Source organism: Notothenia rossii (assembly GCF_949606895.1).
Source record: "Notothenia rossii genome assembly, chromosome: 2".
In the NCBI taxonomy this organism is placed as follows: domain Eukaryota; kingdom Metazoa; phylum Chordata; class Actinopteri; order Perciformes; family Nototheniidae; genus Notothenia; species Notothenia rossii.
The window spans coordinates 58,637,418-58,709,506 of record NC_136904.1 but is presented as its reverse complement, the minus strand read 5'-3'; the positions used below and the strand labels follow the sequence as shown (position 1 = coordinate 58,709,506).

At 40.3% G+C, this 72,089-nt stretch overlaps 2 long non-coding RNA genes across 2 annotated transcripts; one reads left to right on the top strand and one right to left on the bottom strand.

Annotated features, from left to right (window-relative positions):
- The first annotated feature begins 29,332 nt into the window (after nt 1–29,332).
- Nucleotides 29,333–31,654, top strand: LOC307028173. Its single transcript, XR_013804863.1, has 3 exons — nt 29,333–29,470; nt 30,183–30,262; nt 30,838–31,654. It is a non-coding gene; the product is annotated as an uncharacterized lncRNA (long non-coding RNA).
- LOC307028174 lies at nt 31,171–32,353 on the bottom strand. The gene is made up of 2 exons (XR_013804864.1): nt 32,011–32,353; nt 31,171–31,488 (listed from the first exon to the last, which is right to left on the bottom strand). It is a non-coding gene; the product is annotated as an uncharacterized lncRNA (long non-coding RNA).
- Between the last annotated feature and the right edge of the window lie 39,736 nt (nt 32,354–72,089).

The window sequence follows — 72,089 nt, the reverse complement described above, 5'->3', positions numbered from 1 at the left end:
TAAAGCACGTCATTACACGTTTGGAGTAATTGCAGTGCAGGAAGATTGTGTTGCTTTTTAATGACTGTTTTAAAATGCCTTTTTCTTAATGTCTTTCATTTTTGTAAAGCACTTTTGAATGTGTTATATTTGATGAAAACATTGAAATATTAAGAGTACATAAAAAATAGTGGGAAAGTAGAAGGTCAATGATATAAATATAAAATATAAAATATCAAGAAGATACTGTAAATGATATCTAGAATAAAACAGTTTAGTGCCTGATAGGAGGATGTGCTAACTAATAAGGCTTTATTTAAACATTAAAGAATACTTTAGGTTAAGGTCTTCTTTTAAATAAGAAACAAGCTTTGGGGGTATCTATCTACAGATAAATATTAAGCCTGACAAAGTCTAATATATTGCATGGTTTGTTTTGGAACTTGACAATCAACTTTCCTGCAATGTTAACTATGGTGAAGCACTTATTTTAACCAATAGTATACATATTTATTATACTCTTATAAGATGTATGTAGATAAAATAATACATGTGCAGAATATGACAGTTTAATGTTGGAGGTATACACACATATTGATAGATATCTTGTAATGCACTGTTGAGGAACCTGTGACCCAAGTTTTTCATTCATTGCATAACTACAACGTAGTTTTGTATGATATGTCAATAAACCTTAGAAAATCTTGACATATTGAAAGGGATGTGCAAAATAGCAATTATATACAGTCTTTAATGAACGATTAGAGAATAACGAGTAATGAATATGCCTTACACGGATCTGCAGATAAATATTCAGTCTTCTCAAGCAATAATTATCAAATATCTCGCCCGATTGTTGGCACTTGACAATCACCTTCACTGAATTTTACTCAGGTGTAACTAAACTCAGATTTAAGGGTTGTTTATATTTCACATCATTAATCAAAATCTGAAAAGTAACTAAAATAAATGCAGTGGAGTAAAAATACCAGGTTAACCTTAAAGAGAGCCCTCAGGATTATAAAAGACCCCCATCACCCAAGCCACAAACTGTTCTGTCTGCTGCCGTCTGGCAGGCGGTACCGCAGCATCCGGACTAAAACCACCAGACTCAGGGACAGTTTCATCCAACAGGCCATAAGACTATTAAACACCTGAATTTAGAAACAACATCCATAACATTCATCTGGCTGCTACTTAGAAATTATTTATCTAATATATCATATTCCAATCACTTGTATATAGACTCTTATTGCACAATTTCACTATTTTTTCTGTGTAACTGTTTTATTGTGTTTCACTGTTGGAGGAGCCTGTGACCTAAGGGGGGGGGGGGGGTAGGACACGTTTGATTCCTGTTTTGAATAGTGTGCCGTCGATGGGTTTCATTCCATTTCAAAGTGCTTTTTGACGCTGCCACTCCAACATCCAAACACAGAGCTTGAGGACTGATCACGGGGTTTGTTAAGCTCAGCACATGGATTCTGGGTAGTGTAGTGTGTTCTGCCATCCAAAAACTTCGAAAAAATATTTGTTTCTCCGAATCGAAGGGGAAAAATACAAAAGCGTTGTACACAATTCAAACCAATCAATGTTGTGTAATTAACAAGGATAATTAGTTTTTTTTGAGTTGATGAGTAGTGCAGATATCCCTGTAAAATCAATCGAAAGTAAGGAGAATACTTACTTCCGGGTGTAAAATTCTCCGTTATCCAATGGGAATGGACGCTCGTAATACAATAAAGGGGACATGATCATTATCTTTTAAATAACGTTAACTAAAGGGAACAATCTATTTGACACAGCTGAAGCTCTGGCCTTCCTTAAAAACTAACTAATTGAATAAAAATCACAGTTGCATTACACACAATGCACTGTTTTTTGAGAACAAAAATTCGTAACTAATGTAATTTTTACATTCTGACGAAAAATAAAAATGACTATGAATAAAAATAAAATAAAAGAAGCCTCCCGTGAGTTACTACAAGCTATAAAATATATTTTATAAACGTTTTATAGAATAAAAGTTTGTTATAGCGGAATGTTTAATACAGCGTATTTCTGAGATTTATTAAAGATCATATGGTATTCCATATGATGTGTGTTACTGAGTTGGGTCACACAGAGTTAGAGAGACAATGGTCGTTCTGAATTATCAATAGATGTATTCATTTTAAGTGAGCTGACATCGAGGTTGGAGGAATTTCAGAGAAGGCCTTAGGGTATAAAAACAGTTAACCTTTGTTAGTTGACCACTCCTAAAGGACGTCATGAGATAAGTAAACTTTCCATATCTGGAACATACAAGTATAGCATTCAGAGGCAGAACATGTGATATTGTGTGTTAGCTAATGTAAGGAAATGTGTGTGCGTCCTGTCAGGAGTCCTATATATGTTTCTGTCAAGTTCTACTGGGTGGGAGCATTGCTGCAGGACTGCTTAAGAGCAGAGGTAATGTTTTTCTCGTTATTATTGATTGTTGTACAACGAAAGTAGTATTATTCATCCCGCTTCCATCACATTAGTATGCATAAAAAAGTGACAGGTCACACCTCCCCCCATTATGCAAATGAGCTAAGTCCCGCCTCCCCTTTGATCGAGGTGTGAGATCTCAAGTAGGTGTGATATCCCAAGTAGGTGTGAGATCCGTCGATAGGAGGGGGTTGATGTGTATTCACAGGTGTGAAAAGCCCCCACTGTTGCGCCTTATGGTGTATCATAAAAAATGTTTCAATCACATTAGTATGCATAAAAAGTGACAGGTGAGCCCGCCCCCTAGTCTATTAAAACAAAATGCCGCTTCCATCACATTAATATGCATAAAAGTGACAGAAGGGCCCGCCCCAATTATGTGATGTCAGAAGACCGAGGGGGTGGAGTGAGATAAAAAAAAAAAGAACCCCGTGCAGATAAAAAGCCAGTCATTTCCAATCATCAAGTCATCTTTCCAAAAAGAAAAAATGGCCAAGAGACGCCTCGATGTGGGTTTAATCAGCGAGACGCCTGTAACAACTTACCGCCATGCAGCTTATGGTTTCAAAACAGAGATTGGAATATTCATGTAAAAAAGATGCCATCTTCTGCTATGCATGTAGACATTTCGGTAGAAGTACGTCAGATGCCTTCATCACAACTGTACCAGAGTACCAACCGCTGTCTCCTGGTACTCATCGGAGTAACTCACTCACTAAAAATGAAATACTAGCCTATATGACAGTAAAACAAGAATAACGTTTAAAAGGGGAGTGATTTGAAAAATATCCATAGAAAACTCTGCTTACAGTTCTGTTTCTTATGGGTGTTGAGAGATGTATCCATAGATCTCTTCATTTTGCTCTCAAAGTGTACCAGATTGATGTGTGTGTGTTAGGGATGTGCATCTCCATCACTGAGGCCGATGCGATGCGCATCTCGATACGTTACCACGATACGATACATTAACGATACCTTTGAAACACCAGGCGATGCGATGCGATACGATTCACCCCTGTTGCGATACAGTTCGATACGATTTGATTCAACATTATGCGATTCGGGGCGATACGATGCGATTCAACACGATGCAAAAATAATGATACTTCAATATGGTACGACAGAGGATTTTTGTTTTATTCCTTATATGCAGCAAATCATACATTAACAAAAAAGTGCTTTACATATTTGGTACTGCACATCCCATCATGCCGTTTATTTTTTTACCTTTAAAAGCTCTCCAGAGTACAATTGTATAACACCTCACAGTTAAACAATGTAAGGATGCATTGCTCATGATTAACAATGTGCAAATAACAGCTACCATAGAGCAATGCCCATACAGCTGCCAGCCTGATGTGCTTAACATTCAGAGGCTAACACACTAGTGAGCAGAAAGCATTGGTTTCTATCTGAACAATAAAGAAAACAAATAACCTTTCACAAACAGGTATTTCATAACTGCTTACAGTAAGGAAGACATTTAAATTATTATTGGCCGTCACAGGCTGCTGTAAGCTAAACACCTCTCTCTGACAGAACACCTCACTGAGTGATTTAACTCATATGTCTCACTTTCAGGTTTCTCTTTTCAGCCGCAGACCCCATGTCGCCTCTTTATGTGCGTCGCTAAGTTCCTCGTACTACTTGTGTACTTTAAAGCGGCTCGGCATCGTTAACAATTTGCGAGTGATTTTTCAAGTTGACCGTCTGTAGTAATAGTGCCGCGCACATATACCATCAGGACGTTACTGATGGGGTGCGGCTGCGGAGTGATACTGTGTGTATGCAAGTCCGCATCTAGGACGGATCTATGTATCATGGCTGTAGACCTGTTAAGTAATAAAGATACCTCATACAAAGGTCTACGGATACCTTATTACTCTCCATGACCTGCGGTCAACTATATAGCATAAATGACTATTACACCGTCTTTCTTGAACAATCCGAAGTGTTGCCAAACGTTTGATTTGTAGGTATTTTTCGCTGCGCTGTGTTTCTCTTTCTCCTCAACTTCCGTGTGTGTTGATAACTGAGACTCTCGTTCTCCGTAGTGGCGAAGCAAATATCAAAGATCGTCTCTGCTGAACGTTGACAAGATAAGGGGATTTTATATGAATGAATCGGTTTTTTACCGATGCAAAGACGCTACGCAATCGATGCATCGCGAGTTCAACCCAAACTGTAGCCGATGTGCACTCTTTCAACCGGTGCACTCGCATCTTGAACGTTTATGCCGGTGCACCGATGCGAATCGGTGAATCTTAACATCTCTAGTGTGTGTGTGTGTGTGTGTGTGTGTGTGTGTGTGTGTGTGTGTGTGTGAATCAGTCACGGATGTCTTCACATGGAGATGAAGACTCCTGTCTCTTAACACACAAGGTCCTGCAGTCGGCTGAGGCTGTAAAAGTATAGAAAAAGCAGGTAGGAGGGGGTTGAGAGGAGACTCCGGGGTGTCAATATATCCAGACCAAAATATGCAGATTCAGAGCTGATCAGAACACAGAAATGCTGGGAAATTCTTTTTATTTTTTGTCTACTATCTACATGTTTGTAATGTGTATGTACATATTTTCAATGCCATCTCTCTCTGTTTCTGCTAATGTGTAAAATATACAAAATAACGTTTTATATACTTACTCTCTTGTTAAAAGGCGATGAAGTTTGCAGCGTAAGCCAGCCATCAGTGTTCTAGATTGTAAGGCTTTGCATACCTCAAAGTGTGTTTAAAAGTATCTTGGCAAGAGAAAAAAAGCCAAAATTCGCCTAGGCCATTAAAAAGAAACCGAATTGCTGCTAAGAAATAAGTTCAGAAAGCTATGACTCCAGTGGAACACTGTTAGAGTCAAAAGTAACTCTCAATGTATTCAGACAGAGTATGCAGATTGGGGCTGATCTGAACAAAGAAAGCACCTTCCTAGTCAAAAGTTAGTCACACACTCCCTTACTGTCACCCTTACCTCGTCCTATGGCTGTCAGGCCTTTTGGTGTGTGTGTGTGTGTGTCTCTGTGTGTGTGTGTGTGTGTGTGTGTGTGTGTGTGTGTGTGTGTGTGTGTGTGTGTGTGTGTGTGAGCCTGGCCCTGCCCCCTCCTCCCCCCTTCCTGCCATCTTATCACTAGACAGAGGGGGGATGGGTTCTCTCTAAAACAAAGTGTCTGTAAAGGTGCCTGCCATCTCTCTCTCTGTTTCTGCTGATGTGTAAAATATACAAAATAACGTGTTATATACTTACTCTCTTGTTAAAAGGTGATGAAGTTTGCAGCGTAAGCCAGCCATCAGTGTTCTAGTTTTAAGGTTTTGCATACCTCAAAGTGTGTCTAAAAGTATCTTGGCAAGAGAAAGAAATGCCAAAATCCGCCTAGGTCATTAAAAATAAACCGAATTCCACGTTTTACAAATGAACAGACACAAATGCAGACTTGACTACTTGGCAGTTGATTAAAGCAGATGTGTCCTTTTTCATCTCTCAAAGTTTTGGGTCCTGTTCAACACTGGGTACAGAAATATATTCAATATACAGTCATTTGTACGTAAAGATGTTTTAAGTTGTAAGAACTTAGAAATATACATTTGATTGCATTTAAGTGGCTGTAGAAAACTTATCATAATGAAGTAGTTGATTGCACAAATTTGTAATGGATGTAAAATAAAGACGACATTAGCATTTAAATTGGCTCCCTATAAGACTTGCTTTTCTCTATGAAATTATGTCTGGTTCTGAGTAGTGGTCTCCCTTTCACAATAAAAAGCCCAAACACAATACTTTTTGAATCACTGCAGGAAGTAATGTACTAAAATGCAAATACAAATAGCTTACAGTAGCTCCCAATTAGTTGAACAATTGGAAAACTGCAAGGACTGTGGAAACACCTACTGGCAAAGGATTGTGAATGCAAATTATGCAAAGAGGAAGAAAAAACATTCTATCTAAAGCTATATAACACAATCTGCATATTGACATTATGAGTACAACAAAATCAGTATGCATGTGGATGCAAACGACGATGTTCAGTAAACGATCAATCAAAATCGAAGGATCCAATGTATTTTTAAATGGAGCAGAAATAGAACTAGTCTCCCAGTTCAAGTATCTTGAACAGGGAGTGTCATATTGGACTCGCACTTGACTTTTTAAGAAGCATATCCAGAAAGTATCCAATACCATTAAATTCAACTTGCAACATTTTTAAACAAATTAGACCTTTTTCTTAACTGTCAATGCTGCAAAGTCATACCTCCACTGTATGATTCTATCCCACATTGAATACTGTTTTACAAACAGGTCATTTGCTTGTGCCACACACCTGAAACCCATAGAACAGCTGTTCAACAGAGCTATCCAGGTGTTTGACAGAAAGCTACAGTCATACCACCACTGTACCATCCTCGAAAATCACAATTCTTGAGTTTTTGACAATTTTATGTCTTTTAAAAGTATGTGTTTTTAAAAAAATAATATTTACATGGGCTGGCCCCCCTCCCCTTGGGGGAATTCATCCACAGAAAACACACTGGATGCAGCACTAGGTCAGAAACCAGAGGAGACTGTGAAGTCTCCATGCAAACCAAAGTTAGCCATGGAGTGCCACAGGGCTCAGTGCTTGGACCTATTTTGTTCACCCTATATATGCTTCCGTTAGGCAATATTATAAGGAATCATTCTGTAAACGTTCATTGTTATGCGGATGATACTCAACTATATTTATCAATCAAGCCTGATGAAATTAATCATCTAAATAAAATTCAAGACTGCCTCAAGGACTTAAAAATGTGGATGACCTTAAATTTTTTGATGTTAAACACGACCAAAACTGAAGTTATTGTACTTGGCCCGAAGAATCTACGAAATAAATTATCTAAAGATATACTAACTATGGATGGCATTAATTTGGCCTCCAGTGAGACTGTAAGGAATCTCGGTGTTATATTTGATCAGGATTTATCCTTTAACACCCACATAAAATCAATTTCAAGGACCGCCTACTTCCATCTACGTAACATTGGAAAAATCAGGCATATCTTGCCTCAAAACGATGCAGAGAAACTAGTCCATGCATTTGTTACTTCAAGGCTGGATTATTGTAACTCCTTATTATCAGGGTTTACCAATAAGTCAGTCAAGTCGCTTCAGCTGATTCAAAATGCTGCAGCTCGTGTACTAACCAGAGTTAGGAAAAGGGACCACATTACTCCTGTTCTGGCTGCCTTACACTGGCTCCCTATAGAACACAGGATAGAATTTAAAATTCTTCTTCTCGCCTACAAATCCCTTAATGGGCAGGCACCATCTTACCTTAAAAAACTCATTATACCCTATTGTCCTACTAGGGCATTGCGTTCCAAGAATGCAGGGTTGTCGGTTGTTCCTAGAGTCTCTAAAAGTACAATGGGAGCCAGAGCCCTTTCTTATCAAGCTCCACTTTTGTGGAATCAGCTTCCAGTTTGTGTTCGGACGGCAGACACCCTATCCGTTTTTAAGAGTGCACTTAAGACCTTCCTTTTTGATAAAGCTTATAGTTAGGGCTGATTAGATTCAGCCCCTAGTTTTGCTGATATAGGCTTAGTTTGTCAGGGGACATCTTACTTCTTCCTTCTCTCTGTCTATACCTGTGTACTCTCATGTTCCGATTAACCCAGCTTCCCCAAATTTCTCTCTTTTTGGTGTCTATATACGCCGGGATCCGGAGTCATGGATGATCCTGTGGTCCTGTGTCATGGATTGCGAGTCCTGGATCTTGAGTCGTGGCTGTGGTCCTGGATCATAAGTCCTGGATGGATATACTCGTGGATTCATCTTCCTATTATACATACATGCATTTCCAAACATTTGGACTACCTATGTTGCAAATGTATTATCTTTTCAATTTATACACGGCATCTATTGCACGTCTGTCCGTCCTGGGAGAGGGATCCCTCCTCTGTTGCTCTCCCTGAGGTTTCTCCCATTTTTCCCTTTAAACTGTGGGTTTTCTCTGGAAGTTTTTCCTTGTACGATGTGAGGGTCTAAGGACAGAGGGTGTCGTATTGTCATACTGATATTCTGTACAAACTGTGAAGTCCACTGAGACAAATGTAACATTTGTGATATTGGGCTATATAAATAAACATTGATTGATTGATTGAAGTCCACTACAGACGGACCACCTTTGGAGAAAATGTCCTCTCCATTAAAGGCAGCTCATTGTGGAATAGCCCCCCAACTGAGATACGGGATTGTCTCACTCTCAATAGTTTTAAAGGTCAACTTAAAGAATGGTTGAGCAACAAACAAACGTGTAATCACCGCTAAATAAATGCACTTTAACACAGGGGTATCTCCTCTTGCACTTTATGTAGCGCTTTTATCTTTCTTGCACTTTATATATCATAGCTGCTACATTGTACTGCCATGGGGTAAATGCTTGTATGCTGCTAATGCTCTTTCTGCATATCATGTATTTTATTTTTGCTGTATATATATATATAAATGTCATGTTCTTATATGCTGTATGTGACGGGACTAGAGATGGAAATTAGCTCAAAGCTAAAATCCGGCTCATTTACACTTGTAAGCATTATTTTTGTTTTAAAGTGTTCATCAATGTGCACTACGGTAGCCCTGAAGGAAATTAGCTCAAAGCTAAAATCCAGCTCATTTACACTTGTAAGCATTATTTTTGTTTTAAAGTGTTCATCAATGTGCACTACGGTAGCCCTGAAGAAAATTAAACATTAAAATATGTTATCGATGTCCCCATTCCCAGTTTGTTTTGGGAATAATTGCGATGTTTACTATGTTTTGGTAGCTCTTAACAAAACAGAATTTTTGTAAAAGACTGCGACTCTAAAAGGCAAGTTTGTGATTTTAACACTGTTTCGATGAAACCATACATTATACAATATTACGACTTTTTGCCATATTTTTAACACAATATACTTGTACCTTTTTTTTTTTGTGGTTGTAGGGCTTCAAGATATTTTGCATGTCATGCATAAACACGGTGTGATCTTTTCCTTCAAACTGACGTGCTGCCCGTTTTACAAAACAAGTTATTTTTCTGCTTCTTCATCCTCTGAATTTTCCTCCCCCGTCCCTCTTCCTTCAGCCAGCACAACAAGAATCAAGGTGGATCTGTGAAATGAAACACCTCTTCCCAAAGCGTGACTTCCCTATTGAGAGCATGCGTCTAGGGCAGTAGGGTCTAAACCAATTGGCCAGATAAACTAACATGCAGAACGTACGGTATGTTTGAAGACTAACCATTTATCCAGTTCAAGCTGTCTTTAAGATGTGACATTGCGCTCTGACAAACTATTATTTATTCTTAAATTTGACCTCTTGCTGCTTGGTTGAAAATGATAGTTGAAAAATAACTTTAAAAAAAAAAGACTCAAACAGCGAGGGACATTATACTGGTGAAAAAAACTCTCAATTCTACAGATGACTCCCCCTCCACTCAACGCAATAAGTCCCTCCCTCCACTCAGCAAAGCATCTAAAACTAAGGACCCCACTAAGACGACAGTTTGAAAACTAGCTATGGATCGGAGAAAAACCAAGTCTCCCCCCGTGAGTTGCAGCCAGGAACAAACTGATGCCGAGTCAGTCACCCCGGCCAGAGGCAACACGATTGTCTGAATGACATGCCCAATTTTTTCTTCAGAAACAATTACAACGCGTTAATGAAAAGACTCTGGCTCACCGACTTCATTACTGAGATCGGCCAGACTCTTATTGATAAAGAAATTTTCACGGATGATTGGAGGATCCAAGGCGCTTCGGAGGCTTTTCTGCACAATCTCAAAAATTGTAGACGCCTCAAGGAGAGACTTGAAAAGATCCATGCCGAGTTGGATGGAGAAGAAGAAGACTAATAACCTGCGGTTGGTTGACTTTTTCTTTAAAGTAAAATACAAATGGGGAACTACTATGCAAAATGCTCGGTATATATTGATCAGAATGTAGTCAATACCCTTTTAATAAGTGTGGTGATGAGGACGATTGAAAACAGAGTGAATAGTGATCCCCGTATAAACAGAATGGCTGAAGTTTGTAAACTAGAAGACATTTTGGATATCGTTCGTTCTGGCAGTACTATTCCTGGTCATTGGGAAACGATTGTAAACGAAACATTTAAAGTGGTCCTGGAATCTTCATTTTCCGAAACATTCTGTAACATTACGGAAGAAATGAAACAAACATCAAAAGTATATCATGTGCTCTCATTGTATGCTCTGTTTGTAGATGTAATGCATCTTTGTGTCAAAAACAGCATACACATGAATATTTCCAGTAATCTGTGGAATTCTAAGCTGGAGACGGTCCTGGGGATGTTACAATCAGTATAACTATTGATTTTGTCTGTGAAAATGTTTAAATGTAAATAGGACATTTAAAAAAAAAAAATTGTAAGTGTTTTTTACATTTTAAAAACTGTTGTCTTCATTATAGCAAGGGGAGCGTGTCTGATACATGTGTATTACAGTCCTTCACATGCACTGTTGTCTTCATTATAACAAGGGGAGGGTAACAGTGAAGATGTATGATACATGTGTATTGAAACGTGCATATTATACCCCCACAGAAACACAGAAACATGGAAACACAGAAACACAGAAACACAGAAAACACTGAAACCACTGAAACACTGAAAAAACACAGAAACACTGAAACACCGTCACACAGAAACACCGAAACACAGAGACACAGAACTACAGAAACACAGAAACACAGAACCACAGAGACACAGAAACACAGAAACACAGAAACATGGAAACACAGAAACACAGAAAACACAGAAACACAGAAACACAAAAACACAGAGAAACACAGAAACACAGAAACACAGAAAACACAGAAACACAGAAACACAGAAAACACAGAAAACACAGAAACACAAAAATACAAAAACACAAAACACTGAAACACCGACACACAGAAACACCGAAAACACTGAAAACACAAAAAACAGGCTTGTGTGCTAGTTTGGTTTTTGAATAAACACATCATTATTTTAAAAAGTCAAATAGTATCAGCCTCCCATCAACTTTTTAAAATATTGATGTGTTTATTCAAAAACCATACAAGCACACAAGCCTGTTTTTTGTGTTTTCAGTGTTTTCGGTGTTTCTGTGTGTCGGTGTTTCAGTGTTTTTGTGTTTTGTGTTTTTGTGTTTCTGTGTTTCTGTGTTTTCTATGTTTTCTGTGTTTCTGTGTTTCTGTGTTTCTGTGTTTTCTGTGTTTCTGTGTGTCGGTGTTTCTGTGTTTTTGTGTTTCTGTGTTTCTGTGTTTTCTTTGTGTCTGTGTTTTTGTGTTTCTGTGTTTCTGTGTTTTTGTGTTTCTGTGTTTCTGTGGTTCTGTGGTTCTGTGTCTTGGTGTGTCAGTGTTTCAGTGATTTTGTGTTTTTGTGTTTCTGTGGTTCTGTGGTTCTGTGTCTCGGTGTGTCGGTGTTTCAGTGTTTTTGTGTTTTTGTGTTTTTGTGTTTCTGTGTTTCTGTGTTTTCTGTGTTTCTGTGTTTCCATGTTTTTGTGTTTCTGTGTTTCTGTGTCTCTGTGGTTCTGTGTTTCTGTGTTTCTTTAGTTCTGTGTCTCTGTGTTTCGGTGTTTCTGTGTGACGGTGTTTCAGTGTTTCTGTGTTTTTTCAGTGTTTCAGTGGTTTCAGTGTTTTCTGTGTTTCTGTGTTTCTGTGTTTCCATGTTTCTGTGTTTCTGTGGGGGTATAATACGCACGTTTCAATACACATGTATCATACATCTTCACTGTTACCCTCCCCTTGTTATAATGAAGACAACAGTGCATGTGAAGGACTGTAATACATATGTATCAGACACGCTCCCCTTGCTATAATGAAGACAACAGTTTTTAAAATGTAAAAAACACTTCTTTTTTTTAAATTTAAAAAATGTCCTATTTACATTTAAACATTTTCACACACAAAATCAATAGTTATACTGATTGTAACATCCCCAGGACCGTCTCCAGCTTAGAATTCCCCAGATTACTGGAAATATTCATGTGTATGATGTTTTTGACACAAAGATGCATTACATCTACAAACAGAGCATACAATGAGAGCACATGATACACTTTTGATGTTTGTTTCATTTCTTCCGTAATGTTACAGAATGTTTCGGAAAATGAAGATTCCAGGACCACTTTAAATGTTTCGTTTACAATCGTTTCCCAATGACCAGGAATAGTACTGCCAGAACGAACGATATCCAAAATGTCTTCTAGTTTACAAACTTCAGCCATTCTGTTTACACGGGGATCACTATTCACTCTGTTTTCAATCGTCCTCATCACCACACTTATTAAAAGGGTATGGATCTTTTCAAGTCTCTCCTTGAGGCGTCTACAATTTTTGAGATTGTGCAGAAAAGCCTCCGAAGCGCCTTGGATCCTCCAATCATCCGTGAAAATTTCTTTATCAATAAGAGTCTGGTCGATCTCAGTAATGAAGTCGGTGAGCCAGAGTCTTTTCATTAACGCGTTGTAATTGTTTCTGAAGAAAAAATCGGGCATGTCATTCAGACAATCGTGTTGCCTCTGGCCGGGGTGACTGACTCGGCATCCGTTGCATATTTCTTCTCTGTACCGATGTATCACCCCCTCCACAATATCAACCAACACTGATTTCACTGTGTCCATAAACAGAGACGTCTTGGCCCAAGGAGCAAAATAAGCAGCAGTAGTACTGCAAGATTCGGGTTTCCAGAATGATGGTGATGATGGTAGTCCAGGAGCTTGTTCCTGGCTGCAACTCACGGGGGGGGGGGGGGGGGGGAGACTTGGTTTTTCTCAGATCCATAGCTAGTTTTCAAACTGTCGTCTTAGTGGGGTCCTTAGTTTTAGATGCTTTGCTGAGTGGAGGGAGGGACTTATTGCGTTGAGTGGGGGGAGTCATCTGTAGAATTGAGAGTTTTTTTCACCAGTATAATGTCCCTCGCTGTTTGAGTCTTTTTTTTAAAAAGTTATTTTTCAACTATCATTTTCAACCAAGCAGCAAGAGGTCAAATTTAAGAATAAGTAATAGTTTGTCACCATTTTACGGCAAATAGTCATAGCGCAATGTCACATCTTAAAGACAGCTTGAACTGGATAAATGGTTAGTCTTCAAACATACCGTACATTCTGCATGTTAGTTTATCTGGCCAATTGGTTTAGACCCTACTGCCCTAGACTCATGCTCTCAATAGGGAAGTCACGCTTTGGGAAGAGGTGTTTCATTTCACAGATCCACCTTGATTCTTGTTGTGCTGGCTGAAGGAAGAGGGACGGGGGAGGAAAATTCAGAGGATGAAGAAGCAGAAAAATAACTTGTTTTGTAAAACGGGCAGCACGTCGGTTTGAAGGAAAAGATGACACCGTGTTTATGCATGACATGCAAAATATCTTGAAGCCCTACAACCACAAAAAAAAAAGAAGGTACAAGTATATTGTGTTAAAAATATGGCAAAAAGTCGTAATATTGTATAATGTATTGTTTCATCGAAACAGTGTTAAAATCACAAACTTGCCTTTTAGAGTCGCAATCTTTTACAAAAATTCTGCTTTGTTAAGAGCTACCAAAACATAGTAAACATCGCAATTATTCCCAAAACAAACTGGGAATGGGGACATCGATAACATATTTTAATGTTTAATTTTCTTCAGGGCTACCGTAGTGCACATTGATGAACACTTTAAAACAAAAATAATGCTTACAAGTGTAAATGAGCCGGATTTTAGCTTTGGGCTAATTTCCATCTATAGTCCCGTCACATACAGCATATAAGAACATGACATTTATATATATATATATACAGCTAAAATAAAATACATGATATGCAGAAAGAGCATGAGCAGCATACAAGCATTTACCACATGGCAGTACAATGTAGCAACTATGATATATAAAGTGCAAGATAAGATAAAAGCGCTACATAAAGTGCAAGAGGAGATACCCCTGTGTTAAAGTGCATTTATTTAGCGGTGATTACACGTCTGTTTGTTGCTCAACCATTCTTTAAGTTGACCTTTAAAACTATTGAGAGTGGGACAATCCCGTATCTCAGTTGGGGGGCTATTCCACAATGAGCTGCCTTTAATGGAGAGGACATTTTGTCCAAAGGTGGTCCGTCTGTGGTGGACTTCACAGTCTCCTCTGGTTTCTGACCTAGTGCTGCGTCCAGTGTGTTTTCTGTGGATGAATTCCCCCAAGGGGAGGGGGGCCAGCCCATGTAAATATTATTTTTTTAAAAACACATACTTTTAAAAGACATAAAATTGTCAAAAACTCAAGAATTGTGATTTTCGAGGATGGTACAGTGGTGGTATGACTGTGGCTTTCTGTCAAACACCTGGATAGCTCTCTTGAACAGCTGTTCTATGGGTTTCAGGTGTGTGGCACAAGCAAACGACCAGTTTGTAAAACAGTATTCAATGTGGGATAGAATCATACAGTGGAGGTATGACTTTGCAGCATTGACAGTTAAGAAAAAGGTCTAATTTGTTTAAAAATGTTGCAAGTTGAATTTAATGGTATTGGATACTTTCTGGATATGCTTCTTAAAAAGTCAAGTGCGAGTCCAATATGACACTCCCTGTTCAAGATACTTGAACTGGGAGACTAGTTCTATTTCTGCTCCATTTAAAAATACATTGGATCCTTCGATTTTGATTGATCGTTTACTGAACATCGTCGTTTGCATCCACATTCATACTGTTTTTGTTGTACTCATACTGTCAATATGCAGATTGTGTTATATAGCTTTAGATAGAATGTTTTTTCTTCCTCTTTGCATAATTTGCATTCACAATCCTTTGCCAGTAGGTGTTTCCACAGTCCTTGCGGTTTTCCAATTGTTCAACTAATTGGGAGCTACTGTAAGCTATTTGTATTTGCATTTTAGCACATTACTTCCTGCAGTGATTCAGAAAGTATTGTGTTTGGGCTTTTTATTGTGAAAGTGAGACCACTACTCAGAACCAGACATAATTTCATAGAGAAAAGCAAGTCTTATAGGGAGCCAATTTAAATGCTAATGTCGTCTTTATTTTACATCCATTACAAATTTGTGCAATCAACTACTTCATTATGATAAGTTGTCTACAGCCACTTTAAATGCAATCAAATGTATATTTCTAAGTTCTTACAACTTAAAACATATTTACGTACAAATGACTGTATATTGAATATATTTCTGTACCCAGTGTTGAACAGGACCCAAACCTTTGAGAGATGAAAAAGGACACATCTGCTTTAATCAACTGCCAAGTAGTCAAGTCTGCATTTGTGTCTGTTCATTTGTAAAACGTGGAATTCGGTTTCTTTTTAATGACCTAGGCGGATTTTGGCATTTTTTTCTCTTGCCAAGATACATTTAGACACACTTTGAGGTATGCAAAACCTTAAAACTAGAACACTGATGGCTGGCTTACGCTGCAAACTTCATCACCTTTTAACAAGAGAGTAAGTATATAAAACGTTATTTTGTATATTTTACACATTAGCAGAAACAGAGAGAGATGGCATTGAAAATATGTACATACACATTACAAACATGTAGATAGTAGACAAAAACTAAAAAGAATTTCCCAGCATTTCTGTGTTCTGATCAGCTCTGAATCCGCATATTTTGGTCTGGATATATTGACACCCCGAGTCTCCTCTCAACCCCCTCCTACCTGCTTTTTCTATACTTTTACAGCCTCAGCCGACTGCAGGACCTTGGGTGTTAAGAGACAGGAGTCTTCATCTCCATGTGAAGACATCCGTGACTGATTCACACACACACACACACACACACACACACACACACACACACATCAATCTGGTGCACTTTGAGAGCAAAATGAAGAGATCTATGGATACATCTCTCAACACCCATATGAAACAGAACTGTAAGCAGATTTTTCTATGGATATTTTTCAAATCACTCCCCTTTTAAACGTTATTCTTGTTTTACTGTCATATAGGCTAGTATTTCATTTTTAGTGAGTGAGTTACTCCGATGAGTACCAGGAGACAGCGGTTGGTACTCTGGTACAGTTGTGGTGAAGTTATCTGACGTACTTGAACCGAAATGTCTACATGTATAGCAGAAGATGGCATCTTTTTTACATGAATATTCCAATCTCTGTTTTGAAACCATGAGCTGCATGGCGGTAAGTTTTTACAGGCGTCTCGCTGATTAAACCCATATCGAGGCGTCTCTTGGCCATTTTTTCTTTTTGGAAAGATGACTTGATGATTGGAAATGACTGGCTTTTTATCTGCACGGGGTTCTTTTTTTTTATCTCACTCCACCCCCACGTTCTTCTGACATCACATAATTGGGGCGGGCCCTTCTGTCACTTTTATGCATATTAATGTGATGGAAGCGGCATTTTGTTTTAATAGACTTGGGGCGGGCCCACCTGTCACTTTTTATGCATACTAATGTGATTGAAACATTTTTTATGATACACCATAAGGCGCAACAGTGGGGGCTTTTCACACCTGTGAATACACATCAACCCCCTCCTATCGACGGATCTCACACCTACTTGGGATATCACACCTACTTGAGATCTCACACCTCGATCAAAGGGGAGGCGGGACTTAGCTCATTTGCATAATGGGGGGAGGTGTGACCTGTCACTTTTTTATGCATACTAATGTGATGGAAGCGGGATGAATAATACTATTAATGAAATAATAATTGATCAACTATACCTGTGTTTTATTGATCCCTCTCTGTTTCATTCTTTCCTGTTGTGAGTGCTAAATTGCCAAAACAAGTTCACTTTGTGACATTGTAGAAATGCGTGTGTGCACCACGACAAAGGAGCCTCATTCACTTTACATAGGGGTTGTTTGCGTGGTGCAGACACGTAAATGTAACAAAGTTTGTGACTCCACCACGCAATGTGGTGTTAAGGAGTCGTGGTTGAGTCACGCATTCTGGTGAGATCAGGTCAGGGGCGCGGGAAGGTATTTTGAGCGGGGGTGCTGAGGTGCTGGACTCCAGTGAACACTATTACGGGCACTATAGAGCACGCACAAAAAAACTCCCCACACGCAAACACACAGTAAACCCGCGACTGTTACAATGAAGGCTCGATAATCAGCTCACGGCATATTGGCAGGGGTAAAGTGCTATTTTTTACGAGTGGGGAGCGGACCTCACCTCCTCTAGGGGGGTCCGGGGGGATGCTCCCCCGGGAAGATTTTTTTTAAATATTGAAGTTAAAAGCATCAATCTGATGCACTTTGAGAGCAACATTAAGAGATCTATGGATACATCTCTCAACACCCAGATGAAACACAACTGTAAGCAGATGTTCTTTTTCTTTATGGATATTTTACAAATCACTCCCCTTTCAAACTGTATTCTTGTTTTACTGCCATATAGTATTTCATAATTGTTTTTCCTTTATTCTCTTATTTTTTTTATAACTATAATGATCATATGAAGGTGTGCCGCGGAAATAATCTTTTGAATAATTTTTGACCAAACCGTTTGAGACCCACTGAGATAACTTAGACTAAAGTTAACTATCTAAACACTCAGAGAGTCCTTTAGCTCACCTGAGCCTCTCAGTCTGAGAGGAGAGCTCTCCTCCAGCTTGTTGTGGAACAAACAGCTCCGTATGTCCGTTAGTGCAGCTAGCTAACCAGATGCTAACAACACGGTCCCTGCTGCTGGCACCGGTCCCTCTCTCTCTCCCCCTCTCTCACACACACTAAATGCGCTATTTCCGCACACACACAGAGCCGCGAGCTTGAATGACACAAGCACACTTTTATTTCCATCCAACTCTCTGATTGGTCTGGTGTCTTGCCTCTGTTGCATTCACTGAACACGGGAAATTACAGTCCTGCCGTCCTTTCTAGTGTCTTGATGAGGTTCACGTAAAGCACGGTTAATGTATTATATTATTGAAGTAGAATTGTCTGGGGCTACAGAAAAAACATTCGGGGCAGGCCAAAATATCATTTTACCAACAATGTGGAATTTATTGGTTACATATTACACAGATTATGCACAGCGGGAGTAGCAATAACCGTCAAATAATAATTCAGACAGGGGAGCTCCGCACCCCCTGCCTGCCGCTAGAGGGTGCTGCAGCGCCCTCAGCACCCCCCTTCCCGCGCCCATGGATCAGGTTGAAGTTATCTCAGTGGGTCTCAAACGTTTTGATCACAATTTATATAAGCACATATTTCCAAGGCACTCCTTTATAATTATCCTGATGAACAGGTTTGAAATCATTTCAATGCATACTATAGGACAGTAAACCAAAAATACCAAAAATATTAAAACTGGAGATAACAAAAAATGCATTACTAAATAAATGTTAACTAGGTAAAAAAAGATATGAATGAACAACAACAATAAAATAAGTTACATTTATTTGTTATCGTAGGTTATCTTAGTATGTTCACATACTTATTTGATTATTAAAATGTAAACCGATCTTTTTCATATGGTTGTTTAGGGTTTTACCCCCAGATCTAGTCTCTAGTAATTGTGGGCTCAAAGTATACCAGATTGAAGCATTTTACTTAAAAATGTTCAAACATTTCTTTCCGAGGGGGCTAACCCCCGGACCCCCCTAGGGATGTGACGTCCACCCCCAATTCATACAATACTGAATACATTTGAAGCCTTTTTGATGTATATTACCGATGTCAATACATTTCTGTTTTTGTAGTGTATTTGTCTTTTGTAGAGATTTTTCATTTATTCTTTATATATTCTATAGGGAGGAGGGGCGCCAGATAAAATCTTGCCGATAGGGCATCAAATTGTCTAGAACCGGCCCTGCTTTCATGTCATGTGATACCTTGCGTGACGAGCGAACCGTTTAATCAACCTGTACTGTATCAGCAGCAAGTTCGGCAGCATTATAAAAAATGTAATAGCTTGCATTTATAATGTACAGCAAACCAAAGCACAAGAGCGGCTCTCAAAAAAGAAAGGACAAGAGAGAGTATGTCCGTGCCGTGCGTGTGTGAGCTCATCAGCGTGCGCTTATGTTTGGGACGATAGTGGGGGGGGGGCCCAAAACAATATTTGCACCGGGGCCAATCACAACCTTGTTACGCCACTTCCTGGCATATATATATATATATATATGTTAACTAGTCAATGTTAACACAGCTTGAGATTCATCTGGAAACTTTATTGCGTTAAAAAAATAAACGCAAATGAATTACATTACCAAGTTTGACTCCAGCTTCTACCCATAATTCCAGCGTTTATAAATTAAATAGCAGTGATAGGAAAATGATGTACCTCCTCCCAAAATAAAAGTAAACACTAGTATTTTGAACTTGATTTAATTATGATTATTCAGTGCTTATTAACGCAGTTAATGTTTTTAACTATTTATGATTCCCCCCCCCCCCCCCCACAAAACAAATATTTAGACATTTTGAGCACGTTTTAATATCTGGGTGTTATGAATGCTATGTGAAGCTTTTCCTCAAATTAATTAAATGTGTGTGTCTGCAGAACTCTGTCAGTGCTCGTTTGTTGCAAGAAGTGGGTGTTGCTACATATCCATGTCACGGCTGAGCTTTTAGTTCCCTCTGGCCACCCCGTCCGGACATTTCTGCGGTCGCCCCTGGTTACCACTCATCACCGGTCATTAGTGCACACACCTCCCGCGCTGCGCGAGGCCCATGCACTAGCTGTCAGATGCGTGTGCGAGCTTCAGAAGCTCACTGAGCAGAGAGTGAAAGCATCGCGCGGCTCCTCTCTCCGGCTGTTTGACTCTTGGATAGGACTGTTTGCGTCTGCGTGCAAACATGAACCAAACCGCCACCGTATCACACCAAGTGAAATGCCAATCTACGAAAACCATCAAGGTAAAGCTTTCTGAATGTTTCTCCTTGGCTGGAATGAACTTAAGCTGTTTAAAATAACTCAGCTGCAGCTCTGTGGCAGCTCCAAACTTCAGTGCTACTTTGGTGATATATATGCGCATTGACGCACAGCGCTTTGGAGATGGGTTGGGGATGTCAGCATTCTCATCATTCAAAAGTAACAATTTGAAACATTTACATTCTGACATGAAAGTTGTCACCTGGTTGCTTTGGCCATGTGTGAATGAGTGGGCTCCGGTTCTCGCATAGGAGCCACTGGCGCATTGGCGAGATTTCATTCACATCACGTCGTGCTCCTTATTCTTTTGTTATCTTTGTGGGCAGACAAGACATGATAGAGGCTTTCTTCAAACAGATTTCAGGTTAGTCTCCACTTCTGCTCCGATATGGCGAAACAAATGCATTTTGATGCAGTTGCTTAACTTTGCCGTGCTTAATCTGAGAAAACCTGGTTTTACATCCTGATTTTCGACCTGTTATGACAGTGAACACATGTTTCCACATGTTATTAAAGTGGATACAGTGAGGCATCGACAGGAGGTGTAATGAAATGAAACCCGCTGTTCTCTCATCGAGTCACGATGGAGAACCGTCTCTGCGCGGCAGCATCCGCATTGTGTTCACACAGTGCACCTAAACCTGGGCTCAGGCACTGAGGTGTGTGTTGGTGTGCGCGCAGTGGCTTGCATGCCGTGTGTGTGACTCAACGGCTGTGTATCGATTTTGCCGCGAGTTCTATTTCACTTTTTAACCCCGAAGTTCCACCAGAGAAATGTAGCTTGGGGCAAATGTATCGATCCAATTCCCCACTATGTCCCAAAAGACTTCAAATTTGGAGAACAAGGTTGACTAGAATTAGTGGAGATCACCTTCTTGAAATATGGTTGGAAAAATGTAATTGATTATCTCGTGATATTTAATTTTGTAAGCTGTTTTGAATCAGATAATGTGTTAACCAACTTCCTGCTGGTGTGTGTTTCTGATGCCTCTCTGTGACCCCTGAGCTGAAACTGTTCATCTGTCTCTGTCTGCTGGTGTTCACCAGAGCCCAGCATTCAATAAAGCCACAGAATAGGATGCTCATAAAAGCCATCGGGCTGTGTTTCAAATGAGGCTGCGGCTTTCACACTGCATGTTTCAGATGCAACCAGGCGTCATTATGGGATGCATTCAGCGGCTATGTTGAAAATGTCTCAGAAGTCGAACCCTTTTTTCATTCTGTTTTTTCTTTAAGATCAAGTAAAGCAAATTTATATGAATTATACATTTTAATTTTCAATGATTTGCCCTTCATTACTTAGCTGACACTGATTATGTTTACATGCACTCTTATATTTCACTATTCGGAATAAGAAAATATTCAGAATCTTTAATCTTCATTTGTTAGGTCTTAAGAAATTGTATGAGACAAGTATATGATAATCGCACATTGTGAACTGCACAGATTTCCATAGCTGTGGAACTTTGAGGGAAAAAATACCCAAACTGTAAAATAACAACATCTTTGAAAACTATACCTCAATTATTAATATGTTCTGGTAGTCATGTCTAAAAGGGAAACAATCAAAATTAAAAAGCATGTTTAGTTATAGTCTTTACACTCTAATCTGCTTCATCAGGACCGTGTGTGTGACTGGAATGCTGGAATCAATGTGGATCAATGGAGGGATTGACGTTGACACTGAAAAGTAAACAGTGCTGAATTCTTTAAAAATAATTGAGATTATTTTGTCCTTTTTTATTATAAATCCATAATTATGATATTGAAAAATAACCCTGTAACATACGTGTGTCTCCATGGACTTTTTTTTTTAAGTGACAGAGAATAAGGATGTGAAGCTAAGTTCTGTGTTTTTATGAAAATAGAAGAATTAGAGGATTGAAAGAGCTTGATATAGGGACACACATGAGCAAATAAAAGAACGAGATTTTCTGTACACAACTGTAAACATTCTTAACAATTCATTTCAGGTTTCTGAACACTGAGCAAATAAAAAACACAATAGTCTACAGGATCAGACTTGCTGAGCCAAATTTGATGTTTGCTTGGTCCGACAGTGACATTAAACAGATCTGGAATAACATCAGCTGTGAATGTTCAGGCTTATATTATGATGCCTTGAGGGTTGCAAAAAGGAACATTATGAATCTCTGTGTTTCAAGGCTTGCCCTATACTTTTAGGAAAGATCTGTAGATCTGCACGTTATGTGTAAGATATGATGTGTTTTATACAGATGCCTTGCGTCAACGGCCACTCTCTTAGCATCGTTATTCAATGCATTGAGAATGAGACCAGGCTGCAAAATCTGTGTTGTGAAAAACCTCCCCAAAACTATAAGGATTGGTTGGGCCTCTGCTGAAGCTCGGCATGATGCATTGCCTTCATCGGCGAACATGTCTCAGAAATCAGTGAAACAAACGGGGATCATAGTCAGGATTAAGTAATTTAAAACTCCTCTGTGTTGCACAAAAAGCGATAATCTCTCCATGTCTGACCTCAGTCTTCTGGCACTGAGGTCTTAACGGCTCTCTGTTGACCTCTTAAATGCCCCTTTTTCATATCATAGCTGTGTCCCTATGCCACAAACCCAGACAATAAATCCAATTAGGTTGCGCCAGTATTCTTCCTGGGCCTTAACTCCTGCGGTCTAGCTGAGTTTAACAAGGCTGGATGTAGCCCGAGGCACGTGTCATCGGCGGTCCTTGGAAGTGTCAGGTCCACCCAAATGCAGATAGCAGCTTTAAAGTCAGAGGAGCAGGGAGCTGTGGCAGCGCAGCTCTCACAGCATTGGGAGGTTGTCTGAGAGAAGGTGCAATATTTCCCAAGCTGTGCTGTAACATTGTGGATCTACACAGAATTAAAACAACGGGGATCTTGACAGAAAGTTTGGGTAAGAGCGACAGTCTGTGATTTATGTAAGTGCCTAGGACTGAGCCTTCTTTTGTGAAATATCAATTTTAGGATCCTGTTTCAAGATGACAATATAAAGTACATCGGAGCGAGATGGCTGTATCCAACACCCACTACCTCCCGGCCATTTATAGTCATCACTTTCAAGGTTCTTGACTGACAAAAACCCTGGAACTGAAAATTAAAGTGGCATAAAGCCTTTAAGCAGGGGGCAAAACAGTCTCTTTCATTAAAACCAGATGTTCTGCTTGATAAAACCTCTACCCGAGGAAAAAAGTACAGTTTGTGCTCCAGGGGCTGGATGCATAAAAAACTCTGTGTAGGTGTACTACAAAAAAAAGTGTGTCTGCATATGTCTGTCTTTGTGTATCCAGATTAACTGCTGCACCGGCATTATTCTGTTTTATCACTCAGTGACTCTGGATCTGCAGACAGATCCCTCGCAGAAAATCAGTCCTTTGTATTGTAACATGTTCTTTAGCTCCACTAAAAATAATAATAATAAACTGACTATAACTGATATGAGTTCATAACCTGGCACTTAAATTACCCAGAAGTCCGAGTTGACTGCGTTCCAGTAGCACAAGTGGGAAAAAGATGGACGCCTGCAGGAAAGTTGTTCGTCTTGTTTACAGCTTTAGCAGTCACCTCGGGTTAGCCATTGTTAGCAATACCAGTTGATCACTACACTTTATTTAGTGTTTTGTGAATACAAATATTGAGCAACATATCCTCAGATAGAAGAAGAGTTGTGCAATATGTAGAGTGGATTTAATGTGACACAAATAACAAGAAGAGCTAAACATATTTTATTGGTATATATATATATATATATATATATATTTATATGCGGAGAATCTGTTTTGAATGATGATCTCAGGTATGGCGAGGTATCGTTCCAGTTGAAAATTCTGACTGTGAACTTGTACTTCCAAGTACAACTGAATTGCGCCATTATTTCAGTGTGTGTGAAATGCATGTTTTGGTGCATATATGATACTTATACTACTTGCTGCAGTGGACTTTATTGACCACCACTTAAACAGGAACTTCATCAGTGTACTAGTTTCACATCATGCCGTCAGTTCTACATTTTCTCTGGCTAATTATTATTTTTGAACAGCATAATTCAGTGAGATAAAGGTTATGAGAGCTAATTGCATCCTGGTTTACCAATATTTATGAGTGGAAGGTACTCAGTGGTCTGTCTTATCTGAAAAAGCCTCCTCTCCAAATGAATATCAATGATTTGCTCTGCTGTGGAATGGAAATGCATTGGTTTGTCTGTCATGTAGTCCATGAAAACTGCCTGTTCTGAAAATAGAGCTTTTTTTTGCGGGAGATATATTGGGAGTTTAAATAGTGACGTGCTTTGATCCAGCTTGCAGGGCACCCTACTTCAGATGGAGCACTTTGACAAGTTCTTATGTTGCAGTTGAAGTAAAAGCCTCTTAGATTTGAAAGATAAGTAATGAGGACAACGTCGGGCTGAAATCAAACTCTGTCCTGATTCTGGGAAAAAAGCAAGTCTTCCATTTTAAATGTCTACTGTCACATCTGATGGTGAAGCATCAATGAGGTTGCTAAATAGTTTAATGAGAAACTCGTCCATTTAAAAAAACGTTTTTTTCTCGAGTCTGCAAAGCCAAATTCTCACAGATACGCCATGTATTATGTACTCAACTGTTCAAGTGATGCTAGATGACAATAATGCTTGTTGCTCTGTATTGCGTGATGTGTTTGTGCAAAAAACAGAAAATATCAAATGATGAAGGATATTCAGAAAGACAAACAAATAGAACATAAAATATTGAACTCCAAACATCTCGTTTTCATTTATATTTCACATTGTATGTACACAGGGATCGCTCACATACACTTTCCCTCCGAGGGTTTCCTATCGCTGGCAGGAAGAGCGGATTGTTTGCAACCTCTCTGCCAGCACCAGCACCGATAGCTCTCATCTCCGTAACTCAGCGCGCTGCTGCTCGACAACTCAGCCAGCAGGTTATTGAACCTGCGAGGCGTTCCCCTGTTTCCAAGATCTATCACATAAACAGTCTTTAAAAACTGCTCGGGACTGGCTGGCTCTGGGTTTGATAGATTGCTGGAAACCTTCTCATAAGAATGATTGCATTGGCTCTTGACTCACTGAGTCTATAAATTATAGAGCTATGCCAGCTGATCTCAATATACCCAACCCCCCCCACCCCCCGAATACATCTCTCATTTCAAAGCCTCACCAAGGGATAAGTGATAGATGTGTCTCTAATTTGTTTTGTGGTTGAGACGTATCTGCCGCTCATTTGCATAAAAGTGCTTCCTCTGGGGAAGGCTTATTTGTCCCTGTAAAGATAAATGTAACGTGATATTAACTACCATTTGCAAAGGCATGCACTGCTATCTGCACAAGTTCTATAGACTCTTTAAGATCTAAAGTTGATGCTCCTGAGAACATAATGAAAGTTGGTGCAAAAAAATTGCAATTAGACACTTTCCTTTAAAAGCTGAAAGCACAGTAAAGCGGTACAGTTCTGCCCAAATCTTCCTCTGGAGGACATATTTTCCAAAAGGAGCTCAATACACTTGACGATTAATGGCTCCAGGAATCTGAACGTTTCTATTTTGAAAACACAATCAGAGAGATTGATAAGTTTGTTCACATGCTGAGTTTGTCTCTTCTTATTTTACTCTGCCAAAGTGTGTGCGGTGTCTGCAAATGAGAAAGCCATGCGGGAGGAGAGATGCTATTTAGATACGATTTAACATATTCATTAAAACAAAATGCAGTGAGTCTTTATTCATCGCTGTTAAAAACATTTAACGATAACTTATATATGTCTGACAAAGTAGAGTCTGTTAAGGTTGTGTCAGACAGATTATGTCAGGTAAAAAGGAGCTTCAGAGCATGGGAAATGAATAATGAAGAATGTACTGCTCGATGGATGTGCTGAATCCTGAGGTCCAGAACAACTTACATTCTTGTGGAGTTTTGGTAATAACCCAAGTAGTAAAGTCCTTTCTGTGTTGTGAATAATAAAGGTGAGAAAGGGGAGGAAGCTTTGAAAATATTTGAGTAGAGTGACAGGCTGTGACTCAGTGGTAAAGTCAAAGAGCATTCAGGGTTTTCAAATCTTCCATATGGAGATACATTTTTATTCGATGCCTTTTTATATCCTCACCAAAAGGTGGACTGTATATGTTTACCTCCCACAGGTGTTGTTTGTATTAGTTGTTGTTTGCTTTTTTATCGTCTTTCATGGTGGTTCCATATGGATGTGCCAGATGTCTTTGTCTCATCAGGTAGTCCTGACTGAAAGAGAGATGCTAACAAACGCTGATTCTAATATATCCTCATTATCCTTGTTTGGCTTATCATATTATATAAAGTATGCCTTTTCATTTTTTTCCTGACGTCTTATCATTTACTAAATTAGAGACCATTTTGTGATGGAATCATACCAGTTGTGACGCCAATTCTGACCTGGGAAGCTAAATATCAGGACCAATGGAATAGTAAATCATCCTCTTACTATTCCCCCACTACCGGTGCCCTGGCTCGCCTAATAAATCTTCAAACTTCATTTTCATTTTGATCTCAAATACACAGCTTCCAGATTTCATAGGCGTAGTCCCAGGTACTGAACTAACACAAGGCCAAATATCCAGTCACTGCACATTCCCTTACAACGGACTCTGTGAGATGTCAACTGAACTGAGAAATCAACAGATGATTTAAGGAGGTGATCTAGATCAGTTCATTCATATTTCACTGTTCTCCTCAATGTGCACATGGAGAGGTTCAAAATCACAATGGCGGCTCAAAAAGGTTACCCTAGATACTGCAATAGCATCAGTTACTGTATATAGGAACAGCAAACTCTGTATTCATCAAGAGGTAAGGATATATTTGACACATAGTTCAACATATCACCTGCCAAGTATTTTTGGAAAGTGCCTGACCTCCAAATGACTTCAGTGACAGATTCTCAGATGGTGACAAACCATCAGGCACATCAGGTCAGCGGTGACGGGGCAAAACATATTTTAACAACAAAAAAAACAACATCAGTCTAAGTGTACACTATATTAAGAATATTTTCAGTGCTTCACCTTGCTGTTCTACAGCTCTTTCAGAAGTAAAAAACAATGGAGATGGTCTTCTGCTGCCTTGATTGTTTAGTTTTCTTGTGTTATTGAGTGACTTTGGGTTAGTCTGGAATCACTAAAGTCACAGTTAAGATCAGGCAGTTTGTGAGATAACTTGTTAACAATCAGATAAAAAAGAAAACCTTGTTATTGGAGGTAGAAGGTGAGGATGACTTATTGGATAATGTGGGCCCCAACCAATAATGATAGACTTCTTGTTAGCTGATGTTGGAGGTTATGCTGTTATATTTTGGAGTGAATAGAACAGTTAGTGGATAGCTGCAGACTGGATCAGTTGACAACTTTGGAAGTGAGGTGCTGCCCCGGTGGAGGGTTATGTAGAGAAGAAGAAGCGCGACAAGCAGCATTACCTCTGCATGTTTTCATGTTGTCAGAATGTCTGAGAGACACTGAAACCACAAATACCGTTACTTCAGAATACATGCTGTCTCTGATTTAGGTCATTTTGTGTGCAAATGTTAGGCAAGTAAAGAAGGTTTTAGAATTTTTTAATAAGGCAAGTTTGTTTATACAGCACATTTCAACACAAGGTACTTCACAGTGGTTTACAAAAGAAAAGAAAAACATCAAGAGCTTTAAGATATAGTGCAGCAGAAAAACATTATAGAATATGTAAACATAGTCACAAAAAATGTAAGAGAATAACATTAAAATAAAGCTAATAAGCTTAACTAGAATAGGACAGTTATAAAATACAAGAATAACAATTACGGAACAGTATAAGATAGGAATAGTCATTTTAATTAATTAAAGATGGCAGTGGCCAGATAGATAGTAGACAAATCTTAATTTTATTGGTGGAGTAAAAATCTGAAAAAACGGACAACATACATATGGGGCGAAGCCTGCGAGCTAGTTCAGGCAGTCAACTCGAGCACTTATGCTGCATTCATACATAACGCCTCTTGCCACTCTACAACCAACCAAACAGAGTTATCCTTAAAATGCCGCTCTATTTAACCTGCCAGATCTCTCTCCATGCATTGCTTGCTGCTGCTATTGCTGAAGCTACCTCGACATCGCTGTTGCCTGTCTGCCCCACCACCACCCCAGCTTCCACCTTTAGGCTCGGGGGTTAGTTGTTTAATCATCACTCATGGTGCTATGTATATCTATGGAGTGATGAGGCCCGAGCCTAGATATCAAACTCAACTATATGCTGCTTCTAATAAACATGTTAAAGAAACACGTGAGTTGTCTGACTGAAATAGTCTTCTTTCTGTTATTTAAGAAAAATTAACATTTACATTAATTTAAATGCCAGCTTGTTCTTAGGGAGTGGGACTGGCGTAGAGAGGCTATTAAAGAGCCATTCTTTGTTTCAGTATTTTGATGGAATTATATTAGTGGTAGAGCATGAAAATAAAGTGCAGTATGTCCGCACATTAGAATGCCAGCCCTGCCTATGTTTCCACAACAAACTCAGCGAGGCCTCTGATTTGTGAGAATTACATTTGAATGGTGGTTTTTCTAATCAAAACACTAACGACATTTTAGCTGATCTATAACAACTGTGACTTATTTTTTATGAAGGTGGATGTCTGTATTCTAAAAGGTCAGTAGAACCCAGTGAGTGTGTTTTAACCAAGCGGCAAACTCTGTGGAAGAGCCGGGACGCCAATACGGAAGTGGCACACACTGCAGTTCATATATTGGCCGATAGGGACTGACTGCAGAAAGGAGCAATTTCCATAGACCCCCATGTTAAAATGCCCAAATTTACAGCAGAAAAAAACATGTTTCTACCCATGGATGCAATAAATATTATTATGAATATAGTTAGATTCCACCTTCATGATTATGGATCTGTGAGTGAATTGTTTTCTAACACAACCCTTTTATTTATATTAGGTCTTAAAGTTTTTGCATAAATTAGGGCGTGGTCGAATTGAGTGACGGCTCTGTGATGTGACTGCTGCTAATAGCTTCTTGTCTCTCTGCTAGCTGCTCCGTGAAGCTACAGGCAGATACTCTGCCTGTTCAGCTCATCCAGGGAACCGGCTTGCCCCCGGCCGTGTTTGTGTGTTCTTCATGCTTATATATCGGACTATTGTGACTCGCTCTGCGGTTGAAACAGACGGTGCATGAATGCGGTTTTGCGGTAAGTGAAATTTAAGTACTTATTTATGTGTTAATGATTTTAATCAGCTACGTAATTAATGTTACGGCTTGGGTTAGCGTGTAAGCTAGTGGTAGCTACATCGGTGCTAACGATGCTAATAGTAGCCTCCAAGTTAAAATCATAGACTATATATAAACGTTAAAACGAAATAGACAAGTGTTAAGCGTTAAGTGGGATAATACTGTACAACAAACGGCCTCTGTTTGAGGTTGATAAAATAAGGTCATCCTTGTAACTTAGAGAGATTGTTATTATTTAGGTAGGAACTGTATGCATCACTAAGGTTAATTTAAATTGGCTATGCTCAAGTATGTAGACAACAAATGTCGAAGTAGTGTATGTGAAATCAACCTCACAATAAGATGTGTGTATATTACAATTATTAATGTCATATTTCAAGATGATTACTTAGATATTACAATATGGTTGGTTGAGCTGGAGTTCATTATTGAGCTTACACGTTAACATCACAGTCATCTGAAGAACAAACCCAAACCTTGTTGTTTTTATTAATTGCATTACCAAATGGGTATCAAATAAACAGCAAGCATTGGTAACACAACTTCCAAAGTTCTAATAAAATAAAAAGGACCCTGACTCGGACAATACACAATCCAACATGTTCAACAGAAGATAATCAGTTATATTGTTTGTACACATGGTACTTTACATATATATCTGTTTGTTTAAGGTGTCCAGGTTATGCAGGCAGGCTGGACCAGAGAGTGAGAGACGGAACTGGACTCCTCACAGCAGTGAACTTCAGCACAGGTACAAATACTATTTTGTTTGTACTGTACAAAGAATCAAGAAAGATATTGGTTTAAATAAATGAAGTATTGACTTTAATACACTGATATACATTCCATTAAACAATACTAGATCACCTACACACCAGTGAAGTTGAGTGTTTTTTCTGTGCAAAAAGTTACATTTAGATATTAACAAGCAATATGATTTTGTCAGCTTTCTAATTTAATGTATTGAAGGCTAAGATATTTAACACATAGTGAGAACTGCTACTATTTATCTCTCAATATTGTCTGTAAAAAACGTGGTAAAACTTATTCTTTCAGTGAGACAACAGAGCAAGCTTCTACAGTTGCACTACGTTTTGATAACAGTTAAATATTATTTTGATAATAACATATATTTCAATGTTGATGAACTTCATACTTTTCATTCATAATCTGATTGTCTTTGTAGCTCACTGTTGAAATAAAAAAAAACATTACAATTACAAAATAATTATATCTACAGCCCCTAAACACACAAACACACCGCTTTCATAAATAACACACTTGTTCTGCAATAATATGTTTTATGTTTCCTGTCATTTTTGTTAGGAAAGGACATGCCTGAAAGACACGACATTTTCTCCTTCTCTGAGGTTCAAGAAGAACATCCAAGAGGAACATTAAAAGCTGATGTTATGAGATTTTAAGACCAGTACACTAAGAAACTACTTTTATTGTAAAAACAGTCAGCTGATCGAATGCACCTATTTCCACATCTACACTCCATCCGCTGATTATTTCTATTTGCCTCGCTTTATGAGCTTCACATCACTTGTGCCTTGTACCGCAGAGTTTGCAACGTCACAAATAAATGGGGCCAATCTTCAGTCAGATGCGAATGTGTAATCTAACATTTTCAGTAAGAATAATGGACAAAAGGAGTGCAAATACAAATACAATTTATTGAAATGTAGACCAAAAGTTAATCAAACATGTTTAAAATAAAAAGCACATATGGACAGAAGGTGTACAACTATTAAAGTAAACACATTTAGTCAAATAAAGTGACAGACTAGGCCTGTGCAGTTGGTATCAGCTTTGCCCAGCATGGGCTCCTCCATCAGACCAGGTCCTCCTTGCAGAGGAAAGACCCTCAGTCCTCTCCGGGCCAAACAAACAGACAGGACGTCCATCACACGGAGGTTTCTCCCTGAAGTCTCTGCAGCTTTCTGGACACCACACTGTCTCAATCCGTCCACACTGAATATGAGAGGGGGAAAATGAAAATAACAAATGCTTTAGACAATAAGAAACATAAAGTTGACTGTTGAGTTGCTCAGTTTTTTTATATTGTCAATACTATTACTGTATAACTAATATATCAGGTTAAGAGGCACATTCAAATAAAGATTGGTCTTTAAATACATGTTGTCTTTTGAATTGTTTGTCTAAAGTCAAGGATCTAAAACTGGTACTTAGTTTTAATGATACAGTCTGGTTATTATGCTGTTTGGAGGAGGCCTCACAGGTAAGAACACCAACTAGCTACCATCACATGTACCTTAGCTTGACTTAAATGTATTAAACGTATAATTAAGTGATATCAAAATATAAATAACTAATGTCATGCAAACATATTAATATTTGCTTGATTCCAGTGTTGAATTTAGCACAATTGCATACAAACGTTAAGGGATTTTAAGATTCTGAAGTATTATGCTAAAAACTCAATAACTTAGATTATTATTTATAATTTTGCTGAATAGTTTCATGTCCGCTTACCTTAGAAATGTAAAATGCCACGGCAGTGTGCAGATGGGGAGCATGTTAGTTTAGCTTGGTAGCTTCAGCTAGCTCTGGAACTTTCAGCTCGGTGGCAGCAGGTCCCGCCTCGGCTCCGCCTCTTTGCCCTTATTTGGAGCAGGCTGGAGAAGGCGGGAGTTGAACTCTGACGTCACTGTCGAGCCGTTAGTGGCCGACTCCGCCTACTAAGGGCTTCTCGGCAACTCTGCAGAATCCTATGGGTGACGTCACGGACCCTACGTCCATTTATATAAACAGTCTATGGTTTTAACATGTGTGGATAACACCATTGTTATCAGCTGACACTCACAGAGTTGTTGATTTTTTACAATTTAACCCTCTACCTGCCAAAGATGTTCGGAAGTATATTTGGAGATCGTTATTCACAGGGTATCCTACGGGTTATACCACTCGTCATTAATCATTTCCTCAACTTAAGAAACCTCACCGGTGAACGACAACAAAGCCAGTGTGAATATTATTGTGTCATAGGACGGGATTCTTTCTGTCTCTAGCCTCATCCCAATACCCCTCCTCGACTCCTCTCTTCCCCTCCTCCAGGGCTTGACCCGGAAATCGATCAAGACACGCCATTTTGAAGGACGTCCCAATAGCTGAAATGCACACGGAGGAGTCCAGGGTTGCGGTCGGATAATCCAAAAATCAGCTCCTAACGTCTAACCCGGTCTAACCCTATCGTCTATTCCTTGACCTCTGAGTGAAACGTCACAGGGTTAAGGGATAGTGGATAGGAGAATTCAAAAGGATTAAAGAGAAGAGACTGCGGTACTTTAGAGAATCCGACTGCACTTTCACTATCCAACGTGTCTATGATGGCCAGCGGACGTCATAAATGTGCGTCTGCTGCTGTGGGGAAACTATGGAAACTACAGTTTTCTATACAGCGGACTACAACATGGATGTATAATAAGAACGAGGGACTACTGTAAACTCATCTAGAGACTCTGCACCGTGCTCTGATACTGTTGTTTTATGCTTTATGAACGGGGACAACAGAGAAACATATTCTTCATGACCAAAGTTGGCATTTAAATAAAAAAGGAAAGTGAAACTTATGCTTGTCGTCACCCTCTCCCTCCGGTCCACATTAATACAAATGATCCCAATACGTATGATTGTATGAACTATGAAAATATCTTAAAATCAATATAGATGTATTTATTATAAACGTAAGTCCTTAACATCTATCAGTGTGTATATCACCAATCAAACAACGTTCATATTTCTCTTTGATTATAATCCTGATGAAGGTTCAAAACAAAGCACTTTGGCAACTTACCACATACGTTTTAAAATGCTTAATAAGCACCGTAACTTTCATGATATCATTTCTCGGTCATAATCGGTTGTTTCTAGGAGTGTAACGGTATACGAGCCTGTGAGTACTGAACAAATATAATGTTAAACGTAAAAAATGTAGAACGTGAACAACTTCTTGGAAGTAATCTCAGGTGCGGCATCGCAGCATTCAGAGTAATTTGCTCACATTGGGTTCAACGCGTCATAGAGCGACCAAGTCATTTAATTGGACGGGAGGCATACTATGAGAGCTGGTCAGAGGGATGTGTTCAGATTTAGTCAGTAATTTGAGGAACTGTCGAAATGGCGAACGCAGATAAAGTTGAGCTCGAAAATCCTCTAGCATCATTGACGTCTCCGGTTTGGGAAAATGTTGGTTTCGCAGTTACGTACAAGGAGGACGGACAAAGACAGGTGGACCGAACCAAAGCTGTTTGTCGGCATTGTTCAACTACAATTGGTTACACGGCTGGCAATACATCAAACTTGCACACTCATTTGAAAAGGCATCACTCGAACGTGAATATCACCGGTACCAAAAGAAAAAAGACTGAATTGCAAACCCAACTCTCGCTAGCATTTAAGCCTCCACCACTCGCAAAAAGTTCAGACCGAGCCAAAGCTATTACAAATATCCTTATGTTGCCATGTTAGCAAAGCGCTACCTGGCTGTATCTGCTACCTCTGTCCCTAGCGAGAGGGTGTTCTCCACAGCAGGAGACATTGTTAGTGCCAGCAGATCTCCCCTTTTGGCAAGCAATGTGGACAAGTTAATTTTTCTTTAAAAAAACATGAAAATCCAATGACAAGCAAGTCATAATATCAAACTGGCTGCTTCGGTACTAGTACAGTTCATATACAGATTATTTCAGTTCATCGAAATGCTGCACCTTAATGTTTATTTTATTATATTTTGTATTTATTTGAGTGAATATTCACAGTTTAATAATAATTAAAAACCCAAAACTAATAGTTTATGTTTTGTGAGTACTAGTACAGTACAGTTCAAATACAGGTTATTTCAGTTCATCGAAATGCTGCACCTTAATGTTTATTTTATTATATTTTGTATTTATTTGAGTGAATACATTATTCACAGTTTAATGATAACTAAAAAAATATATAAATTTTTTTGTTTTGTGATAATTTTTTCTGCTGTACTGAAAACGTACCGAACCGAACCGTGACCTAAAAACCGAGGTACTTACCAAACCGAAATGTTTGTAAACCGTTACACCCCTAGTTGTTTCCGTGAACGGCCGACTGTTGTGTGACGGCAAATACTGCGGCTGCAAGGCATTGTGGGGCAGCATTTTCTCCTCTCCTTTCGTCAAGGGAGGTCCAGTGGTTCCTAAGCTAAAGGAGGTTATAAAGGAAGTTTGAAACCTCCTTTCCTCTCATCTAGAGAATTCGAACGGCACTTATCATGGCTGCCACTGAGGGACTTCCGGGTCATTTCACTCCGTTCGGAAGGTTTCTAAGCTCAATGAATTATTTGACTTCAGCCGAGGAGGGGTGAGGGAGGAGGGGTGGGGGAGGAGACGAAAGGGAGGATAAACGAGAGCAGACTATGCGTTAGTGTTTTCACTACTCGCGTATAAAAGCCCCGCCCCCACCTTCACAGCTGGTCCATTTCAACAGAGGAAAACCGACAACTGGAAGATGAGTGGAAAAGCGTCACATAAATGTATAAGTGCTCAAAGCTCCGTGGGAATTATTATGTGCAATTCATTTCTTAAGGTTATACTTACAATTGAAGTCATGTTTAATGATCTTGAACGTCACTAAAACATAGCTATTAAGAAAGCTATTTCATAAATGGCTAGATCTTGATAAATAAAAATTATTTGTATTGTTTTGGGTTAAGATATTCAGAAGTTAAATTATTAAAGGCTTTCACATTACTATACATATATTTTTATTTAAATGTAGGCTACATTTTACACCAAAACGGAACACAAAAGCAGGACCAACCACCATACATTGAATTCCTTGACTAACAAGAGAAAGATAAATTAATTTAAATACATATTCAACAACAAATGGGCCGGTTCTAAAGGGTTATTCAGTTAAGCCCGATGAGAGGGGATACAGCTGTGCCTGTGCACATGTCATCATTAACAGACGTCGTTTAAAAGTGACGTTTGAGTGAACGAGGACGTCCCAATTAATACCCGGGGACTCCTCTGTCCTTACGTCTCCTCCTCGTGTCTCTCACTCGCATCTTACGGAGGCTGAGCTAAGACGCAAGGGAGGGAAAGGAATGAGGGAAAGGAGGAGTCAAGGAGAGGTATTGGGATGAGGCTTCTGTGTTCCATCGAGGCATCAGAATCAGAATCAGAATTCCTTGATAGTTCTTGCAGAGAGGACATTTATATTGTTGGAAAGCAAAGAAACAATAGAGAGGTGAAGTCCCTCCCCTTCTGGGAGCCTCCATGGGACCTTATTTTGGAAAAATTATACATTGAAGTCAATGGGGAGAGAAAGATTATCTTTCGATCCCTTTTGAATTGTGCCACGAATTACACATATGATGTTTGTCAATATTAAACAAACAAATGAAAAATACGCAACTAGAAAGACTACAAATCCCAGATCCCATTCTGGGTCGCGTAAGTGATGTCATAGGCGATAATGCTCCAAGTGGTTGCAACTCGCAATTAAAGCAAAGAAGAAGAAGATGTCATAACTGATTAATTCCCTCCAATAAATATAAGAGATTTCTAAAATAAATTAACTTTTACAATATGCCTGTGTACTTTGTACCAGGTTGTAATCACAACAGTAATCATACCTCTTGCTCGTTCTATCGCTTCCCGTCTGATGAAAGGACCAGGAGTCGCTGGATCAAATATATCAGGTAATATACATGTTGTGCATGGAGCATAGTCAAGTTAGCTACCTAGCTAGTAGCGAGCACGTTAGTTAGCATTACATTACATTACTTAGCCGTGTCATTTGTATTAGTCTTGACATGAAGGAAGAGTAGTCATGATGGTAAGTATTTCGTGAAACATTTGAAGAGTATCCTACTACCCCCTCCACCGGGTGCTAAGGGGGCGGGAGCCGATGCTAATGTAGGCTAACGCTACTTAATACTGCCTGCACAAATGGTTAACATTGAACATTAAAAAGGTCAGGCAGTTCAGGGAGAGTCGAAGGAAGAGAGGCAGGCAGGAAGCGATGCATGACATTCCAACCTAGTCTCACAAGAAAACGTGTAATAACTACGTTGGTCCACAACGTAGGACGTAATATTTCTACAAAAACGCCTCTGAAATTGTAAGATCCCTAAGTTTTTTTTCACCATTCATTCCAATGGCTGGCGTCTATGTCACGTGATCTTCACATTTCTCCCTGCAGAAAAAAAAAAAATGGCCGAACTTCGTTTTATTCTCGGTGTAAAATGCCTATTTTAAAGTTAGTTTGGCCATTAAAATGCGTTTTGATGTCATTTGATGCGAGAAATATGAGTTGTTATTTCAGATTATGTGTGCAGTGGATGTACATGATCTTTAGTTTGCTAGTTATTATGAAGATTACTTCAGGAAATTGTGTCTATACAACGTTTTCATTGTTACCAAGGTGGTTGCTAGGGGCGCTGCTATCGATATTATTTCTGTTATGTTGTGTAAAATGGTGTTATCTTTATTGCTACCCTACCCCCTTCCCCGTCAATGTTGGTCCACAGCGCAAACGTATTAGATTAATAAAATCCGCAATTGTGGCATAGTGTGGTGCCGAGAGATGGGAGTCGGAGGCGGGGTATCAAAGGTACAAGCTAGACTTTTATTTAACATCTCAAAAACAGACCGGCGGAGACAGGAAGTCCAGCTCACTAAAATGTCCGTGCAGAACAATACCCTAAACCATAGATCCGTGGGTGAATAATGTCAATCACCACAATAGATACGTTATTTTCCCCGGTGCAATTCTCAATTTACTCAACAATAACACATAATTATCCTTGTGTTTATTTATTTGTTTGATTAATAAACACAAGTTGGAGTCCGTCAGGACCGAGGGTCGGAGCAGCTCATTTGCTTTACAGAATATTACACCCGGAAGTAAGTATTCTCTCTGCTTCGCTTGACAAACCCCGTGATAGTCCTCAAGCTCTGTGATTGGAGAGTGTGCTCCGAGGGTTACGCCGAGCGCCGAACAGCACTTTGAAATGGGATGGAACCACGGCAGACTGTCCAAAACTGGATTTGAACGGGTCCACCCCATCCCCCCCTCCCCCACTCCGTCCCCAGAACTACACATGCTGGCTATTGTGTTTCGCAACATGTTCTCTATCTATAGCACGTCTCTACTGGGAGTTGTAGTTTTAAAAGACGTTTTCATATTTCCCATAATAAGAAGTTGCCAGTATTAAACTGTGTACATCCCTGGAGGTTTAGGGGATAGGAAACACTCAAATGTAAAACATTTAATTAATTAATGGGTGAAAATTGCTTGTGCCCATAATGGGCAGCATTAATATATACCCACATGACAGCTAAGGTCAGAAGAGCTTTATTTAACACCTGGTCTTATGTCTGTGACCCTTCCTGTTGTTAATTGATAAGCCTGAAACATGCACTTGTCAAGGTTCAGAGGCACATTTTGCAAATATGGCAGTAGCCATCGATCATCTTAAGATAAGATATACTTTATTGATCCCAAGTTGGAAACATTTGCGTCATTTAGTATAATCACACAAATTCTGTGTTTCATATTTAATAATTCTGTGTTCTTTATTTATTGATTGTTCAATACCTGACAAGGCCGGAGATGAAAAACTTTGGTCGCAGGTTCCTCAACAGTGCATCACAAGACATCTATCAATATTTGTTTATACCTCCACCATTAAACTGTCATATTCTCCACATTTATTATACTATCTACATACATCTTATATAAGAGTATAATACTATGTATAATATCAGTTAAAATAAGTGCTTCAACATAGTTAACATTGCTGGAGGTATACACAAAGTTTTTCATTCATTGGCTAACTACACCGTTTGTGTATATGTCAATAAACCTTAGAAAATCTTGAAATCTTGAAATGGAAGTGCAAAATGGTCTTTATATACAGTCTTTAATTAACTATTAGTAGAGACTAACGAGTAATGAATATACTTTATAGGGATTCTATTAATATCTAATAATAAAAATAATGAAATTCAATAACATGCGTTAACCACCAGGTGTCCCTTTATATCAGAAGTGCACGTTTATGGTGTAAATACAGCCTATCTACCAATTGGATCAAATATAAAAGTCAGCCGAATTAGTGTTGATACTGTAAGGAGATGTATTGTGTGAAAATAAATGTAAGATGTTGTTAAATTGCTGATATATTATATAGAGCCTTGATGAGAAGACTTCTAGACAAACATGAGGAACTGCCGCCAACACTGTAAACGTGACGTGGATCATAAATATATCAGCAATAAACAACATCTTACATTTATTTTCACTCAATACATCTCCTTACAGTATCAACACTAATCGGCTGACTTTTATATTTGATCCAATTGGTAGATAGGCTGTATTTACACCATTCACCATACACCATTTACCCACTCATTCATTTTGGAAGCTGAGCTGTACACTTGCACAGCTCTCTTTCATTTTCAGCAAGCCAGCCTGAAGAAGGTCCATTCGGACCGAAACGTCGCGAGTATAAGGCTTGTTTATAAGTTTTATTCCAATACGATCACATTTTTATTTTATTATTTTTATTATTTCTTTATAAAAATAAAAAATGCACCTTGAAAAAAATAAAAAATATATTAAAAAATAACAAAAAAAGATTTTACTTTACTTTCAAGGCAAGCCATCAGAGCGTTTTACTGGCACAACACATTTTTGGTCATGAGTCACGATGATAACGGAGATTGGACTGTGGTCGATTACCGACGTGGTCGTGATAAACGTCGCGGCTTCAAGGGACCACAGGATAATCTCTCCCGAAATCGCTACGACCAGCCAGTTGACCGCCAGTTTTACAACGGACAGATATCTAATGGTCGCCAGCTCTCTAACGGTCAACGTTCTAATGGCCGCCAGCGTTCTTACGGCCAACCTTCTAATGGTCAACAGCGTTCCTACGCATCGGTCACACGGGCCGGTCCGAGAACATACGGGAACAACAGCTCCAGACAACGCTACATAGAGCCAGGCTATAAGCCACAATTTTTTGAACAACGGTATCCTACGAAATACCAAAATGAGAACTACAGATACAACAGTGGGAGGGCTACCAAACAGAACCAGAACAACAAAAAGTACAACACACAGTACAAAATGAATACTTACCCCACAAACAGAAACAATCATCAGGAGAAAAAACAGTACAACACACAGTACAAAAACAATACTTACCCCACAAACAAAAATACTAATCCGGAGAAAAAACAGTACAACACACAGTACAAAAACAATACTTACCCCACAAACAGAAACATTAATCAGGAGAAAAAAAAACAGTCAGAGGATCCAGACTTTGTATTGAAAGCACATTGCATCCACACCATCATTAAAACTATCCATCATCTCAAAAACGTGTCGGCGGAAGATCCTCCACCAAACATAGCCAGAATGACCGAACACCTTTCCACGGTCATCAAGCCGGTTTCTCCTCGCCCCGACACCCAGGCCCTGATTGAAGGCAATGCAAAAAATTGGTCTTTTACAACCATGTTGATCCTACGTGATCATTACACAGATGAGATGGAAGCCCAGGTAATCAAATTAAATACATTGTCCACTTACCACTGGCAGAATCCACTGGATTTGGCTTCATCCTGGGCCAAGAGAAACCCGGGACGCCGTCTACAGGATGAAACACTGGAACAGACTGCGGCTCTGTTGATGTCTCAGATCGTTGACCGAACAGTAGCCACACCTGCACAGCCCGAACAGAGTGTAACGCCCACGGCTGTGGGTCCTACAAATACAATTATGGCACAAATACATGCTCCACCTGCACACATTGGGTCCTCCTCACAGAACCCTGCACCTCACACATCACCCACAATCACTGTGAACACTAGGACAGACCCAAAGGGGGACTGTCCACCTTTGGTGGAGGTTGAAACAGAGTGCCTCATTCCCCCCAGCACGGTACTTACCTCATCACTGGAACAGACTGCGGCTCTGTTGATGTCTCATATTGTTGACCGAACAGTAGCCACACCTGCACAGCCCGAACAGAGTGTAATGCCCACGGCTGTGGGTCCTTCTGCAAGTACAAGTGTGGCACATATACATGCTCCACCTGCACACATTGGGTCCCCCTCACCTCACACATCACCCAAAAATACTGTGAACACTACTACCACTATGACAGACACAAAGGGTGACTGTCTACCTTTAGTGGATGTTGAAACAGAGTGCCTCGTTCCCCCCAGCACGGTACTTACCTCAAATGCTCCTCAATCACAGAGGACTAGACAGCTTCCTAACTTGACACCGAGGGGCAAGCGGGCACTCAATTTGACACCTCAGCCTCCTGCTCACTTTCCTCCTCATCCTTTCAACCCATGTGTGGTCACCGAAGAGGATTCTATTTTCAATCTGTCGTTGGAGGAATTGGAGTACGCTCTGGTACCTACAACGCTCCATCAACAGCCTAACTGTCCCGTCCTTGCTCGGTCCCCAGTTGCGACACGTAGCATCGGCGCGGCAGTCCAGAGTCAACTGCAAATGATAACAGTGCGGCAGTCACGACCCACAATACCGGATCCAATGATCCCTACACGCAGACCTACAAAACACCTCAACACAGTCAAAAAAATTCAGGACTGGGGTTTGAGTGTCGGCAAAAAATGGTTAATAATGGGGGACTCTAATTTAGCACGACTCCCACCATTCACCATACATGATCTGCAAATTGACAGTTACCGGGGGGCTACTTTCAGACATGCCGAGGCCATTATTAAAAAGGCCACCTCTTCCACTGTGGTGGAGAAGGTCATCTTGGCATTTGGACTTAATAATCGATCAAATAAAGTCAAGCAGACCTTCGTGAAACAGCTGCAAGCAGCAGTCCGAGCTGCTAAATTGAGGTTCCCACGGGCAACAATCTGGATACCTGTTATCAATTACTCACACTTTCTGCCACATCATGAACAACAACAATTGATCCATTTAAACGAGTACATCACACAGCATCAAAAACATATTCCAAAGCTGCCAAACGTGTCATTTTGGACCGAAAGTGATAATATCCACTGGACTAAATCCACCTCGGGAAACATGCTTCAACACTGGTGTGAGCAGGTAAACTAAATGTCCCCTCAAATCTGCCTGTACAGGAGGGGAATAAAAACGTTTTAATATTAGCTAAACACTTTACATTGACTCCCCCGGAGATCACTCTCTTAAACAGGGGCCTTAATTTCATCCCTACTAAAGGCAGCAACAAAAATATTATCCAGGAAGGCAGATGGGATTTACAACAATATCACAGGAAACTGAAATTAGCAACATATTTTCAAAACAAAAAAAAGTCTGACCCACCTCCATTTACTCCCAAATCTGACTGGGTTCCCTCTGCTGGTACACTTCCGATGGAACTCACTACTCTCATTGCGGCTGATATCAACCAATTTGATAGCAGCTTCCAGATGTATCGGTCACAACCGCACCTCAGTCCAGAGAAGACTGCAGCACTGAAGGAGCTCAGCAACAATAAGAATATAATTATCAAACCAGCCGATAAGGGTAGTGTAGTGGTGGTTATGGACCGGGAGCAATATCTATGGGAGGGATATAGACAATTATCGGACACAAATTATTATTCTAAATTGGACAAACCCATTTATCTGGACACAATTAAATTAGTTGACAAGATTTTACAAACAATATATGTCAAAAAATTCATTAATGCTAAACAAATGAGGTTTATATCAGGAACCTCTGAACCCAGGGCCAGACTATTTTACATGCTTCCGAAAATACACAAAGAAAGACATAAATGGTCCTTACCTTATGAAATTCCTCAAGGCAGACCCATTATATCTGATTGTAGCAGCGAGACCGCACGGCCGAGTTCATTGATTTTTACCTCAATCCTCTTTCCATCATCCACACAAGCTATTTAAAGGATACCTATGACTTTTTAAGCAGAATTAAACAACTCAATATACATCAGGACGCCATGTTATTCACGATGGACGTAGATAGCTTATACACAAACATAGACATCCAAGAAGGCATACAAGCCATAAAAAACATATTCCGTAAACATCCTGATAAAAAAAGACCAGACAAGGAATTATTACAATTATTGGAGATTAATTTGATACGTAATGATTTTGAATTTAAAGGAGAGTTCTTCCTGCAGATTAAAGGTACGGCTATGGGAAAGAAGTTCGCTCCAGCCTATGCGAACATTTTTATGGCAAAGTGGGAAACCTCTGCCCTGTCCTCCTGCCTAAAGACTCCCACATATTATTTCAGATATCTGGATGACATCTGGGGCGTGTGGTCTCACTCAAAGGAGGATTTTGATCTATTTGTCATCACCCTGAATAACCACAACAAATCCATCTCACTAAAATCCATCACCAGCTACACCTCAGTGGATTTCCTGGACACCAACACATTCAAAGGAATTAATTTCGATAAAACACACAAATTGGATGCTAAAGTATTTTTTAAAGAGACAGACACCCATGCCCTTCTCCACAGAACAAGCCACCATCCTAATCACACTTTTGCGGGATTGGTTAAATCACAGCTTTTGAGGTTCCATAGAATATGCAGTAACAGAGAGGATTTCCAAATGGCTACCAAAACGCTTTTTGGAGCATTGATCTCTAGAGGGTACACTCGTTCTTTTCTAAAAAAATGTTTTAGAACGTTTCAACAGACGAAACCCATTTTGGTCTCCTCCAAATTGCCTTTTATCACTACATATTCCCAGTCAGCTGTCAAACTAGTCAAAGTACTTAAATCCAACTTTCAAAACATTATAGGAAAAACTGACATTCTACAAGACCACAGTATAATTGCAGCATTTAGGAAAAACAGAAACCTGCAGTCTTACTTGGTCAAAGCAAAGATACAACCTATGCTGACCCCAACATCCAGGGGTCACAGGGATTTTTTTCAGCAACAACTCTTGTTGCGCAGCAAATACAACAACAATGTTTATAAAACACAGTATCTTGGCAGCCTACAATCTAAAAACTGTGTATACATTATTACATGTAAACGTTGTGGACTACAGTATGTGGGTGAAACTGGTAACAAAAATGTTATACGATTCACTCAACATAGATATAACATTTTGAGAAGAAAAAACACACTTATTCCATTAGTTACTCACTTCCTGCTCCATGGATGGCAATCCGTTCAAGCAGCGGTCCTGGAGTCCAACTCCAGATGGTCTGTGGCCCAGAGACGTAGATGTGAGAGGCTATGGATAGCCAGATTGTACACAGTGTTTCCCAGGGGCCTGAATGAGAGATGAACATGCCTTGATAATGTGACAACGATGGAGAGTGCATTCGATCCTGCCGCTGCTTCCCGGTGACAGGATTCCAAAGTTCTAACGCCTAACCCTAATCCTAACCCTCACACCAGATACTGAATGGTTTTCGGACCCCTCCAGACCCCCCCAATAAAGCAAAAATGCATGTTTCAGAATGGCCTTTTATTGTGGCCAGCCTAAGGCACACCTGTGCAATAATCATGCTGTCTAATCAGCATCTTGATATGCCACACCTGTGAGGTGGGATGGATTATCTCGGCAAAGGAGAAGTGCTCACTATCACAGATTTTTTCAGACTTGTGAACAATATTTGAGAGAAATGGTTATTTTGTGTATATAGAAAATATTTTACATCTTTGAGTTCATCTCATGAAAAATGGGAGCAAAAACAAAAGTGTTGCGTTTATATTTTTGTTCAGTGTATATATATATACTCAAGCTATACTCAACCTGAAATAAATTTTTTATCAGTATTATATGCTTATAACATTACTGTTAGCTAAACATACAGTACATACATATATTCTGTGTTTGTGTATAAATATATCTCTATATACATTTTTATATTTAAGCAATAGCTCACGACAGGCCGTGGTATATGCTCATTATATCACAGCTAAGGGGCGTGGTTCGGCCCGACGCGAAGCAGTAGCATGGCTTACTTGGACACTTGTATAGGTCGAGGTTGTTCGAGGCTGTTGCTTGGCGTGGAGAGAATATTGCTCCACTTTCTCCGGTCCCTGAGATTGGGCTTCCAGTAGCTCTGGAGAGAGCTTTCGCACCTGTGGCCACTAACGCTCATAATTTCTCTGCTTTGTTTCAAGACCCGCATCAGAAAGCTTTTGAATGGTGGTACTTTTCCAGTTGGTCTACCTGCTCTTCATGTCGTAGTTTAGGTGCTTTTTTTTCTGGAGATAGGCAATGCTCAATCCACTCCTCCATACTATAGTAAGACCCCCCTGGAGGTCGAAGTTCATCTTAAATGTTTCCATTTTATGCTTTGTAAGTTTGTTTCGTAACGGAAGAAATTTAAATATATTTATAAAACTGACAAGTCAAATAAAATAATCTGATTGGTCGATAGCGTTTTTGCAGACCTCTTTGATTACAGATTTGAAAACATCGTTGCTTGCTTTAAAAGTAGCACAATTCATTATGTTAAACCTTCAAAAGTATCTTATCTATCAGTTTGCTTTTCAGCCCAACGGTATACTGTTTTTCTCAGACGCGGAGGGATACTGACTTGTTGTGAATAGTAACTTACAATTCTACCCGTGGTATACGTTGGGTATATCACGGCTAAGAACCAATCAGATTGCTTGATTTGACTTGTCCGTTTTATAAATATATATATATATATATACACAAGCTATACTCAACCTGAGAAATAACATTTTAAACATGTATTATAGGCTAATATTAACATTACTGTTAGCTAAAAATACAGTACATATATATTTTATATAATATCTATAATCATATGATAATAGATATAGGCTACAGTAAGTATCATTACCTGGACATGGTCTTCCATTAATCTGAAATAGATGGTGCGCCTGTTGTGACCTTGGGAAATTGATTTCAACATATTGAACATCACCAAAAGAAGCACTATCTCTGACTCCATATTGAACCGTTTGAAAATATTTTGCCTAATGTTAGAAATTATTACCGGCACGGGGGCGTCAAAAGGTAGGGATAACTGCCGGTGACGTACCAGGAAATGCTCCGTAGACCATCTAATTTCGCATTCCGCGGAGGACCCACGTCGGTTTGGTCCTCCGCGGAATTCAACGGCTAGGTCCTCAGGAGGATGCGGCCGCTGAATTGAGACACAGCTTGGATCTCAGATCTCACCATATACCGTTGCCATGGAAACACAATGCTCGCCATAAAACACGATATTGTCATGACTCATAGGAAAATCGTCCAAACAGCACCAGACTTCAGATGATGGCTAATGGTCTGGCCCTCAACATGTCTATGACAATTGTGAGATTCGCTAAAACGCCGTTTCCATGACAACACATTACTCGCCATGGAACACGATAATGCTGTAACTCCAAAATAAATGGTCAAAAAGTGCTCAAACTTCACTTCTGTGTTAACAGTCCAGCCCTGAAGACATCTACATGTCAGTTTTGAGATTTCGTCAATTGCCGTTGCCGTGGCGACAGATCCTTTGCCATGAAACATGATGTTGTTGTAACTCAAGTAAACATGGTTACAAACGGCCCAAAACATCACATGTTTGATACTGATAGAGACCTCAAGACATCTAAGCCTAATATGGGGTGTCATCAAACGCCGTTGCCATGGCGACAGATCACTCGGCATAAAACACCATGTTTATGTCACTGCTCGACCTCCCATGTACATTATCCGATCGGCCTGAAACTTCCCACGTTTGCTAACGGCCGAGTCCGGAAAACATCTGTGCAACGTCGGCGTGCGGACAACAGCGAACCTGGGCGGATCGTCGAAGACCTGCTCATCGCTGCACACAGATTTTATTGCAATGCAAGCATTGATCTATTTTCCACCATTAACAACTACCCATCATGCCCTCATTTTAAACAATCATGCATTATTGGTAACTGAATTATTGCCAAGCTTTGACTGCAATCACTTATGAGGAACTTCCTAGGAGAATCTACAGTGGATAAAAAAAAATAAGATCAGTGATGGTCTGAAGAAGCTCCTAACCTCCCTCAGTCTGACCGTCTGACAGCGCGTCTACTACTGGTCATATTCAGCAGATGACCTGTAGCTAAAGTGTGAGGGGACGGGGGGCTGTGTGGGAGGCTATCTTGCTCCTCTCCACTCGTTGCTTGAAAGCAACAGATTGGATCCGTCGGCTGTACCTGTCCCCGAAGAAAGTTAAACATGCACCTTGTGAGGACAAAGACATCTGTCAGCAACAAGGACTCATTCCGGCACATTCTCCTCACTATGAGGCTGCATTCTGTTACCCTAGTACCGTATATCTGGCAGAGAGGCAAGGTGTTGATTGGTACTGCACTTTGTGATTGATGCATACAAATATGACCAATTAACAGTTTGAAATCGAATGCAGTGCTAAGTGAAAGCTTTTTTAATCAGTACAACATAAAACCACAGCATTGATAGGCTTAAATGTGATTTATAACCGCCAAATAAATACAAGTGAAACAGCTCTCATTCAGTGGTTGTCAATAACTTCAGTTGGAAGATTTAAGCTTAGACATTTGACTCAAAGCTTTATATCCTTTGGCAACACCAATACATTCGCACTCCCAAACATTAAATACAAACGGCTGGCCTTGGCAACTACAACAAACTACTAATACAAAATTACTTTAATAGGCTTATCAAAAGATTGTGGTTTGGGTTTAAATAGGTATGATTGTTAGTTGAAATAATTGATGTTACAAAAGTTGGGTAAGATGTCCTAATATTGATTTTGTGTCACACAGGACACACACAGTGGTCTCTCTGTTTGTTTTCCATTCCATGTATGTAGTATTTCTCACTATTTGGACTGACCATTAAATAATGATGTGGATAGGTGAATTAGCCCGGTGTGTCCTATAAAGACACTAAAGGTTTCTCTCAGAGTATGGGTATCCAAACGAATCTCACTGGCTTTCATGTTATATTCACAAAATGTTATCTATTGACTTGTGTACACGGACACACATGTTCCAATTTTTTTTGTGCCACACGATTTTAAAAACAATATATTTATATTGGAAGCACTGTGTCTTTCGTGCCGGCACCATGTATTTTTGTCGGGTTTTTACTTCTTTATTTTAATTTGTATTATTTCCTTCCTTTTGCTGTCAATGAAGAAGAGATGCAAGGCTCAGAATACAGGAATCTGTATCTTTCAAATATGTTTTTCCTTCTAATTTGATATTATTTTCTAACTACACACTGTTATTTAATCAACAGTAAGTCAAAATTATCCTTGCTTTTATTTATTTGTTAAATTGTATAATGTTGGACCGAGAGTCAGAACTGTAACGTTTCTTTCCCATTTGTTGTAGTTTTCTTTTTTTAACTACAACCACTGATTTAGTCAACATTTAGTTTGAATTATCCTTATACTTAAAAAAAAATGGTATGTACTTTATAAGGCCTTTTTAGCCTGATTTTTTTGCCTTTTTTTACATGAAGGGTATCACACGTACTGACTAAGCATTGGTATTTAAAAAGATGGTAGAGCGGGTAGGCAAACAGGACTTTCCTGTAACAGTACCTTTTTACCAACTATTTTAGCTCTGTCTTTTTTTTAATAACCTGTTCAGAGAACTGTACTTTCAGTGCTTGGAGGCACCTGAATGAGGAATACATTTAGAGCATGTTGCAGTCCCTGGCTGATATCCACAGAACAAAGCAGGCCGGACGCTGAGATGAATGAATTCCTCATCGCCTTCGCTGTGGCCCGAGGCTGCCAAAAATCTCAGGGGAAGGAGGAGTTATTGCTTAAGCTTGTTATATGTGTGTTCCTCGTTCATTTGTAAGTATATAGTGTTGTACCAATGTGCCTGAGGAGGAAACCAAAGCTCATCCCAGTAACGCAGTAGAGGGGGGTAGAGGTGTCAGAACAATAATGAACGGTTGTGTGTTTTCCTCTGTTCGCCGCTCCACTGTGGTGACCGAGCTGCAATAATAGGAGCCGCACATAATGAGTCGCTGTGAGAAGAGAAGTACACAAAAGCACACACACACATGAAAGGCTGGTCAAAATACAGTTTGTAACCAGAGCCTCTTTTGTTTTCCAGAGGAAATGAGCGTGTGCTGGACACGTTCAGCGGGACTGCATTTACTTATTTGGCCCTTTTTACACTCACTGTTTCTTACAGGCTTTTAACACAGTCACTACACATTCTAGCTAGGCATGCTATATAGTATTTTCAGAAGACGTGGTACTACTTAGATATACCATTAATTTGCGAGTAGGCCTAAGTGGTGCTTTACCTGTTCTCAGACAGTTTTCTGTTTCTGGCAGAATTCTAAAATACTTTCTATTAGGGCTGTCCAATTACTTTTATTTTAATCTGGATTACGATTTTGGTTAGCAACGATTACGAAAATAACGTAATCGAAATAAAACGATTATTATTTAAAAATGTTGAAAACATTATTTTTTTAATTGGTTTATCAGTTGAATTATACTTAAAGTTCAGGGTAATCAACCGTTAAACACATACTGTTCACATTTTTTTGTTCAATAAATGGATGTTTTCAAAGTAAATGGATAATCGTTTTTAATAATCGTGATATCAATTATTGACCAAAATAATCGTGATTATGATTTTTGACATAATCGCACAGCCCTACTTTCTATGGTAATGAGTGCATTGTTAAAGGAACCTCATTTATGTTACTTGTACTGTTTTACACGTTGCCTGATTTATTTTCTTCTGCAACTTACTTTAATATGGATTTTCTCATTTTTGTAGACTTTAGGAACAAATGTTTCGATATTGAAAGGAAGACAGTATTACAGTACTGCTGTATCAACACAGCGAGTGTAAGTGTTGCCAGATAAGAATCTTGTTGGAGTAATGTAAAAAAAGTTCAGTTTTTGGAACTACTAGCCATCCTGCTTTAGGTGAAGGACATACTGGTGCCATTGTTTTTAGTGTCCTGTGTTTTTAAGCTTGGTATTCCTTTAGATGTTTTTGAATACACTTTTTGAAAAGTCATGCTACGCTAACTGCTATCAGTTCCTGTTTGCTCCGGTATAATGGAAACAATCAACTCATGCCCGGCGCCGTGGGAGGGCCAGGCCCATTTGACATTCCTGCCCTCCCCCAATAAACACGTTTTTTATTATTTATAACATTTAAAAAAAAAAAAGAATTCATTTTTTTTATTAGAAATAAACGGTGAACTTTTATACTACGGTGTATGTGATGTCAGATAGTAACTAAAAAAAAACGTCAAATAAATTCATGTGTCTGTTGTGATTTGTGATTCGTCCACATTTAGACCAATCACAGCGTCTAAACTCTGCCGCCTATTCTGGATTTGTTTATTGTTTATTGTGCATTCTGTAGTATCCCATTTCTGTTTGAATTACAAAATGGACATCAGAAATTGGCTCAAAAGGTCTAAGGATTTATTAAAACGAAATAGCGATGAAAGGCCGTTGGCCTTGCTGTTTGATATTGTGCCGCAGGCCCGCAGCACATGACGGTTGTGTGTGCCCTCCCATGAAAATCATATGCCCTCCCTGTAGATTTGTTCTGGCGCCGGGTCTGAATCAAATGGATCCATGTGTTTGTGTTCTGATATGAATGAGTATTGGGTCTGAGAGGACAACCCAGTCTCACGGCATTTCGTGTTCACCAACGCGATTATTTATCTATTGATTCGTGTTCACCAACACGATTTTCCCCTTTTTTTCGTGTTGCACAGCACGATTTTAAAAGCAATGTATTTCTACTGGTAATGTGTGTCTTTTTCTCCGGTCGGGTCGTGGAAGACCGGAAGCTGTGTGGTTCATAAAAACATGTTCTTACTCACTATCAAGCAACAATTATTGCTTTTATTTTAAATCGTATAATTTCTGACTTTTGTTGCCGTCTGTGAGGAAAATAAATGGGGCTCGAGCCTCAGAACACTGAAATCTGTATTTTTTAAATCTTTTTTTCTTTCTAATTTGTTATTCTTTTCTAAATAACACAATATTATTTACTCACCAATAACACACAATTATCCTTGTTTTTATTTATTGGTTTAATTCCATAATCTCGGGCTTTTTTGGCGTCCGTCAGGAACTGAATTTCAAAATAAAAATAACCGGAAACAGACGTAGGCATTTCGAGCGATTACCCAAGATCCTCAGCTATGGTTTAAGCTCGCTGATTGGATGTTTTAGCTGCAATGCATGCTGGGATTTGGTGTTTATATGATATGAAATCGGAAAAACATTTAAAAACAATAAAATAATACTTAATTCCGAGTGTTCTTGCTTTTCTCTTTGAAAGTCATCACATAACGGCATTGTAATACACGGTTCAGCTGCATTATATATTACAGATCTGCCGTAGTTCTTTATTTATAGAGCCCTGATGAGAAGACCTTTGGAAAAACTGGAAGAAATGCAGCCGAAACTGAATATTTGATCATAAATATATCAACAATTAAACAACATCTTCAATTTCTCTTCACACAATACGTCTCCTTGCAGTATCAACACTAATTCGGCTGACTTTTACATTTGATCTAATTCGTAGATAGGTTATATTTGTATATACTGGCCGCAACCTGCAATTGCAGGGTTAAACATAACGCAGACCCACTGGCCGCAACCTGCACTGGAACGGTTAACGTAACGCAGACCCACTGGCCGCAACCTGCACTTGCAGGGTTAACGTAACGCAGACCCACATGCCGCAACCTGCAATTGCAGGGTTAAACATAACGCAGACCCACTTGCCACAACCTGCAATTGCAGGGTTAAACATAACGCAGACCCACATGCCGCAACCTGCAATTGCAGGGTTAAACATAACGCAGAACCACTGGCCACAACCTGAACTCGCAGGGTTAAACATACAGATGTAGCACTTCATTTCAGACTCCAGCTTAGAGCTTCCTGCCTAAGACCTGCCTAAAACCAGTATAGAGGAATGTTAAGCCCTCCCACTATTTTCCAAGAGGGCATTGCCAGATTTTCTATTTCAGGTTTTAACCAGGAGATGGCGCTTCATTCACAAATACAGAAAGACAAGTTTCATGGACTTTCAGTTGTGTTTTGAAGAGCATTTGAACACATCAATATTTTAGATACTATACTAAAGTATATCTAATCTTGTAATTCAATAATATATAGTCTTTATATATTAAATAATCATAATAATGTAAATGTTTACATTACACTTCTTTATTTGTTATGCTCATACTTTTACCTTTACAATCGTTTGCTTTAATATGCAGTATATTTGTTTTATATTTTTGTGTTTGCTTCCTTCTGCTCCCTTTCGGACACATACTGTATGATTTATTATTATTATCAATCTGAAGATATTATTAAGATAAGATAAGATGTCTTTATTGATTGAACATTTTAGTTTAGAATGTGCTGTCCCACGGTAATTCAGAAGGCTCACAGGTCACATTCCGACCATTATTGAAAACAATAGGTGCTTTCACACCGTCTACAGTTTGATTTGTATAGAGGGAGCTCTGTGGCTGAATGGCCAGCGATTAGGTGTGGCACATTTATCATAGGTGATCAGAGCTAACTGCCTGCCGTCAGATTTCATTTAAAAAACAGATCTGATTTTAAGACTATTTCTGCGCTCATAAAGAATGATAAGAATAAGAATAATGCGTATTGAACTAGTTTCATTAATTAGTGAGTTTATTTAACACTAGCACCACTAATCGGGTCAATTTGTGTGATGTGTGTTGTGTGTGTGCAATGTAACTTTTTTTCAATAAAATATTAAAGTCTCCCAGTCCGTGACTTTTCCTGAAAGTGTGTTATGTAGCACCCTATGTTGTTAAAAATTGCATTCTAATAGCGGGATTTGACGGTTTTAGATAGCCCTATACAAAAACCTCTGGCGGTTCTAGTGTTAAGGTAATTAGGTGCAGTAGAAGCCCTTTTTTATCAGTAACGAATTTAGCAGTTGAACATAAAAGTCAACTAACTGAGGGTCACTTGCAATGACAGTGTTGTGTCTACTGTAAGCTTGTCACTCAGAGTAACCTACAGTTAATTTAGCTGCTGGAGAAGAAAGATCAGGGGGGAGGGGGGGAGAGAGCTGTGGTTGATGGGCCATTAGTTGTGTAAATACACAGCTGAGAGCTGCCGTTTCATTCAGACTGTTTAAAAAACGGTAACAATCAAGATCCCTCCGCTACGCTTTGGGATCCTGATCTGCCGAAGAGGCTCCATTAAAATATAAATATTTTTAGTGAATTACTGAGTTTAGGCACGTTAATAACGTTTTAATGAAGTTGAATACAGTATTTGTCAGTGATTTCATGTCATTTCATGTAGATCTGCAATAAAAATATTTTTGGGGTATGGGGGGGTCTGGGACCCGGAGTAATCTGCGGCCGTGAGTTGTTATGTGCCATCATGACACCCATGGTGTTCTTTTTTTATATATTATAATGAAGTGCGAGCTGTGTGCTCGAGTCTTCTTGCCTGTCGGCTCTGCTTTCATGGATGTATAATAAGGCTCTGCTGCTCCGAGATGATGGTCTAGCTTCAGCAGCTACATTACCTACGGGTGCGTTCGTTAATATTAACTGCGCGTCGGAGTCACTGTGGAAAAGTTTTTCTGTGGCAATTTTATTTAAGGAATCGTTGAGCTAGCTAGCTAGCATATATTGTCACTATCTGCTAACGTTAGCTTTAGCCTTCTATTTCGAATATTTTTTTTCATAGGCTATAAACAGAGGTGGTATAAGTATATATATATATACAGTGCTTGAATTGGGCCGGTACTCACCGGTACGCAGTACCGGCACTTCTGATTTTTACCCATGCGGTACCGGCACTTCTTACTGAGTACCGGCACCTTGCCGGTACTCAGTAAAATGCCGGTACTCAGCCACCGGCAATATACGTATATATTGTAAACGCAACGCAGCGCAAATGTGGGTCTGACTCTGCCTCACAGAGGGTGACTGGCTGTCTACATGACGTGGCCTGCCGACATTGCCACTTTCATACAGATCATACTAATGCCCTCGATTGGTCTCTGTGTGTCATTCAAGCTCGGGAGGGTGTGTGTTGGTGTATGTGTGGCGCGAGCGAGCGAGAAAGCGCGCGCACCGGTTACGTGTATTGTTGTTAGCATCTGGTGCTAGCTAGCTGCGCTAACGGATATAAGGAGCTGTTTCAACAACAAGGTAGAGGGGAAGTCCTTTGCTGTCAGACTGAGAGGCTGAAAACTACAGGTAAATTACTCTGAGTCTTTAGATAGTTCACTTAAGTTATCTCAGTGGGTCTCAAACGGTTCGGTCACCATTTATGTAAACACATATTTCCATTTGAGGGGGTAGTGATTAGTAAAATATGCATGAATAATACAAACAAAATGTTAACTAGGTGAAAAAAGGTAAGATAAACTTGTTGAGAGCTAAAACTAGTCTTTGCTGTTGCCTCAAAGAGGAGCAGGGGGGAGAGGAGGGAGACAGGAGAGGCCGATTCAGGAGCCCAGACACACTCACAACTATAAATGAACCAAAAACAAATAAATAAACAAGTTTCAATGTTTTTTCATATTGGATATTGTATGTTATTGGTTATGGCCATGTACTTATGATTTTATGATTATTTAAATGTATACATTTTTGTTTCATATGGGTGTAGTCTCTTTATTTCCCCCTCAAAATGCACCAGATTGATGCATTTAAGTCCAACATTTAAAAAAAAATCTTACCGGGGGAGCATGCCCCCGGACCCCCCTATAGGATTTGAGGCCCGGCCCCACTGTTCCCAAATAGATTTGCAATTTTTTTTAAATAGTAACCCATCTCCATATGTTTCTTTTTGGGTAGTAGATTTAAACTAGAGGGCTATCACTTTGTGCAGCAACGCTATTGACAAATAAATCCAGCAAAATGGCACAAAAAACTGGTAGTGGCCTCAGGGACGAGGAGTCATTTAACCAGCCAGTAGGAGTCAAGCTTTACTTTCTTTTATATCCATAAAGAAAAAGTAAATCTGTTTACAGTTGTTTCATTATGGATGTTGAGAGGTATCCATATATCTCTTCATTTTGCTCTCAAATTGCACCAGATTGATGCCTCTAACTTCAATATTTAAAAAAAAATGTTCCCGGGGGAGCATGCCCCCGGACCCTCCGAGACTAAAGGGTGTCAGGTCCACTCCCCACTTATAAAAATAGCACTTTACCACTGCACCCCCTCTAATTTCAGATGCACCCTGAGTCATTTTGTTTAAGTACAGTGAGCCTTTCTAAAATATACAGTAAAGAGACAAACCCACCAGCATTATAGGATATACTATGACTTTGTGCCAAATACTTGTTGCTGATTTAGAGTACTGGCACCTTTTTTATTCCAATTCAAGCACTGTATATATATTGTACTTGAGTAAAAGTAGAAGCACTCAGATCTTGTACTAGAATAAAAGTAGAATAACTCAGATCTTGTACTTGAGTAAAAGTAGAAGCACTCAGGTCTTGTACTTGAGTAAAAGTAGAAGCACACAGATCTTGTAGAGTAAAAGTAGAAGTACTCAGATCTTGTTCTTGATTAAAAGTAGAAGTACTCAGATCTTGTACTTGAGTAAAAGTAGAAGTACCAGAATGTAGGAATACTCTGTTACAGTAAAAGTCCTGCATTCAAAATGTTCCTCAAGTGAAAGTAGAAAAGTATTCTCATCAAAATACAGGACTGTCTCAGAAAATTAGAATATTGTGATAAAGTTCTTTATTTTCTGTAATGCAATTAAAAAAACAAAAATGTCATACATTCTGGATTCATTACAAATCAACTGAAATATTGCAAGCCTTTTATTATTTTAATATTGCTGATTATGGCATACAGCTTAAGAAAACTCAAATATCCTATCTCTAAATATTAGAATATCATGAAAAAGTATACTAGTAGGGTGTTCAACGAATCACTTGAATCGTCTAATTAACTCGAAACACCTGCAAGGGTTTCCTGAGCCTTGAAAAACACTCAGCTTGGTTCAGTAAACTAAATCACAAGTATGGGGAAGACTGCTGATCTGACTGCTGTCCAGAGGACCGTCATTGACACCCTCCATCAGGAGGCTAAGACACAAAAAGAAATTTCTCAAAGAGCAAGCTGTTCACAGAGTGCAGTTTCAAAGCACATCCACAAAAAGTCTGTTGGAAGGGGGAAATGTGGCAGGAAACGCTGCACAACCAAGAGAGATGACCGCAGCCTTAACAGCATTGTGAAGAAGAGTCGCTTCCAGAATTTGGGGGAGCTTCAAAGACAGTGGACTGAAGCTGGAGTCCAGGTATCAAAAGTCACTGTTCACAGACGTGTCCGGGAAATGGGCTACAATAGCCGTATTCCCATGGTCAAGCCACTTCTGAACTCAAGACAACGGAAGAGGCGTCTGACTTGGGCTAAGGAAAAGAAGCACTGGACAGTTGCACAGTTGTCCAAAGTCCTCTTTTCAGACGAAAGCAAGTTTTGTATTTCATTTGGAAGTCAAGGCGCCAGAGTCTGGAGAAAGGCTGGAGAGGAGCAAAATCCAAGTTGCTTGAAATCCAGTGTGAAGTTCCCACAGTCAGCGATGGTTTGGGGAGCCATGTCAGCTGCTGGTGTTGGTCCACTGTGTTTCATCAAGCCCAGAGTAAATGCAGCTGTGTACCAAGAGATTTTAGAGCACTACATGCTTCCGTCTGCTGAAAAGCTCTATGGAGATGAGGAATTCATTTTCCAGCATGATCTGGCACCTGCCCACAGTGCCAAAACCACCAGTAACTGGTGTACTGACCATGGCATTACTGTCCTCGATTGGCCTGCAAATTCCCCTGACCTGAACCCCATAGAGAATATGTGGGGTATTGTGAAGAAGAAGCTGAAAGACACCAGACCCAACAATGCTAATGAGCTAAAGGCCGCTATTGAAACATCCTGGGCATCCATAACACCTCAGCAATGCCACAGGCTGATTGCCTCCATGCCACGCCGCATTGATGCAGTAATCCGTGCAAAAGGATTCCCAACCAAGTACTGAGTGCATTAATGGACATTTTCAAATGTTTGATTGTGTTTTGCTGTTATAAATCTTTTTTTTTTACTTGGTCTGAGGAACTATTCTAATTTTTTGAGATAGGATTTTTGAGTTTTCTTAAGCTGTATGCCATAATCAGCAATATTAAAATAATAAAAGGCTTGCAATATTTCAGTTGATTTGTAATGAATCCAGAATGTATGACATTTTTGTTTTTTTAATTGCATTACAGAAAATAAAGAACTTTATCACAATATTCTAATTTTCTGAGACAGTCCTGTATAGTGAAAGTAGCGACAGTAAAAGTAGTCATTGTGCAGATTGGTCCATTTCAGAATAATATATATGATATGTTTTATAATGATTGATCATGAAAGGTTTCTCAAAGCTGGTAAAGGTGCAGCTAGTTTGAATGACTTTGTATACTGCAGGGTAGCTTGTGGATTTACTCCAGGTGGAACTGAAGTCTGATTTAACACTTGATTATATTTCACATCATTCATCCACATCTGTAAAGTAACTAAAGGTATTAAATACATGTAGGGGAGTAGAAGTACACCATATACCTCTGAACTGTAGTGGAGTAGAAGAACAAAGTAGCAAAACATTGAAATACTTAAATAAAGTACAAGTATCTCAACATTTTGCCCAAGTATAGTACTTGTTGAGTTTATGAACTTAGTTACTTACTTTACACCATGTGGCTATAAAGATAGAAAGATTAAGCCTTGCACAGAGGCATGAAAATAAATTTTCAAAATGCTCAACAGTGCTGCCAAAATTATAAACTGACTGCTACACAATTAAAATAAATGCTTTTATATATTTCTATTAGATGTGACTCTTTTGGCGTTTCTGTTATTATTAACACTGCTGCTTTAGTTGTTCTGACTGCTGAAATCCTCTGTTATTCCTCATTTTAAAGCCGATATTCCGTGGGGTGGGGGAGCCGGGGGCTCGGATCCTTGTCACCTTTTTCATACAGATGAGTTTGCATCCCAAAGCCTCAGTCACCTTAATTCATGTAATAAAAACATCTCAGGTCAGTAACACTCAAAGCTAAATGTGCAATACCATGTTCATTTATGTTACTATTTATAATGTTATTGTTGTTACATCAGAAGATGTACATATTGGAATGATTTCTTAACTTACAGTAGGCTATTTTTTACAATGTGTGTTGGAAGGATTTATTAAATTACTATGAATATTGTCATTGTTGAACGCTTTTAGAGAAGGATGAACTATAAGCCTGAATTACATAACATTTTATACCTAAAAACATAAAAGCCACAATAAATAAATCATAATTATTCTAGTTATTTTTACCTCCCGTATTGCTTTCAACCCACCAGCTTTTATGGTGTTGTTACGTCACTAACTGTAAGCTTGTCACATACAGTCTATGGTCACTCAGAGTAACCTACAGTTAATTTAGCTGCTGGAGAAGAAAGATCAGGGGGGTAGGGGGGAGAGAGCTGCCGTTTCATTCACACTGTTTAAAAAACGGTAACAACGGACTATTTTTCTTAGCGGATGCATGTCAATTTAAATCAATACAACTATTTTTTAAATCAATAAAAACATTTTCTAAATCCATAAAAGCATTTAAATTAATATTTGGAGTCATGTCGTTACTTTGTTGAGAATGTGGCCATGTAATAAGCGGGATAATTTGCACCGACTTGTTCCTTATGGGGAAAAACACCCGTCATGCAGACCAAGATCCCTCCGCTACGCTTTGGGATCCTGATCTGCCGACGAGGCTCCATTAAAATATAAATATTTTTAGTGAATTACTGAGTTTAGGCACGTTAATAACGTTTTAATGAAGTTGAATACAGTATATTCATATGTGTCAGTGATTTCATGTCAATTCGGCGAACATAAACATAAATGATCGTGGTGAAGATGATGATTAAATTAGGATTAAAAATCGAGAGCCGGGCCGCATTTCCTCCCGTTCGTTTTTTTCGACTAAACAACATTATTTTGTTAAATAACAACATGGTGATGTTTTGTAAATGATTACATGTCTCTTATTTAGCACAGAGTATGATATCCGTGACATATGGATCTTAACAAAGTTCCGCTGTACATCCAGCGTACTGTATCTGACTTTATTTCACATGAGCTCCAGTGTGGAACCCCACTGCACCCCCTGGTGGATCAATGATCCATTGCAGCTGGCTTCATTATAATTACATTTATCTATCACGGGGGCGGTCTCAAGTCAAGCTGGAGGTTTTCCCTTGAGCGAGGGCAGATCACGTACCAATCACGGCCCTCGCGTTTCAAACTGTCTGAAATGAATCGCTACATCTATAACGCAGACCCACTGGCCACAACCTGCATTCGCAGGGTTAAACATAACCCGACCCACTGGCCGCAACCTGCACTCGCAGGGTTAACGCACGCAGAAAAAGACATACACTTAGTTAAATACTGATGCATGACCCATGATATAGTCTAGCTTAATTAGCAGTTAAGTACCCCAGGAAGAGTCATAGATGCTGATAAGCTGATTGAGTGATGAAGACTGTCTTCTATCATCTGAAATGAGAATGATGGAGGGACGCTAGTGTTAGATCCAACGAGTGTGATAATACATTTGTAAGCAATAGTGGAAATCTCAGCATGCAGATCCCCCCCAAAACGAAGGATGTGCAGTGCACGTTCTTAAGAGTTGGGGAAAAACGCGGTCGTCGTAAACCCGGCGGATGCCACGTCCAGGAAACGGGAGATAATGGCGTGCCGAAGATTATCCGCATGCGAAGTACGGTTGCCCGGTGAGGAAGAGCAGCTGTTGTTGGAGATGTTTGCTGTATACACCTTGACGTTTATGTGGATGCACGCAGTTGGTTAGTTAGAAGAATGTTAATACCATGAGCTTGATTTGATGCCTAGGAACTCCGGGTGTGTGACTGCGCCTATAGTTCCTCATGATTAGGAACGCTGTGCTCCTGGAGGAGTCTCTTCTTCTTTCTTCTTCTCTCTTCTTTCTTCTTCTCTTTTCCCAGTTGAGCAGAGTTATAGGTTAGTAATGTTGTATTTGAACACTAGATGGCGTAAAACAACGCATGAGGGGATCTCCCTGAGCAGTGGGTGATGAACTGGGGAGCGACAACTATTAATATTATTTACCTGAATAGCCGGTGCACGCGTAGTTTCTTCTTACTTGACTCCCGCTTGAGGCTGAAATAGTTCCGCTGAACGGATGATGGGAACTTTAACACTAGAACCGCCAGAGGTCGCTGTATACCTAAAACCGCCAACGGGTAAAATGTACCCGCTATTGATTTGCAAGGTACAATGTTATTTTATTTATCATACAGAACAGTGAGTTTTGAACGCACAGGGATGACATTTATACCAATAGAATCTGTGGACTCTCAGCTTTTCATATGACATAGTTTGTGCAGATAGCATGAAGTATAAAATATCGCTACAAGTGCTGATTTAAACGCTTGGTGTTAGACTTGTGTTTTGTTTAGGTACAAATCTCTCAATCTCTCTCTATCTGTCTATAACTATCTATCGGTCCATCTGTAATGTTCTGTTCTATGGACATATAATTGTCTACATAAACAGACGACGCGGACTACTTCTCTCATTCCGAGTGTCCATCTTTATTCAACTGGCACGTAACCTGCACACATGCATTACGTCCTCAACGTGAGCTCAGTCATCCAAGATCTTGTATTCTCCAAGATGTTCTATAAATATATATCTATCTCTCTCTTTCTCTATCTATCTATCAATACAATTTGTTTGACGCGGTATTGTGAGAAAAACGACGACGTAAACAGTTACGTCATGACGCAGACGCGATATTTCACCTTTGAACCTAATTCACCTCTGTAATGTGTAAGGATTTAGTGGATCAGAGACTGTGAACGGATTTGGACAGTGCTGCCGAAAATATGTTGTTGTCGCAGATCCAGCCGTTGGTGCACCGAGAAACGGAATATTTCCTAGTGAAAAAATAAATAAAAAATACGATCATTTAAGTCAATAAATCCTTTAATTAATATTGGGAGTCAATTCCTAATTGATTTAGTATCTGGTCGTGTCAAAAATGGGATAATGTGCAGCGACTTGGGGAAAATTGAGGAAAAGAAGCCCTACGAAACGCCATTCATTTCAGGTAAAACTGTGTTGAAGCTTGAAACTGCGTTACTTACTGAGCATTGTAACGGGTAGTAGGCTAATTACCCGAACTGCATTAGTAATGCGTTACATTACTTTGTACGGTAAAGTAATACGTTACTGATACTCCATACTGTAACACGTTACACCCAACACTGCCTGGAACTCACCTTAACCCTGAACTAAAGGTAGCAATGCATATAACGAACGTCTCGTGAATTTGTTGCAAACTGCCTCCTTCCAGCGCTACCCTTATGCCTGTTTTAGAGGTGAGGCGCAGGAAAAAGAGGCGAGAGCCTGGGCTGTGCAATGAACCTGCTAGCCGCCTGTGACGCACTTAGTGTCCAGTACTGACTACTGAGCCGGCAGGAGAAGTAGTTTCAATGGGATGTATCTTAAGCCCTGCCTGCCTGCAGGAGGGGTTGTGGTTGAAGCCAGAAGTGGGTAAGGCTTTGCATGCGATGAGGGCCCGTTCCGCGTGAAGGCCGGAAGCTCCGCATTTGAGCGGCCTTGATGCCAGTGATGCCCTCTCGAGAGACTGAAGGCGTGCGTCAATTGTTTGCGTGAATTAGGCCATTTCCATTCCTCCCTCGTCCGGGTTTGCGGGGTGGCCGGCTGGAACCGCTAGCCGACTGGGGAACGCCGCCTGTAGCTTAATCCGCAAGACTGCGGAGCTGATGAATATATGCCTGGAGCTGGGACGAAGCCCTGCTGCTGCTTGCGCGTTGCCACCTGAAATGACAGCTGACGGAGAGGGAAGAGCAGATTTAAAGGGGTTAGCGGGTGCAATGATAGGCTTGTGAAAATTGTGGGAAGTGATTGGCTAGCTGGGGAGTAACGCCCCCGGTCATTTATAGAGAGGTGAGAGATTACTGAGATTACGTGTAACAGACAGAGGATATTGGTCTTCCTGATTGAACTTGCGCTGAGCTTCATTTCTCAAATTTCCCCTCCTCGACTCCTCGTAGTGAGCCGGAAATGTATTTCAGCGCGCCATGTTGAAGGACATCTCATTTCTCTAAATGCACTTCGAGGACCGAGGATTGAGCATCGAGGAGGCTTTCTGGAGGAGCTATAACCGAGGATACGCTGATGAATCCTCTGCGGATCTTCCGCCAACAGTGGAGTATAAAAGAGTCATGACGGACTTTTCTCAGCCAATGACAGCTATGCATGCATCCCCTGGATATTATTTTATTAACTGCTTTAATCGCGACGTGATGTTTACAGAGAGAACAGCTGTGAGGTCCGTGCAGAAAGCAGAGCAGTGTGTATAATATATATCACTCAGTATAACAGGCCTACATTACTCTCTTTATTTTCTGTAGTTTAGTAGATATCTACAAACAAAGAGTCAATATTTTTCTGAAACCATTCAGTGCTTCACATAATAAAATACACAATGGCTGTAGCCCAGGGGTGGGCAAACTTTTTGGCTCGGGGGCCACTATGAGTTTTAAATTTGACAGACGGGCCGGGCCAGTAGCTGATCGTTAAAAAAATATTTAGCTGTCCACCCCTAATTATACACTCTGCACTCAATGTTGACTTTTCTTTTCTTTGGTCCACTCATTGTTACAGATGCAGGTTCAAAGGTGAATTAGGTTCAAAGGTGAATTATTGCGTCATTGCGTCATCGTTTGCGTCATGACATAACTGTTTACGTGCCTTCTTATGACCCACACAGCATTTTACGTCGCTGATTTTCTCCGCAACACCGCTCACAACAACATCAATAGTGGACTGCGTCGGGTAGTTTTTAATTATACGAAGCCAGATTAAATTAAAGAACTACTTCTCCAACCTTATACCTGTGTGTAGATGTAGGTGCATTAATAAACAAGGCAAGTCAGGCTGTGTCTCAACGGCGTGTATTCACATTAAGCAGATAATCATACAACTGAGGTGTAGTCACGTGAGGCAGATATATATATAACACAGGCACAATACGTCCACAGGGTGGAGCTGCAACCTAGCCTAAACCACCCTGTAACAATACCTTTCTCCAGAGTGCCGTGGTGTATTGTTTATTAATGTGGTTCAGCATTACCGCCTGCTACATTGCTGCTCGCCTACCGGAGTTCATTCTCCCGTTAACTCGCGGTAGCGGCCGCTGTAAAGTTTTCATTGTCTGACTGTCACACAAGCAGCTGATAAATATCCCCCATCCCCATCAGTGAATGTGTTTCAGTCTGAAAGCTGTTTGGCATCACAACGCTTCGTTTCTCTGGCATTCTACAGGTGATGTTAGCTAATCAGACTATCTTGACTACTTGTTGCTATCAAATTGTGGCATAAGCCGTTTTCTATACGCATATTTTACCGCCGTAGTTTTCGTTATGATTTTTTACTTGTAGGCCATGTATTGATTCCATCCGATGGTTGCAATACTACAAAACAAAAGGAAAACGTCTGCCTCTTCACAATGGTCAATAACAATGAACGGATGGTTATTAAAGTAAGGTAAAATAAACAGAATCACACTAAGCCTGGTTAGTGTTGCCTGACTTTATTTAAGTGTTTTTATAAGTGTGTGAAATGTGTGTAAATAAAACTTTTGGCCTGTAATTTCAATTCCGCATTGTAGCGACCAGAGAGGGGGGGGGGGGGGGGGGGGGGGTATATCCAGTCTCTGATAGTGTTACGTTATTATGAGAGCGCTCTCATACTTGTTTGATTCTGAAATTGTATATATTTATATAAATATATATCAATATATATGTGTGTGTATATGTCCGCATCTGTAGTTTGTTATTGTCTCATTATACCGCACTGTCAATTAATTAAAGTAAATATATACTTAGTCATGAACAAAGTTCTGCCCATCAGACAGAGGGCTGCTGTGCCTCCTGTCATCATTAATGGACGTCTCTTTAAAATGACCGCTCAGAGGAGAGGAGTTCTCATTTCTCTAACTGCCTGCTGCTTCCACTCCTCTCTCCTTGGTTCCCCTCTTCGACTCCTCCGCTCGCATCTCCTGTGGGCGAGACAGAAACACGAGAATAGGAGTCGAGGAGGGGAATTAGAGAAATGAGAAACCTTCAGTGTTTGATCTTTGGCTTTTGGTCTGTGATTATCTGTGATTATCTGTTTTGTATAAACACACCTGAGATTCTCAGGTGTGTTTATTCCACACTAGATTATCGCTCCCCTTCCACATGCTCAAACAACAAAACACTTCTAAGAAAGAGCTGGTTCACGGTGCAATAGGATTTAATGGAGGTAATAATCTGTAGTAGCAAAACCCGACAGGTGATGCAATTTCCTAGGCCTTTGCTTTTCTTCTAATCTGGTTTAATAGGATGTGAAGCTTCGTTGGTGCATTAATCTGGGTGAGCAGACCACAATCCTTTAGCGTGCTCAAAGCCCAACTTGATATGACAGGGTACTCAGCAAATTATTTACTTGGAAAGAGATTATTCTGCGCACTGAAAGGTGATTGTTTTTGCCAGCACTCTGCTCCTGGATGTTTTTGGGGTTGACAGGGACACAACACCAGCGCTTCATTGGTATTCTGCAGCCGCTCTGCCTGTCTTGCTATACTATAGAATGCATAGACTTTGTGACAAAGTTGATGAAGCATGCATTTTCATCACAGTGCCAAGGCAGGGCCCCGACAGTGTAGGATGGAATCATTGAGCAGCAGTAAAAAAAAAAAAAGGGTCTGATTGAAGATATAAGCTGTGCACATACATATACAAGTTATGCATTGTGTATTAGAGAGATTGAACATGTATGTGTCTGCTTGTATATCTCTTTATCTCAATATTTACTGTATCTATTTTATATGTCTATGTATTTTACTACACAATCTTGTCGTGTTAAAAACTGAGTTTATGCAAGGTGCATTTTCTCCTCATTACTGCTAAATGATGACTTGGTTTTTGTCTTAGAGCAAGCAGTTTACACACTGGCTTCTAATTGTACCATAACATGTGTTTTGCCTGTGGTCTAAATAATAGGATTCCAGGCTGTTGGGTTGTAGGTGGGGGCTGAGGAAGATTTGATTTTAGCTCATGTCTGTTAGTGTGTTTGGCAGGAGTATCACAGGAAACCGACATACATGATTGTCAAAAACTTGGTGTGTAAAGCATTGTCCAAGGCTACATTTTTGAAACAGATGGAGGAATCAATGGAGGAAAACCCTCTTTATTTTACACTGAAACGTTGACTTTAAAGTGGGTGCTAGTGGAGTGCGCGCGTGAACGTCGAGCGCCGGAGCCACGCAGCGGCGAAACTGTCGCGCGCTTAATTGCGCCGCATTTGCGCATCAGATGAGGCTCCCTCCGCAAGATGAGGCCCCCTCCGCAAGATGAGGTCCCTCACGGTCTGCGTGATCTGCGTATAGGGAGGGGCGGGCCTGGCTATGCACATGTGTGACGATTAAAAGTTAACTGCGATTTTAATTCTCCATTTTTAGTAGGTGATGTATCAGTAAAATAGTATAATAATCTGAAGGTATTCTGTCACTTAGTCTCCTAAACTCTGATGAAAAGGGCCTGAGGGTGCAACTCTGCATTATAGGGTAAACATTTTTGACGCGTCTTCATGCTGTGTGTCAAGTTTAGAGGGTTTATTATAATAGGACGCATCTGCTGTAAGCTCCTCAAGTGACCCTCCAGCACAAAGCTGCTGCCACATGACTCCTGCAAAGACACAGCGGTGGAGGCTGATACTGTAATGAGGAAGAAGCTGACTGCTGGGCTAGGCTCAGTAGTGGTGGCAAGCTGTGCCCTGTTTCCCACAACCAATAATTAAACCATCTGATGAAAAGCAAATGATAGTGATTATTCATGGCTAGTTAATGACACATTCAGTGGGCTTCTGCAATACTTTCTTTATCTCCTCCTGTTTGCTTTCTTCTAATACATCCCCCTGTATGCTCCATGTGTTGACACCATTTTTGACAGGTCAACCTTTTAAACAGTTACAGTTTTTCTCACTGCTGACATTATCAATAATATAGAGTCGCTACATAAAACTACTGAAGAAGAAAACTGATCTCAGACGCAGTTGTGACGCTCCTAGGCTCCTTCAGCTTCATAAAGGGACGCAAATAGCTTTCAACTGATTGCAATGTATTCCCATCTGCGGCGGGATTTGACGCTCATGGAAGCATGGCATTCGTTTGTGTCCGCTGCCCTTAAAGGCAATGTGAGCGTCCATTCCCATTGGATAACGGAGAACTAGCAAACTAAAGATCATGTACATCCACTGCACACATAATCTGAAATGACAACTCATATTTCTCACATCAAATGACATCAAAACGCATTTTAATGGCCAAACTAACTTTAAAATAGGCATCTTCCACCGAGAATAAAACGAAGTTCGGCCATGTTTTTTTTTTCTGCAGGGAGAAATTTGAAGATCACGTGACATAGACGCCAGCCATTGGAATGAATGGAATGCAGTTGGAGGTCAACCAATCACAGAGCTTGAGAACTAATCACGGGGCTTGTCAAACAGAGCACATGGTGTAGTCCTAAACGATAGCTGGGGATTCTGGCTAGTGTAGTGTCTTCTGCCATCCTTTACTCCGAGACCTCAAATTATCTTCCTAATATCTATCAAACTATAGATCCTACACATCCACTGGACATGGATTCTAAAAGTACAATACACTTCTCGCTAGAAATCTAATCAAAAAGCATTTTAATGGCCAAACTATCCTACAATTTAGGATTTTCCAGAGATGGTTATTTGTGAATATACGACCCTCCGGAGCATTTGCAGTCAACTGGAGCACTAGAGGTAGAAAACTTTAAAACGTGATTATAGGTCGTAATAAGTCCTTGAACAATCAACCTATGTGGTCGTAATAAGGGCTTGAACAATCGACCTATTTGGTCGTATGAGTTGGAGGACTTGTTGAAATATTAATATCTGGTGACTTTGAGTCAAATTCAAGTGAAGTTTTTGCAGACTGGCCACTGCGGGGTTTCTGCGATTCAGTATTATAACACAACTTCACTCCCACATCTCACCTACTCATTCACACTCACACTAACTGGAACAAAACTCAAAGAGAAGCCTTCTGTTGCCCCCCCACCAGCAGGAACTTTGTGATTTGTAGTTGCCATGGCTCCAACTTATTTATTTATATTCTCTCAAGATGGCTGATCGTAAACCAAAAAAGCGAGAGGGGAGGAAGGGGAGAGGAGCAGCTTGATAAATGATCCTTGGAAAAAAACAGACACCTAGGCAATTCCAAGGGACGAGAGAAGGATATTAGCCAGAAAATAAAAAGGCCTCCCTCAGCTCAGATAACACCTCAATCTGTCTTTTAAAGGAGTGAGAAGAATGGAGCGGTAGTTCTATTAAGGAGCACAACCGATTATTTTCAATATCTTCTCAGAATAAGTGTGCCTTTGCGTCCCCCATTCTGAATGTCAATTGTATCTGTGGTCGCTACCGTAGCAAATTGAATATACAGAGCATACAGAGGGGCTAATATGGGTCTGCAATGGCTCAAAGCAGGTGGTCGGACAGAAAGGAGATACATGGTCGGCACTGTAAGAATAGCTGCTTTGTGTCCTGCCAGTGGCCACAGTAGCCCATTTTAAATGGGTAGAGGGGGGGTGCTGTATATCTGCATCAACTATATACTGCATCTCTGGTTCTCCAAAACCATACATTACACAGTGTTAAAGCACATTATCTTATTTATCACTACCCATGATCATTTGGATTTCCCCCTCTTTTCATATAGATGTGGAGTGAAAAACGTATGTTATTATGAAGCCCCAGAAAGCTGTGGGTTTCGAAGGAAGTTTTGCATTGCGGTAAGACTGTGGAATTACTTTAGCGTCCAACATTTGATGCCATCGGGCCCAAACTCTTTTTTCTAATTAACATTGTTAAAGAAATGTCTGTAAATCAGCAGAATTTTCTTTCTTGCTAAATGAACCCCCCAGAAGGAAGAGTTAAAAAGCCCCGTATTTAAATGATCAGGTCCTGAAAGTTGTAGGATTTACTTATTGTGGAATCTTGATTTATATTCCCACATTTCAGGCAGGCTTTGAAGAATATGCTAAAGTACTGGTTGGTTTTCAGTCTGCATTTCTTTTTTGTTGCTAAATGCTCCTCTGAGCTTTCATAGAAATAAAAAGGGTCCCATATCCAACGTTGTATTCAGCTCTTTTTTATACATTCAGGGATATTATTCACTGCAGAAGTGTCAGGGTTTAATAATATGGGGCACTGGTTCTCCATCATAATCACCATAGTGTTCTGCTTCAATAACAGAAATCAGGTTTCCCATTGCTTCTGTTTGAGAACACTCAGTTGTCTGCTGCTGACTTCAGCTGTATTCTATACAAACATTCTGCCCCTGAACTGTATGCTCACAATATCAAATTCTCATTTTATTCATTGGCTCCTGTGCAATTTCATCTTTGTGTTTAGAATTATTTATGTGAGCTGCACAAAAGAAAAGACAAGATCCACACACACAATAGGCAAACCGTCAGTCAGGCAGACAGATAGGATCAAAGGCGCGGGAAGGTATTTTGAGTGGGGGTGCTGAGGTGCTGGACTCCAGTGAACACTATTACGGGCACTATAGAGCACGCAAAAAAGCGCGAGCACATGGGGCGCTACATTGGAATGTTCTACTACAACACTCCCCACACGCAAACACACAACACCCGCGACTGTTACAATAAAGGCTCAATAATCAGCTCACGACATATAGGCAGGGGTAACGTGCTGTTTTTCACGAGTGGGGAGCGGACCTCACCTCCTCTAGGGGGGTCCGGCGGGATGCTCCCCCGGGAAGATTTTTTTTAAATATTGAAGTTAAAAGCATCAATCTGGTGCACTTTGAGAGAAACATTAAGAGATATGGATACATCTCTCAACATCCATATGAAACACAACTGTAATCAAATGTTCTTTTTCTTTATGGATATTTTACAAATCACTCCCCTTTCAAACTGTATTCTTGTTTTACTGCAATATAGTATTTCATAACTGTTTTTCCTTTATTCTCTTGTTTTTTTTATAACGATAATGATCATATGAAGGTGTGCCGCGGAAATAATCTTTTGAATAATTTGTGACCAAACCGTTTGAGGCCCACTGAGATAACTTAGACTAAAGTGAACTATCTAAACACTCAAAGAGTCCTTTAGCTCACCTGGGTCTCTCAGTCTGAGAGGAGAGGACTCTCCTCCAGCTTGTTGTGGAACAAACAGCTCCTTATGTCCGTTAGTGTAGCTAGCTAACAAGATGCTAACAACACGGTCCCTGCTGGCACCGGTCTCTCTCTCTCTCACACACACTAAATGCGCTATTTCCACACACACACAGAGCCGAGCTTGAATGACACAAGCACACTTTTATTTCCATGCAACTCCATGGTGCTTTATATATACAGTCTATGGTCTGGTGTCTTGCCTCTGTTGCATTCACTGAACACGGAACATTACAGTCCTGCCATCCTCTCTAGTGTCATGATGAGGTTCACGTGAAGCACGGTTACGGCCCCTACACACGGCGGCGTGCGTTGCCGCTTCAACGCTTCTGCCCATTCACTTTGAATGGGGTGACGTCAGGATTCGCCGAACTGCATTGTGCCAAGTATCGCTGGTGTTATTTAGTTTTATTCAATTCTCTTGGGTTCTCTAGCCCCTCATGCTTTAATCATGTGTATTTTCTGCATTCCTGTTCATGTGTCTTCTCGCAATTATCACTGGCCCCGTGTTTCTCCTAGATCTCACCGGCCTGCTCTCGTCTATCCCACATGCTCCACTGAGATCCAACATCTCGTTTCAGGGGGCCTGTGGAACTGCCAGTCAGCTGTTCCTAAGGCTGACTTCATCTCTGGCTACGCTTCCCTGCAGTCTCTGGATTTCCTTGCTCTCACGGAGACCTGGATCACTCCATCCAACACATCCACCCCAGCAGCTCTCTCCACAGCATATTCCTTCTCCCATACACCCAGACCCTCTGGCAGAGGAGGTGGCACTGGTCTCCTGCTCTCTCCCAAATGGAGCTTTTCCCTCTTCAAGCTACCTAATTTCACTCCTTCCACCTTTGAATTCCATGCCGTCACAGTAACCCATCCTATACAATTAACCATTGTTGTTCTCTACCGTCCACCAGGCGCCTTGGGGGACTTCTTGGAGGAGTTAGATAATCTCCTCTCACACATCCCTGAAACTGGCCCTCCCGCTGTACTTCTCGGCGATTTCAACCTCCAGACAGGGAAGATATCTGAACTAACATCTCTGTTAACCACCTTTGCTTTCTCACTGTCTCCATCCCCACCAACTCATAAAGCTGGCAATGTCCTTGATCTCATATTCTCAAGGAACTGCTCTACTTCTAACCTCTCTGTAAACCCGCTCCACACCTCCGATCACTTCTTCATTTCATTCTCTCTACCCCTTTCCAAACATAACAACCTCATCTCTTCTAACTCTGCTCCTGTCCGCCGTAACCTCCGTTCCCTCTCCCCCTCTACCTTTACCTCATCGGTGCTCTCAGCCCTCCCTTCCTCTGACTCGTTCCAACTCCTGCCTCCAAACGCTGCTGCAAAAACTCTCCTCTCGACTCTCTCATCCTCTCTGGACTTTCTCTCTGTCCTCTCACATCGCGGCCGGCTCGTCAGTCCCCTCCTGCTCCCTGGCTAAATGATGCACTGCGTGCTAATAGAACCATCCTTCGGGCAGCAGAGCGGAAATGGTGGAAATCCAAACACCATGACGACCTCCTAACCTATCAGGCTCTCCTCTCCTCTTTCTCTGCTTCCATCTCTCAGGCAAAAAGCACTTTCTTTCAAGATAAGATCCAATCTTCCTATTCCAATCCCAAAAAACTATTTTCTATCTTCTCCACCCTCTTGGACCCCCCCCAAAGCACCTCCCCCCTCCTCCCTTCTGTCAAGCGACTTTGTTAACCATTTTGAAAAAAAGGTTGATGATATTCGCTCTTCTTTTTCTGACTCACCTTTACTCACCGCTGGGTCACCAGACCCTCCCTTCACCCACACACTGACCTCCTTCTCCCCTCTCTCTCCAAGTGAGGTTCTTACCCTCGTTACCTCTGCCCGTCCTACCACCTGTTCTCTGGACCCTATCCCCTCAAACCTCCTTCAGACTATCGCTCCTGATATTCTACCATTTCTCACCCATTTCATCAACACTTCTCTAACTTCTGGTCACTTTCCAAACAGTCTCAAGGAGGCAAGAGTAAACCCTCTCCTAAAGAAACCCACTCTCAACCCGTCTGATGTTATTAACTACAGACCCGTCTCTCTCCTCCCGTTCCTGTCTAAAACACTTGAACGCGCTGTCTTTAAACAACTCTCCTCTTATCTCCATCAGAACAACCTTCTGGATCCGCACCAGTCTGGTTTCAAGGCAGGTCACTCAACAGAAACTGCTCTCCTTGCTGTCTCTGACAAACTGCACACTGCTAAAGCAGCCTCCCTCTCCTCTGTCATCATCCTTCTGGACCTGTCTGCTGCATTCGACACGGTGAACCATCGGATCCTCCTTCGCACTGTCCAAGAACTTGGAGTTTCAGGCACTGCACTTTCCCTCCTCACCTCATACCTCAACGACCGCACCTACAGGGTTACTTGGAGAGGGTCCGAGTCCGACCCTTGTCAATTAACTACAGGGGTCCCTCAGGGCTCGGTTCTTGGTCCCCTCCTCTTCTCCCTGTACACAAACTCGCTCGGGTCTGTCATTAACCCGCATGGTTTTTCATACCACTGCTACGCTGACGACACCCAACTAATTCTGTCCTTTCCCCGCTCAGAGACCCAGGTCGTCGCACGCATCTCTGCTTGCCTAGCAGACATCTCTCGGTGGATGTCTGCTCATCACCTCAAGCTCAACCTTGACAAGACTGAACTGCTCTTCCTTCCGGGAAAAGATTGTCCCACTCTTGACCTAACAATCAACATCGGCACCTCTGTTGTTTCCCCGACTCAGACTGCAAGGAATCTGGGTGTGGTCCTAGATAACAAACTGTCCTTCACTGCAAACATCGCTGCTACAACCCGCTGCTGCAGATACACGCTTTACAACATCAGGAGGATACGTCCCCAGCTGACCCAGACATCAGCGCAGATTCTGGTCCAGGCTCTCGTCATCTCACGCCTAGACTACTGCAACTCCCTCCTGGCTGGTCTACCTGCATGTGCCATCCGACCTCTGCAGCTCATCCAGAATGCAGCGGCTCGTCTGGTCTTCAACCTTCCCAAATTCTCCCACACCACACCGCTCCTCCGCTCCCTTCACTGGCTTCCAGTAACTGCTAGAATCCACTTCAAGACACTGGTACTTGCGTACCATGCTGCGAATGGATCTGGCCCTTCCTACATCCAGGACATGGTTAAACCGTACACCCCAGCACGTGCACTCCGCTCTGCATCAGCCAAAC